The sequence below is a fragment of the Carcharhinus amblyrhynchos genome, unplaced genomic scaffold (assembly GCF_965287045.1).
Source record: "Carcharhinus amblyrhynchos unplaced genomic scaffold, sCarAmb.v2.hapA scaffold_51, whole genome shotgun sequence".
Taxonomy (NCBI): Eukaryota; Metazoa; Chordata; class Chondrichthyes; order Carcharhiniformes; family Carcharhinidae; genus Carcharhinus; species Carcharhinus amblyrhynchos.
This window is the reverse complement of record NW_027649792.1, coordinates 998,228-1,070,316: the sequence shown is the minus strand read 5'-3', so window position 1 is coordinate 1,070,316 and position 72,089 is coordinate 998,228. Positions and strand designations below refer to the sequence as shown.

At 45.8% G+C, this 72,089-nt stretch overlaps 1 protein-coding gene across 1 annotated transcript; it reads left to right on the top strand.

The window, feature by feature from the left end:
- The first annotated feature begins 36,293 nt into the window (after nt 1–36,293).
- Nucleotides 36,294–60,770, top strand: LOC145337502 (putative G-protein coupled receptor 139). Its single transcript, XM_080182291.1, has 3 exons — nt 36,294–36,453; nt 41,711–42,615; nt 60,708–60,770. Exons 1-3 carry the CDS (start codon nt 36,294–36,296, stop codon nt 60,768–60,770), a joined length of 1,128 nt encoding a protein of 375 aa, XP_080038417.1.
- Nucleotides 60,771–72,089: the final 11,319 nt, after the last annotated feature.

Below are 72,089 nucleotides of genomic sequence, written 5' to 3'. Positions count from 1 at the left end.
GATTGAGTATGATGGTAAGCATGTGGGTTAAGTGGAGGTCCATGAAAGATCGTCCATGATCTTATTGAATGTCAGAGCAGGTTTGAGGAGCCAGATGGCCTACTCCTGCTCCTAGTTCTTTGTTCTTATGTTCACATCAGAACTTGGGGACAATAGGCTGGAATGTTACAATGATGAATCAGAATCTTGGATTAATGGATTGGGATGTTACATTAATGGATCAGAATCAACAAACAATCAATTGGAATTATCCAACAATGGATCAGAATCTGGGCACGATGGATTGGAAAGTTCCAGCACAAATGCCAGGCAGTGACCATCATCAATATGAAACACGCGAACAACCACCCCTTGACATTCAATGGTGTTACCATCACTCAATCCACCACCGTCAATATTCTGGGAGTTTCCACTGAACATAAACTGAACTGGAATCATCCTATAAACACAATGGCTACAAGGGCAGAGTAGATGCTAGGAATACTTCGGCAAGTAGCTTTACTCCTGATTCCTCAAAACCTGTCCACCATTTACAATCACAAGTTGTGTGTGTGATAGAATACTCCATAACTTGCATGGATGGGTGCAGCTCAAGAACATAAGAACATAAGAAATAGGAGTAAGCCATCTAGCCCTTTGAGCCTGCCCCGCCATTCAATAAGATCATGGCAGATCTGAAGTCGATCAGTTCCACTTCCTTGCTTTCTCCCCATAACCCTTAAATCCCTTGCCTACCAAAAACCTGTCTATCCATGTCTGAAATATGTTTAGCGAGGTAGCCTCCACCACTTCAACAGGCAGAGAATTCCAGAGATTCACCACCCTTTCAGTGAAGAAGTTCCTCCTCAGCTCCATTCTAAACTGCGCCCGCGCCCCCAGCTTATCTTGAGGCTGTGCCGTCTAGTCCTGCTGTCCTTTCTGAGCGGGAAGAATTTCTCTACCTCTACCCTATCCATCCCCTTCATTATCTTATACATCTCTATAAGATCTCTCTTCATAGTCCAACCCCCTCATCTCCGGTATCAGCCTAGTGAACCTCCTCTGCACTCCTTCCAAGGCCAAAATATCCTTGCGCAAGTGCGGTGACCAAAACTGCCCACAGTACTCCAGCTGCGGCCTCACCAGTGCCCTGTACAGTTGCAGCAAGACCTCCCTGCTTTTATATTCAATCCCCCTCGCTATAAAGGCCAGCATCCCATTCGCCTTCTTGATCACCTGCTGCACCTGCAAACTGGGTTTTTGCGACTCTGCCCCTAAGAGGACCGATTTTTCCTCTAACCACCCTTTTGTTCCTAACATAGGAGTAAAATGCCTTTGGATTTTCCTTAATCCTGTCTGCCAAGACCATTTCATGCACCTTTTCACCCGTCTAACTCCCCGTTTGAGTTCCCTCCTACTCTGTCTGTATTCCTCCAATGCTCTCCCCGTTCCCAGTTGTTTGGACCTAACATACGCCTCTCTTTTCTCTTTTCTGCTACGCTTATCTGCTATGATAAACCTCTGATTAAACTAAGTCTGCAAACTGTGAGAGGAATAACCATCCACTTTTCTTCAGTTATTACTGCATTCGCTACAAGTGGGCAGCACTGTGGCACAGTGGTCGGCGCTGCTGCTTCACAGTGCCATAGGCCTGGGTTTGATTCTGGCCTTGGTTGCATGTCTGTGGAGTCTGCACATCCTCCTTATGTCTTCATGGGTTTCCTTTGGATGCTCCAGTTTCTTCCCACATTCCAAAGATGTGCAGGTTATGTGGATTAGCCATGCAAAATTGAACATAAGAACATAAGAAATAGGAGCAGGAGTAGGCCAACTAGCCCCTCGAGCCTGCCCCGCCATTCAATAAGATCATGGCTGATCTGTCGTGACTCAGTTCCACATTCCCGCCCTCTCCCCATAACCCTTAATCCCCTCTCTTATCAAAAACCCATCAACCCGCGTCTTAAAAATATTTAGCGAGGCAGCCTCCACCACTTCAACGGGCAGAGAATTCCAGAGATTCTCCACCCTTTGAGTGAAGAAGTTCCCCCTCAACTCCGTTCTAAACCGCCCCCCCTTTATCTTGAGGCTGTGCCCCCGAGTCCTGCTATCCTTTCTGAGCGGGAAGAGTCTCTCCACCTCTATCCTATCCATCCCATTCATCATCTTATACGTCTCAATGAGATCTCCCCTCATTCTTCTAAATTCTAACGAGTACAAGCCTAATTTATTCAGCCTCTCCTCATAGCTCAACCCCCTCAACTCCGGGATCAGCCTAGTAAACCTCCTCTGCACTCCCTCCAAGGCCATAATATCCTTGCGTAAGTACGGTGCCCAAAACAGCACAGAGTACTCCAGCTGCGGCCTCACCAATGCCCTATACAGCTGCAGCAAGACCTCCCTACTTTTTTATTCAATCCCCCTCGCGATGAAGGCCAGCATCCCATTCGCCTTGGGCCCTTAGTGTCCCAAGTTTTCCAATTTCCTGAGCAAACATGCACCTTTACCTTGCTGCTTCTTATTTTCGATGTTCCAATCTCTTCCCCCCTAACCGTGTACCACGATTCCCAATGTCTTGGAAGGTTTTTTTTCATTATTGCCAGGGTAATAAATCAAGGCTGACTCAGAACAAAAAGGCTTTATTGTCAATAAACAACTAACTACTAATCAAATGGTTAGACAGAGTAGCTCTGCAACTGTACGCTACTGAACTGTATACTACTGAACTGTACACTACTAAACTTACACTACTGTACGGTACACTACTCCTTCCTGGCTCCAACTGCCAATCCTCACCCGGCTTACCATATTTGCCCTCGCATTCGATTGGCTCGGCTTTCTACTTTGACACTCCATTGGGCCAGGCTTGACCACGTGGCCTCGAGAAGATGACCCTTAAATGGGCCACATTACCACTGTTGGCAAGTCACGCGCCACCCTGACTTGGAAATATATCGGCTGTTCCTTCTCTGTCACTGGTTCCAAATCCCAGGACTCCTTCCTTAACAGTGCTGTGGTTGCACTTACACTGAACAGCAGCGGTGGTTCAAAAGGGGAGCTCATCACTCTCTTCTTAAGGGCAGCTATGGATCCACAATAAATGCTGGGATGAGCCACCGATACCCACATCCCGTAAAATTATTGTTGAAAGAAGTGGGAAGATTAAAAGTTTATGGCCAGTGCCTCCACCAGTTCCTGTTCCCAATGAACCTCCACCATTATCCAGAGTGGGTACATGTTCCATTCCATTGTGATATGAAAGGTGTTGGTTTGAACGGGGTTAACTGATGCTGTTTGTTTAGTGACTGTAATTAATGTGAGCCTCTGTGGGTCTGTTCAGCGTCACTGGGGAGTTTTTCCTCTTTTATTAATAAGGGATTCCGTTCAATGTGCTGTCTCGTTGAGACAGTGAGAGCGACAACTCCGACACGAACAGAGATCGGCGGCTGTGGAGAGGCAGGCGGAGGGAGAGGAGAGATCAGAATCTGGGAGCAATGGATTGGGAAGCTCCAACAATGGATGAGAACCTGGGAAAAATAAACTGCAATGTTCCAATAATGGATCAGAATCTGAGAACAATAGACCGGGATGTTCCAATAATGTATCAGAATCTGGGAACAATAGACTGTAAAGTTCCAATAACGGATCAGAGTTTGGGAACAACAGATTGGAATGTTCCAACGCTGGACAGGAATTTTGCTGAGGGCCTGTTCCTTCTTTCTGAAGATTGGATTGTTTGGTCACCATTAACAGTTCGCATCCAATTTGTTCTCTGGGTAATTCAGGGGGTTTACTATCCAATCCTGGCTATTGTTGGTGTCCCTGGTAAGTCTCTGCGTCCACTTATTCTATTTGTCATCTATTACTCTCCTTCTTATTTCAGTTTTGGGAGCATGGAGTCCATTGACTTCAGTTTCACACTTAATCTCTGCTCCCTGTCTATTTAGTCCATTCCTGTGCCTGAGGCTGGTCCACACTGATTACAACTTCCACTGTTCTTGGTGCAGACTTGATTGGCTGACGAGCCTCTTTCTGCACTGTAGGGGTTCTGCATAGACAGTTCAACCCTGGGAAAACAATTCTAACAGTCAACCCTATCTATGCCTCTCATCAGTTGATAGACTTCTATCAGGCCTCCCCTCAGCCTCCACCACGCCAGAGAAATCAACCCTAGTTTGTCCAGCCGCTCCTTATAGCTCAGACCCTCTAATCCAGACAGCATCCTGGTAAACCTCTCCTGCACCTCTCGACAGCCCCCACATCCTTCCTGTAAAGTGGCGACCAGAATTGAAGGCTTTTCTTAACCAATCCGTCTCTAATGGTTCTCGACCCGTCTGATAGTGGAAATATTCTGGGTGTGTTTTTCCGGCTTACCCCAAGACTGGAAAATCCCAACTGAGATCAACGGACCTTTGCATGGTCTGTGTCCAGTCCACTTACGATTCCCGTGATGGACGGGACGGGAAAATCCACCCCCCCCCACCCCCATGTCACTATTTAATTTATTTAAACCCTTTAAAATGTCTGAGACCTATATCAAACCTCCTTTATATCCTTCTCTGCTCTATGGAGAACGATACCAGATTCTCTAGTCTAACCAGGTCACTGTATAATCTGTTCTCCTTGAACAATTGTAGGAAAACTCTTTTGTACCCTCCCAAAAGTCTCTCCATCCTTCTCAAAGTGTGCAGCTCAGTATCGGACACAGTATTCCATGTGGGATCAAAGTCGACTTTTACTGATGTTTACCACAACTTTCTTTTGAATAGATCGATTGCCGTCACGTATATTAGTATACGGTGAAAGGTATTGTTTCTTGCACCAGACAGACACAGCTTATCGTTCACGGATAAGTAAAGTGTGGAATGCAGAATCGAGAAGTGTCTGTACGGAGAGAAACGTGCTGACGTTTTGAGATCAGATGATCCTTTGTCAAAGCTGATTGGTTTCAGATTCCATCATCACAGTAATTTGCTTTTATAAAGGGAGTGCAGAATGTAGTGTTTGGACAAAGGTCAACTTAATACATGGTAGACTCTTGAGTCGATTGGTATGTGACCCCAGAATTTTGATTTTTTTTCCTGATGGAAAAAAAGTGCAAGAGTGTCTGTCCGGGGTGCATGAGGTCCTTGATTACGCTGGCTGCTTTTCTGAGGCAGCATGAAGTGTAGTAGAGTCAATAGACAGAAAGCTAGTTTGTGTGATGGACTCGGCTACATTCATCAATTTTGTGTTTACTTGCAATCTTGGATACACCAAGAGCCATGCCGAGCAGTGATACCATCAGAAAGGATGCTTTCTATGCTGCAAAAGTAGGTGAGAGTGGTACGTGCCCAATTTCATTAACTTCCTGAGAAAGCATGGAATTTTTGAGCTTTCTGAATGAGAGTGTAGGTGTGGAGGGACCAGGAAATGCTGTTGGTGATCTGGACACCTAGAAACTTGAAGATCTCTTGTACTGTGTATACACATTCCTATTACAAGCAGGGATTGGCCATTTAGCACCTTGTGCCTCTCTGCTATTGAAAAGATTCATGATTGATCTGATTGTAACGTCAACACCACATTTCTGCCAACCCCTGGGAATCTTTCAACCCCATCCTTCAAAATATTCAGAGACTCTGTTCCCACCATTTTGGAGGTGTAACCAAGCAAATAGATGAGGATACTGCAGTTGACATTGGATCTTTGCAACGCCTTTGACAAGATATCAACAGGTAGGTCATTGAATAAGGTTAAGCCTCATGGAATCAAGGGTGAGGTCGCCAGTTGGATGCAAAATAGTCTTGATGACAGAAAAGAGAGAGTGGTTGTATACAGTTCTATACAGTAAATGGCAGAACCCTTAAGAGTATTGATAGGCAAAGGGACTTGGATACACAGGTCACTGGAGGTGGAGAAGCTAGTCAAGAAGGCATTCGGCATGCTTGCCTTCATCAGCTGGGGCACTGAGTTTAAAAATTGGCAAGTCACGTTGCAGCTTTATCGAACCTCATTAAGGCCGCACTTGGAATATAGTGTTCAATGCTGGTCGCCACACTATCAGAAGGATGTGGCAGCTTTAGAGAGGGGACAGAAAAGATTTACGCGGATGCTGCCTGGTATTGAGGGCATCAGCTATGAGGAGAGGTTGGAGAAACTTGTTTGTTCTCACTGGAGCGATGGAAGTTGAGGGGTGACCTGATAAAAGTCTGCAAGATTGAGAGGCATGGACTGAATGGATGGTCAGAAGCCTTTGCCCAGGGTAGAAGAGTCAATTACTAGGGGGCACATGTTTAAGGTGCGAGGGGCAAGGTTTAAAGAAGATGTACAAGGCTGATTTTTTACACGGAAGGTGGTGGGTGCCTGTCACTCTCTGCTGGGAGAGGTCGTGGAAGCAGATACAATAGAGACTTTTAAGGGGCATCTTGGCAAGTACATGAATGGAATGGGAATAGAGGGATATGGTTCCTGGAAGGGTGGGGGTTTTAGTTAAGTCAGGTAGCATGGTCGGTGCAGGCTTGGAGGGCTGAAGGGCCTGCTCCTGTGCTATAATTTTCTTTGTTCTTTGTTGTAGAAGTGGCTTTTCAAACTGATGGCCTGTGACCAGCGATGTGCCTCAGGGATTAGCGCTGGGACCACTGTTACTTGTATGAATAATTTGGATGAGATTTTAAGAGGCATGGTTAGGAAGTTTGCAGATGAGATCAAGAATGGTGGCACAGTGCACGGTGAAGATGGTTACCTAGAATTGCAATGGGATCGTGATAAATTGGCCCAGGAGGCCAATGAACTGCAGATGGAGTTTAATTTGGATCAATGTAAGATGGAATCGGGACAGTTAATGGTCGGGCACTGGGGATGTTTATAGAACAACTAGATCTAGGTGTACAGTTCATAGCTTCTTGAAAGTGGAGTCATAGTTGGACAGAATGGTGAAGAAGATATTCGGCATGCTTGGTTTCTTTGGTCAGAACATTGAATACAGGAATTGGGACGTCTTGTTGAACTTGCACAAGATATCGGTAAGGCCAGACTTGGAATACTTTGTACAGTTCTGGTCACCATATTATAGAAAGAAGAAAAAACGTCCCTGTGATATCGGAGTTATACCTCGCCCCTCTCACTGTGAGCCTGTGACCCCCTCGTGACCATCACCTCCGACCTGGGAAAAAGCTTCCCACTGTTCACCCTATCTATACCCTTCATAATTTTGTACACCTCTATTAGGTCTCCCCTCATTCTGTGTCTTTCCAGGGAGAACAACCCCAGCCTACCCAGTCTCTCCTCATAGTTAAGACCCTCCATACCAGGCAACATCCTAGCAAACCTTCTCTGCACTGTCTCTAAAGCCTCCACGTCCTTCTGGTAGTGCGGTGACCAGGATTGGATGCAGTACTCCAAATGTGGCCTAACCAGCGTTCTATACAGCTGCAACATCAGACTCCAGCTTTTATACTCTACACCCCATCCTATAAAGGCAAGCATACCATATGCCTTCTTCACCACCTTCTCCTCCTGTGCTTCCACCTTCAGGTATTTGTGGGCTTGCACACCTAGGTCCCTCTGTGTTTCTATACTCAGAAAGGGTAGTATTAAATACAAGAGTGCATAAAGCATTTATTAGGAGTTATAAAAAGAGGCTGGATAGACTGGAGCTTTTTTCCCCTGGAGCATAGGAGGCTTATGGGTGATTTGACACAAGAGGACATCGAGTTAAGGTGAGGGGGAGAGATGCAAATGGGTCCAGAGAAGTAATTGTTTAATTCTGAGGGTGATGAGTGACTGAAACGAGCTGCCAGAGGCAGTAGTAGGGGTGGATACACTTTGTCTTTTGAAACACATTTAGACAGTTACATCGGTAAGATGGGTGTGGAGGGGACTGGGCCAAATGTGGGCATTTGGGGCTCTATGAAACCACCTTTTGAGGAAGAGAGCTCCAGAGAATCACCACCCTCCAATAGAAACAAATGTTCTCTTTATCTGTTTGTTTAATGTGTGACAACTTATTCTTAAACAGTGACCGCGGGTTCTTGATTCTCCCAGAAGAAGAAACATCCTCTCCTCGCCCACCCTGTCCATGTCCCTCAGGAAGTTCAATGTTTCAATCAGAACCCCATTTTCTTTCTTCTCAAAAGATTAACAGCAATAGAGTAGGAAATACCTCACATTACTCCCCTGCCTGTGATAAACCCATCATCTGTGCATTCTTCCTGTCACCCCAGTTTCCCTGATTCACCCGCTCTCCCTGTTCCATTTCGCCCACGCCTCTGATAGAGAACCCAATGAATTGGTGTGTTGACAATAATCTCTCCTTCAATGTCAGTGAAATGAAGGAGGTACTCACAGATTCAGCATGCATAGTGGAGGACATGTCCCTGTTTACAACAATCGGGATGAAGTGGGAATTGTTGAGGGCTTCAAGTTTCTTGGCGTGCAGATCGCCAACAATCTGTCCTGGTCCCTCTATGTATGGTAAGGTTTGTCTGTATAGTGTTCGAAGGGGAGATTGATCTCCTTATTTAGAACGAACACTCAACCTCTCAAGGAGAAGTACGCCTCTTCATAATCTGCTAAAAAGTGTATGGGAAGGGGGATTATTTGCACCTTAACAGCTTTTAGTGATCAAACCAAAATAACTATCTGAGGCTCTCTCTCTCAAAAAAGTAACTCTTTATTTAACTAACTAACAGTAAACAGGTTAACTGAACCATTAACAATCTATTTTTAACACTAAGGGCAGAAGAATCAAAACCATCTTTTACACAGCCAATTTTACAACTTTTAGCATGTTTACTATTTTAAATAATTTAACAAAAACTCGCTTCACAGCACTCCCACCTTAAGTAAAAAAAGAACCATCATCATGAAAAGATGTCTTCATTTCTTCCCCTCCTTTAAACTCACGGCAAAGCATTCACAATAACATTTTCATGACCCGCAACATGTAAAATCTATGAATTAAAAGCTTGTAGCATAAGGCACCATAAGGCTGGTATTTTTGTCCTTGAATTTTTAAAGAATTGTCAAAGGATTGGGATTGAACCTGGTGCATTGTTTGTAAGGTAAATAATAAATAGTTGTAAGTACATTACTAAAATCAATAATTCCTCTCCAATTGTGGAATATTTTGACTGCCGGTTGTCAGGATTTTTTTTGAAAATCAACTGATCGTCCATTCAATTTCACATTCATCCTCCTGCAACAACACAGCTCCAACACCTACACCACTGGAGGCAATGGCAACTTTAAAGGTTTGCAAAAAGTTCAGTGTGGCGAAAACAGATTCGGTGGTTAACACTGCTTTCAAATTTTCAACAGCCACCTCGCATGGCTCTGGCCAACACAATTTCATGTTCCTTTTTGACAAGTCCATCAACAGTGCCAAAAACCTGCTAAAGTTGGCATGATTTTTCTGTCGAATTCATTGAATCCCAAAAATGCCTTCTTCCACTTCTTTCTTCGATGATGGTCTTGGAAATTCCTTGATGGCCTTCACCTTCACATTTCTCAGTGTCATTCGCTCGTATCTGATGTTGTGCCTTGAAATTGTCACTTCTGCCTTCACAAAAGTCTGTTTTTGCTAAGTTTATGATCAACCTTGCCTTCCATAATCACTTATGATTATATTGATCTCATAGTGGTCTATAAAATAATGAGGGGCATAGACCAGCTAGATAGTCATTATATTTTCCCAAAGGCAGGGGAGTCAAAAACTAGAGGGCAAAGGTTTAAGGTGAGAGGGGAAAGATACAAAAGGGTCCAGAGGGGCATTTTTCACACAGAGGGAGGGAGGTGAGTTTTTGGAATAAGCTTTTTATTTTTAGTGTTAAGTCGCGAGTTTCGGCGGTTTTTTTTAAATTAGTTAGAAACCGGAAGTCATCACTAGGACGCTTACCGGTAGTTGTAGTTTTTTTTTTCGGGTTTAAAAACACCTACCTCCGTGTCTCGGCCTCATTGTTCCTGTGGAGCTGAGTCGAGAGGCAGCGATTTTTGGGCGTGCGAGGAGGCAAAAATAAGGTATATTTTTCTGTTTATTCCGTTTAACTTTTTATTTTTAGTGTTAAGTCGCGAGTTTCGGCGGTTTTTTTTTAAATTAGTTACAAACCGGAAGTCGTCACTAGGACGCTTACCAGTAGTTGTAGTTTTTTTTTTCGGGTTTAAAAACACCTACCTCCGTGTCTCGGCCTCATTGTTCCTGTGGAGCTGAGTCGAGAGGCAGCGATTTTTGGGCGTGCGAGGAGGCAAAAATAAGGTATATTTTTCTGTTTATTCCGTTTAACTTTTTATTTTTAGTGTTAAGTCGCGAGTTTCGGCGGTTTTTTTTTAAATTAGTTAGAAACCGGAAGTCGTCACTAGGACGCTTACCGGTAGTTGTAGTTTTTTTTTCTCGTGCCCCTAACACTATAAATTAGTGCAGAGAGGATAGGAGAGTTGGAGGTAAGGGTAGGGACTCTGGGCTGGTGTGTTGCCTACCAGGGGCTGGGGTCCAGGATGTTTCGGACAGAGTATTCAGGACTCTTAGGGGAGAGGGAGATCAACCCCAAGTTATAGTTCATGTGGGGACACATGACATAGGGAGATTAAGGGAAGGGGATATTAAGCAAAGATTTATGGAGTTGGGGTGGAAACTCAAGGCGAAGTCAGAAAGAGTAGTTATATCTGGACTCTTGCCTGTGCCACGGGATAGTTTAGAGAGGAATAGGGAGAGGGAAAGTTTGAACTCGTGGCTGAGGGGATGGTGCAGGAGGGAGGGGTTCAGGTACTTGAGCAATTGGGGCTCATTCTGGGGAAGGTGGGACCTCTATAAGAGGGATGGTCTACACCTGAACCAGAGGGGAATCAATATCCTGGGGGGTAAATTTGCAAAAGCGATGCAGGAAGGTTTAAACTGATTCGGAGGGGGGGAGGGATAGTGAGGAAAGGGGGTGAAAGTGAGGGGGGCATAGTTGGGGAATACAGGGCACGGCATAGTGGGGGTGGGGCGGAGCAGGGTTTGAAATGCGTGTACTTTAATGCGAGGAGTATTCGCAATAAAGTGGATGAACTTGCAGCGTGGATCAGTACCTGGGACTTTGATGTTGTGGCCATTTCTGAGACATGGATAGAGCAGGGTCAGGAATGGATGTTGCAGGTTCCGGGGTACAAATGCTTTAGTCGGAGTAGAGAAGAAGGTAGAAGGGGGGGTGGGGTAGCATTGCTAGTCAAGGACTGTATCACAGTGTCGGAGAGAAAGTTTGATGAGGACTTGTCAGTTGAGGTAGTATGGGCGGAGATTAGAAATAGGAGAGGAGAGGTCACCCTGTTGGGAGTCTTTTATAGACCTCCTAAAAGTTCTAGAGAGGTTGAGGAAAGGATTGCGGAGACAATCCTGGTTAGGAGTGAAAGTAATAGGGTAATTGTTATGGGGGACTTTAACTTTACGAATATTGATTGGAGTTGCTATAGTTCTAGCTCGCTAGAGGGGTCAGTGTTTGTACAAAGCGTGCAGGAAGGTTTTTTGTCTCAGTATGTAGACAGGCCAACTAGAGGTGAGGCTATATTGGATTTGGTGCTGGGAAATGAGCCAGACCAGGTGCTAGACTTGGAAGTTGGTGTGCATTTTGGTGATAGTGACCACAATTCGGTTACGTTCACCTTAGTGATGGGAAGAGATAGGCATGAACCTCGGGTCAGCAATTTTAGCTGGGGTAAGGGCGATTATGAGGCTATCAGGAGTGAATTAGGACGCATGGATTGGATTAGGGGATTACAGGGACTGGGAAAGTCTGAAATGTGGAGTTTTTTCAAGGAGCAGCTACTGCGAGTCCTTGATAGGTATGTCCCTGTCAGGCATGGTGGATTTGGTAGATCTAGGGAACCGTGGTGCACTAAAAGAGTTGAGTCAATGGTTAAAAAGAAAAAGGAGGCTTATGTTCGGATGAGATTGGAGGGCTCAGATAGTGCACTAGAAAGCTTTAGATTGGCTAGGAGGGAGTTGAAGAGTGAGTTGAGAAGGGCTAAAAGAGGACATGAGAAGACTTTGGCTGATAGGATTAAGGAGAATCCTAAGGCGTTCTATAAGTATGTCAAGAACAGAAGGTTGGTCAGGGCAAGATTAGGGCCAGTTACAGACAGCAGGGGGATGTTGTGTGTGGAACCGGAGGAGATTGGAGAAGTATTGAACCAATATTTCTCTTCGGTGTTCACGCAGGGGGACATGAATATAGCTGAGGAGGACATTGGGTTGCAGGGGTGTAAAATAGACAGTATTACGGTTGATAAAGAGGATGTGCTGGAAATTCTTGAGGGGCTGAAAATAGATAAGTCCCCTGGTCCGGATGGGATCTACCCTAGGATTCTCTGGGAGGCTAGAGAGGTGATTGCAGAGCCTCTGGCTCAGATCTTCAGGTCGTCATTGGTCTCTGGTGTAGTCCCGGAGGATTGGAGGATAGCGAATGTTGTCCCATTGTTTAAGAAGGGGAACAGAGACTTTGCCGGGAATTATAGACCGGTGAGTCTTACTTCTGTTGTGGGCAAGGTTTTAGAAAAAATTATTAGGGATAGGATTTATAGTTATTTGGAGTGTAATGAATTGATTAGAAATAGTCAGCATGGTTTTGTAGCAGGTAGGTCGTGCCTTACTAACCTTATTGAGTTTTTTGAGAAGGTGACCAAAGAGGTGGATAGGGGTAAGGCAGTTGACGTGGTATACATGGATTTTAGTAAGGCGTTCGATAAGGTTCACCATGGTAGGCTTCTGCAGAAAATGCAGATGTATGGGATTGTGGGTAATCTAGGAAGTTGGATCAGGAATTGGCTATCAGATAGGAGACAGAGGGTGGTGGTGGATGGTAAATATTCATCATGGAGTGCAGTTACGAGTGGAGTGCCTCAGGGATCTGTTTTGGGGCCACTGTTGTTTGTAATTTTTATTAATGATCTGGATGAGGGTATAGTTGGGTGGATTAGTAAATTTGCTGATGACACCAAAGTTGGAGGTGTGGTAGATTGTGAGGAAGGGTGTCATAGTCTGCAGGGAGACTTAGATAGGTTGCAGAGCTGGGCCGAGAGGTGGCGGATGGAATTTAATGCGGAGAAGTGTGAGGTAATTCACTTTGGTAGGAGCAACAGATGTGTCGAGTATAGGGCTAACGGGAGGACTTTGAATAGTGTGGATGAACAGAGGGATCTAGGTGTGTGTGTACATAGATCCCTGAAAGTTGGGAATCAAGTAGATAAGGTTGTCAAGAAGGCGTACGGTGTCTTGGCGTTTATTGGTAGGGGGATTGAATTTAGGAGTCGCAGTGTAATGTTGCAACTGTACACTACTCTAGTGCGGCCGCACTTGGAGTACTGTGTGCAGTTCTGGTCCCCGCATTACAAGAAGGATGTGGAGGCGTTGGAGAGGGTGCAGAGGAGGTTTACTAGGATGTTGCCTGGTATGGTGGGGAGGTCCTATGAGGAGAGACTGAGGGATTTAGGGTTGTTTTCGTTGGAAAGAAGGCGGCTAAGAGGGGATCTTATTGAAACATATAAGATGATTAGAGGTTTAGATAGGGTGGATAGTGATAGCCTTTTTCCTCGGATGGAGAAAGCTAGCACGAGGGGGCATGGCTTTAAATTAAGGGGGGGTAGCTACAGGACGGATGTCAGGGGTAGGTTCTTTACCCAGCGGGTGGTGAGGGATTGGAATGCCCTGCCTGCTGCAGTTGTAAATGCGTCTAGTTTGGGGGCGTTTAAGAGATCTCTGGATAGGTTTATGGACGAAAAGGGATTGGTATAGGCTAGTGGGTCATTGTTTTTGTAACTGGTCGGCGCAACATCGTGGGCCGAAGGGCCTGTTCTGCGCTGTAATGTTCTATGTTCTATGTTCTATGTTCTAGAAGTCGCAGTAGAAGTGGGTACAATTTTGTCTTTTAAAAAGAGTTGAGAGTTTATATGGGTAAGGTGGGGTATGTGTCAAACGTGGGCAATTAGGACTAACCTAGTGGTAAAAACAAAGGGCGACATGAACAACTTAAGCCGAAGGGCCTGTTTCCATGCTGTAAACCTCGATGACTCTATGACCCAACTGTACTTGACTCTTTCTCTGATTCACCTCAGATCTTGGCTATTTCCATTACAATTTCAGCTTTCCTTTTATCCCTCGTGATACCCAATTTTATCTTGTTTGCCAATTCTACAAGTGTCACATTTTTCAGTCTTTCTAAACTTTGTTGGCAAATTTGGGAAGCATTTTTGATCCCCAAAGCCTCTTTAGTAATGATAAAAGCCGCTTCTCTTTTGATTAAACCAGCTTGTTGTCCTTAACGGATCTTCCATTTCTCACTTAAAGTTTATTCAAAGATCTAGGACTCTGCAAATTCCTGGCCTGAGCCCCCAGGTCTGTTACAAATGGAAGGTTGATCTCCTCTCTGAGAGCTAACACTCAAAGAGAAGTCTCTCACTTAATAATCTGTTAAGAAGTGACTGGGAAGGGGCACTATCTGCACTTCAACAGCTATTGTTGGTTAAATCAAAATAACTACCTGAGACTCTCCAAAAAAACAAGTAACTCGTTATAGAACATAGAACATTACAGCGCAGAACAGGCCCTTCGGCCCACAATGTTGCGCCGACCAGCTTTTAAAAAAAAACAACACTAACCCACTAATCTAAACCAATCCCATTTCGTCCATAAACCTATCCACAGATCTCTTAAACGCCCCCAAACTAGGCGCATTTACAACTGCAGCTGGCAGGGCATTCCAGTCCCTCACCACCCTCTGGGTAAAGAACCTACCCCTGACATCAGTCCTATAACTACCCCCCCTTAATTTAAAGTCGTGCCCCCTCGTGCTAGCTTTCTCCATCCTAGGAAAAAGGCAATCACTATCTACCCTGTCTAAACCTCTAATCATCTTATATGTTTCAATAAGGTCCCCTCTTAGCTGCCTTCTTTCCAGCAAAAACAACCCCAAATCTCTCAGTCTCTCCTCATAGGACCTCCCCTCCATACCAGGCAACATCCTGGTAAACCTCCTCTGCACCCTCTCCAAAGCCTCTACATCCTTCCTGTAATGTGGGGACCAGAACTGCACACAATACTCCAAGTGCGGCCGCACCAGAGTTGTGTACAGTTGCATCATGACGCTGCGACTCCTAAATTCAATCCCCCTACCAATAAACGCCAAGACACCGTATGCCTTCTTAACAACTTTATCTACTTGATTCCCAACTTTCAGGGATCTATGTACACATACGCCTAGATCCCTCTGCTCCTCCACACTATTCAAAGTCCTCCCGTTAGCCCTATACTCAACACATCTGTTACTCCTACTGAAATGAATTACCTCACACTTCTCCACATTAAACTCCATCCGCCACCTCGCGGCCCAGCTCTGCAACCTATCTAAGTCACCCTGCAAACTATGACACCCTTCCTCACAATCTACCACACCTCCGACTTTGGTGTCATCAGCAAACTTACCAATCCACCCAACTATACCCTCATCCAGATCATTAATAAAAATTACAAACAGCAGGGGCCCCAAAACAGATCCCTGAGGCACACCACTCGTAACCGAACTCCATGACGAATATTTACCATCAACCACCACCCTCTGTCTCCTATCTGCTAGCCAATTCCTGATCCAATTACCTAGATCACCCCCAATCCCATACATCTGCATTTTCTGCAGAAGCCTTCCATGGTGAACCTTATCAAACGCCTTACTAAAATCCATATACACCATATATTTATTTAACTAACAGTAAACAGGTTAACTAAACCATAAACAAGCTGAATGAAATGCTATTCTAATGGAAACCTGTTCAGATAATTACAATTACAACTTAATAACAAAATAATAGAATTTTTAGTCACACTCAAAATGCAATCAGGTCATGTCCTCAGTGGTCTGCTTTCTTCTTTATCATTTGCCTTCCTTGCTTCTGTTGGTACCTTTATGGTTGAGATGAGGTTTTCTTTTAAGACATAAATGTACTTTTACACTGACAGAGAGAGTTGCACTCTGTGCGTCTCCCTCTCTTGCTGAGATCTGTGGCAGTCGTTGACAGGCAGTCTCTGCAGCTGGGAGTTGGATTTATACCACAAATGACATCCCAAAACCCGCCACAGTAGAGTTGGTTTACAGGTTATCAAAGTACCAAATTTAAATCCTATAGGCTGCTCCTATTCAAATCCTATTTTAAATTAATTGGTTAAAATTCAATAACATGTTATGATCCAAAGCTTAAAGGCTGTTACCAAAGCAGCCCTGTTGTTTTTGTCTCTGAAACGTTCTTTCACTTTGGGGCTCTTTGTGTACACATGCATCTCTTTGTGAACTCTAAGTGTGAAAAAAACATCTTTTAAATAGACAACTTCACAACTCTTAACATTTTTACAATTGCTTTACAATTCTCCAAACACTAACTTCACAACAATAGCATACATGAAACAATACGTTTCATTATCTACTAATACATGTTACAATAATAAATCAAATCATAGACTCCAATTTCTCCTTACTCCTCAACCCAGCTTTTGTGGTCCATTTTTTTCATTTATTGAACTGCATTACATCCCTTCCCAGCTGGCATTTCAGTTTCATTGATTCTTGGTATATTCGCATGGTGCAGTTACATTTTGGAAAATATCAGTAAAACTAAATTCAAACTAACAATGTGTTCCCCAGCTTGATATATAAATTGATTGTTTATTACCCTTCCTGACAGTCAATGTAATCACAATTGTGACCCTGAAGAGCAGAAACTGTGGTCTGTCCAAGTGTGTCACCCATTACCTGGCGGCCATGTCGGTGGGGGATCTACTGGTCATTATCTTTGACCTGATCTTGAGACAACTTCCAATTGTTTATCGAGATCAGTTTGAATTCCTGTGGGCCATCCCCATTTGTAACATCCACGCCGTCCTGCTTTACGCAGCCACTGACTGTTCTGTCTGGTTCACCGTCACTTTCACCTTTGATCGATTTGTGGCCATTTGCTGCCCCAAGCTGAAAATTAAATATTGCACTGAGAAAACGGCAGCTGTGGCTTTGGGAACAGTGACAGTGCTGAGCTGTTTAAAGAACGTTTTCTGGTATTTTATGCTAAATGGTCGGTATTGGCTGTGGAATGATCCCTGGTTTTGTGATGCCGCTCTGGAAGTCCAGTTGTCTTCGGTTTGGATAACCATTGAGTTCCTCCACCAAGTGCTAACACCTTGTGTCCCATTTGTTCTGATCCTGCTGCTCAATGCTGTCACGGTCAGACAGATTTTAGTGAGCAGCAGAGCCCGCAGGAGACTCCGTGCTCACAGCAGTGGGGAGAGTTCCAATGACCCAGAGATGGAGAGTCGAAGGAAATCGATCATTTTACTATTTGTTATCACCACCAATTTCATCCTGTTATGGTCACTGTCAATGTTTTATTCTATATGGAGCAGGATGTATGGTTTAGGTTATGACTCCATATGGTTAGATCGTTTTGTTCTAGAATTGGGCTTCATGATGCAGCTCCTGAGCTGCTGCACAAATACTGCAATTTATGCTGTGACACAAACTCAGTTCAGAAAGCAACTGCAGGATGTCTTGAAGTCTCTCTTGATTCCAATTTTTCCTTTCATTAACCCAAGGGGAGAGCTGAAACACTAAGAGTTTCAGAATGCCCCCTTTTTCATGCTTCAGACAGCAGATGGAGAATGAGCTGACGTATTTATTTTAGACCTTTACATCTGATGTTTTGATCACCTGTAGTTTTAGATATTTATGCTAGTTATTTAATTAATAAAACTGAACGGAATCACCAAGAGTTTCTGCAATTACAAGAATGACACCAATTGGGAAATGTGTCCCCATGACAAAACGGGGGGGGGGGGGTGCCATGGTGGCACAGTGGTTCGCCCTGTTGTCTCGCAGTGCCATGAACCCACGTTCAGTTCCTGACTCAGGTCAATGTCTGTACGGAGTCTGCACATTCTCCCCATGTCTGCATAGATTTCCTACAGCTGCTCCTGTTTCCTCCCACTGTCCAAAATCTTTGCTAGTTACATGGATTAGGTGTTATATTCTACCTTAACAGACACCAGAGTGTGGCAACAACAGTATTTGTACACTAGCTTCATTGCAGTGTTAATGTAAGCCTACTTGTGATACTGATAAATGAACATTAATCCTTCCACTGGCTAGACCATCTTCCCTCATTCTTCCTAGACACTGAAAGGGCAGACATTCTGTCCCCCAACAATACTAACCTTCCACTGTTAGGGCCATCCTTCACGTCATGCCACATGCTCACCCTGATCTGACAGAAATCTGACTGCGATATACAGAGGTCAAATGGTGCGGCTATCAGTAAGAAGCTGAGGTCACCTCTGGGGACCCAGGTTCGAATCCCAGCGTAGCAGATGTGGAATTTGAATCAATTTATATAATCCTGGAATTAAGATTCTACTGATGACCATTATCAGTTGTCGGGGAGACACATGGTTCACTATTATCCCTCTTGGGAATGACCTTTGCTGTTCTTACCTGGTCAGGCTAAAGTGTAACTCCAGAGTCACAGCAATGTGGTTGACTCTTCAGTGCCTTCTGAAATGATGTATTAACAAGCCACTCAATTCATAGACAACTCGGGATTGGGACTAAATGCTGGTCCAGCCAGCGATGCCCATGCCTCGCGAATGGATACAAAAAATACAGAGAGCAAGTAATGTCACAGAGATGGCCAGGGGATTGGAGTAAGAAGTCTCAGAACACCAGGTTAAAGTCTAACAGGTTTATTTGGTGGCAAAAGCCATTAGCTTTCGGAGTGATGCTTCTTCACCAGGTAAGTGGGAGTTCTGTTCACTAACTGGACGTATAAAGACAGCAGAGCATTGGAGACAGAGATTTTTTACCAACTCAGCATGGGTAGGGTTGAAATGGAAATGAACTGAAATCCTGAGAGAGGAAAGAGAGAGGGGAAGAGAGAGATTGGAGAGAGATTAGGTGTGAGTGTGTGTGTGAGAAAGAGAGAGACAAGGAGAGGGGTAGAAAGAGAGAGAAATAAATGGGGAATGAAACTGAGAGAGAGAGAAATAAAACAGATAGGCTGAGAATCAGGGAGACAGTGAGAGAAAAGGGCGGTGGTGGTGGATGGAGAGGGAAAGAGAATGCGGTGGGGGGTGGGGGGAGGGACAAAAACCAAAGAGACAGCGAGAAAGAATGAGATGCAGAGCTGTTGAGATGTGAGATTGAGGACACTGGGAAGAAATTAAAGGGGCAGAGATAGAGTGAGGTAGAGAGGGAAAATGAGAGAGAGCGAGAGCAAAATACAGACGTAGAGGCTGAGGTTTAGACAAAGAAATAGATAGTGATAGAATGGGAGAGAGAGGTGAAGTAACATGAAAAGTAAAGTTTATTTATTAGTCACAAGTAAGGCTGACATTAACAGTGCAATGAAGTTACTTTGAAATTCCCCTAGTCACCACAGCCCATTTCCTGTTTGAGGCCAATACGTCTAATGAACACATCTTTCAGGGAGATGCAGACAAAGAGATACAGAGCCAGAGAGAGAGGGACAGAGACATCAAGATACATAGCAAATGACACAGCCAGAGAACCATTAACAAAGGGACTCAGAGAGAGTGACAGACACAGCGAGAGTGACAGAGATCAAAATAGACAGAGGAAGAGACAGGACGAAGGAGGATATTGACACAAGTATATACAGAGAGGGAAAGAGAAGGAAACAAATCAACATGGTCTGACGTTAGTCTACCTTTAAGATTTGTTTTAAATCATGTTCTCGACAGTTATAAGCAGACCTTTAGAGATTTTTGTTTTTTTCTCAGTGTTGCTGGGCCATCTGCTCAATGTCCATTTATTACCACTTCAATGGCTTAAATGAGGATTTGTTTATTTTTACTGTGGGATCTTTTATGTCCTTGCATTGTGAGAGGGCAGTTCGATTGACAAAATAAAATCAGGTGGTTCCTCCCAGGAAATATGTAAGGATTCATTTCAATATTAGTTCCGAAGCAGGTGGATATAAACCTGGAAAGCAGAGTTCCTCTCTTTCTATCTCTCTCCCATGTTTCTGGAAATTCCGCTGTTAGATATAAGTAATGTGCCTGACCCCTCCTGAGAAGAAAATCTGTAGCTCATTGTTCATTTGACTAGAGTCTCCGCAGTTGCAAAACTCTTCCGACTCCGAGTTTGTCTGTGTGTGCCGCAAGAGAACTGCAACAATAAAGCAAAGGTCTAAATCCCAATATCATGTGGGCATTATTTTTTTGCTGTGCTAAACCTGTGTTTTTTTTCCAGGATTTGTTTCATTGGAATGTTGTTTGGATGTTAAAGTTCATGCAATATCATGTTTAATTTTTGTTTGTAACTGGTAAAATGTATTGCTAATTTTCTTTCTATACGTAAATTCAATAAACTGTATATCAAATAAACTTTGATGAGAGCTCATTCGTAGATTAATTGGATGATAGTTGAAGTGAAGCATCTCATGTTTACCAAAGCAAAACATAGCATCCAGGCAGACTTCATGAAACACTTTGGAGCTTTCGACCTGAATTATAAAAATGAAAACATGACAGAGGCATAATCAATAGCAGACAGATACACAGTATGACACAGAGACAGAGATCAACTGAGACAGAGAGCCAAGAGAGACAGGGAAAGTGAGGGAGGAGAGATGTCAAAAGAGGGGTCAGAGAGAGAGAAGACAGGAAGAGGAGACAGAGAGAGAGAGAGAGGGGAGACAGACAGACAGAGAGGACAGAGAGAGAGGAGAGAGAGAGAGAGGAGATAGAGAGAGTGGGGGGAGGGGGAGACAGAGAGAGAGAAGACAGAGAGAGGAGACAGAGAGAGAGAGAGAGAGAAAGGAGACAGAGACAGAGGAGACAGAGACAGAGGAGATAGAGAGAGGAGAGAGAGAGAGAGGAGACAGACAGAGAGAGAGGACAGAGAGAGTGGAGACAGAGAGAGAGAGGAGACAGAGAGAGTGGGAACAGAGAGAGATAGAGAGAGGGCAGAGACAAAGGAGACAGAGAGACAAGATGGTGTGAGGGGGGTGGGGGAACAGAGAAAAAGGAGAAACAGGGGAGACAAAGAGAGAGGAGACAGAGAGAGAGAAAGACCAAAATCAAAGCCAAAGTAACAGGGCCTGAGAAAGAGAGAGAGAGAGACAGAGGGTAGAACAAAGTGATTGAGAAAGAGAAAGAAAGAGCGCAAAAGAAAATGAGAGAGGATGTGGTGAGAATGTCACACCTAATGACAGTGACGGAGAAAGACAGAGAGAGAGGACAGAGAGTGAGACAGTGTGTGAAAGAGAGAGAGAGAGAGGGTGAGAGAGGCATATAGACAGAGAGATAGAGACGTACAGTGGCAAAAAGAGAGAGGGAGAGAGTGACAGAGATTGAGACAGAAAGAGATAAATATGGAGCGAGTGATGATCTTTGCGCCTGTTTGCAGAGGTCATTGCGGCTCACTCTAGAGGCCGAGGATAAGGATGTGGGTCCTTGGGCAGTGCCAGACTGGCAGTGCCACCTTGGCACCTGGGCAATGCTGACTGGGGGGGGACGAGGCTAAAAGGGGTCGGGCAAGAGGGGGAGGTGCTAATGACGGTTGGGACTAATGGGAGTTGGGCTAATGCTGGGGAGGGGTTAATGTAGGCGAGCAATTCATTGGCAGAGGTGGTCCACTTCTACTCTTCAGCAATCGTGGTGGGGAGTGGGGTGGGGGGGGGGGGTGGGGTAGAGAGAGAGGGCCCGCTGCCACTCTGCAGTGATGGTGGGGGGGCGGGGGAGGGGGGAGGGCTCACTGCCATTCTGCAATGAACGGTGGAGGGAGGAAGGGAGGGTAGTCTAATGCCACTCTGCAGTGATCGTGAGGGAGCGGGGAAGGAGAGAGGGCCCACTGCCACTCTGCAGTGATGGGGGGGGGGGTAGAGAGGGAGGAGGGGTAGAGGGAGAGGGGTTTGCTGCCACTCTGCAGCGATCACTGGGGGGATAGAAGGAGGGGAGTCTGCTGCCACTCTGCAGTAATCGGTGGGGGGAGAGCAGCGGGGCCATGATCGTTGGGATCGGTCCGGACAGCAAGGGTTGTTGAGGGGGGGGCTATATTTCGGGCCATGGACCCCCCACAATTGCAGGGGTGGGGGCAGGGGGCAGGTAGCTGCTTCAGGCAGCCTGCAGTTAGCCGGGGCCTGAGATCTCTCCCTTTTCTGTCAGTCCCCCCCCCACCGCACCCCTCCCCCCACCCACCCCCACCCCAACCCTGGCTACTGCCAATGCGCATGTGCAGCTTCAGGGGCCTTGCACATGCACACTGCCTCCCTCTGCAGGCTGTCAGGGATGCTACGCCCCATCCACTGGCTTCTGCAACAGACTTGCTCAGAATTTTTCAGGTAGTGTTGGGGAGGCGGAGGGGGAGGGGGGGAGCGGGGTGCGGGTTTGTGCTGAAAACATTCCCAATAGAAGGATCCGAAACTCTCCCACTTTCAAGTCTGCCCAGCACACTTCAAAAACAAATGGCAAAATCGCCCCCCTGAGAATCGTTCTCGACTGGGGTTCATGAACAAAAAGGCATCAATCTTTCAACTGTTGACGATCAAAGGGAGTTGGCTTTCAGTCCTCCAAGCATGAAAGGAGGATGACATTTCCAGTTTGATATGGAGCTTTGGTGAAATAAATGGTGGTAGGTCGAGGGAACCGTGGTGCACAAAGGCTGTGTTGAGCCTAGTCAGGAGGAAAGGGAAGGTGTATAAGAGGTTATGGGAATTAGGAGAGGTTAAAGATCTTGAGGAGTATAAGGATTGTAGGAAGGAACTTAAAAGGGAAATTAGGAGAGCCAGGAGTGGTCATGAGAAGACCTTGGCGGGTAAGATTAAGGAGAATCCCAAGACCTTCTATAAATATGTGAAAGGTAAAAGGATAAGAAGAGAAGGGATAGGACCTATAAAAGGTGAAGGGGGGAAAGGTTTGTGTGGAACCAGAAGAAATGGCAGAGGTGCTTAACGAGCACTTCGCCTCAGTATTCACAGTGGAAGCTGATCTGGGAGATTTTGTTATGGATTTGCAGCAGATGGAAAAGATTGAGTATGTGAATATTAAGGAGGAGGATGTGTTGGAACTTTTGAATTCTATCAAGGTAGGTAAGTCGCCTGGACCAGATGGGATGTACCCCAGGATACTGTGGGAGGCGAGGGAAGAGATTGCAGAGCCCCTGGCGATGATCTTTGCGTCGTCAATGGAGACGGGAGAGGTTCCGGAGGATTGGAGGATTGCGGATGTAGTTCCTATTTTCAAGAAAGGGAACAGAGATAGCCCGGGAAATTACCGACCGGTGAGTCTGACCTCAGTAGTTGGTAAGCTGATGGAGAGGCTTCTGAGGGACAAGATTTACGAACATTTGGAGAGGTTTGACATGATCAGGAATAGTCAGCATGGATTTGTCAAGGGCAGGTCGTGCCTTACGAGCCTAGTTGAGTTCTTCGATAATGTGACTGAACACATTGACGAAGGAAGTGCCGTGGACGTAGTGTACATGGACTTCGGCAAGGCGTTTGATAAGGTCCCCCATGCAAGACTTCTTGAGAAGGTGAGAGGCCATGGGATCCAAGGGCCTTTGGCCTTGTGGATCCAGAATTGGCTTGCCTGCAGAAGGCAGAGAGTGGTTGTGGATGGGGCTTTTTCTGAATGGAGGTCAGTCACCAGCGGAGTGCCTCAAGGATCTGTTCTGGGACCCTTGTTGTTTGTCATTTTCATAAATGACCTGGATGAGGAAGTGGAGGGATGGGTAAGTAAGTTCGCTGATGACACTAAGGTCGGTGGTGTTGTGGATGGTCTGGAAGGATGGCAAAAGTTGCAACAGGACATAGATAGGATGCAGGACTGGGTGGAGAAGTGGCAGATGGACTTCAACGCGGATAAATGTGTAGTCGTCCATTTTGGCAGAACCAACGGGATGAACGAGTACACTATCAAGGGCAGAAGTCTGAGTAGCGTTGAAGAGCAGAAGGATCTAGGGGTCCGGGTCCACAGGACTCTTAAATCGGCCTCGCAGGTGGAGGAGGTGGTCAGGAAGGCGTATGGTGTACTGGCCTTCATTAATCGAGGGATTGAGTTTAGGAGTCGGGAGGTAATGCTGCAACTTTATAAGACCCTTGTCAGGCTTCATTTAGAGTATTGTGCGCAGTTCTGGTCGCCTCACTATAGGAAAGATGTAGAAGCTATTGAGAGGATACAGAGGAGATTTACAAGGATGTTGCCTGGACTGGGAGGCATGCCTTATGAAGTTAGGTTGAGGGAGCTGGGACTCTTTTCCCTGGAGAGACGAAGGTTGAGAGGCAACCTGATAGAAGTTTACAAAATGTTGAGAGGAATAGATAGGGTGGACTCTCAGAGGCTATTTCCCCGGGTTGAAATGGTCGCTACGAGAGGACACAGATTTAAGGTGCAAGGAGGGGAGTTCAGAAGTGATGTTAGGGGTAAGTTTTTCACTCAGAGGGTGGTGAGTGAATGGAATCGGCTGCCGTCAGTGGTGGCGGAGGCGAACTCGCTGGGGTCTTTTAAAAGACTTCTGGATGAGTATATGGGGTTTAATGAGATTGAGGGTTATAGATAGGTCTGTAGGTTGGTAGGTGTTGATGTGATCGGCGCAACTCGTGGGCCGAAGGGCCTGTTTGTGCTGTAGTGTTCTATGTTCTATGTTCTATGTTCTATACCTGGAATACCATGTCCAGTCTTCATGCCTTTGGAAATATGTCCTTTGTTGGTGGTACGCGGTGAAAGATTGTGAAATTGGCTGCACTGAAGTGAATCTTCTCCCTTGATCAGAGGCTGAATAAATTGGGCCTCAGCTGCTCTGGAATTAAATAGTGACAAGGACGATGCCATTGACATATGTAGGCTTCTAAATGGATTCGACCTGGTTTGAATTATTGTTGTCACGTGTATTGGGATACAATGAAAAGCACTGTTGCTTGCGTTCTATACAGGCAGAGCATGCTGTTCATAGAGTAGATAGCGGAGAAAGAAAGGAAAGGGTGCAGAATATACTGCTACAGTCACAGCTCGGGTGTAGAGAAAGATCAGCTTAATATAGAATCTGTACAGCACAGAAGGAGGCCATTCGGCCCAACAAACCTGCACCACAGTTCTAACAGGCCCTATCCCCACAACCCCATGTACTTACTCTGCTAATCCCCTGACCCAAAGGAACAATGTAGCACGGGCAACCCACCTAAACTGCACATCAGTGGACAGTAAGGGGCATTTTAGAGTGACCAATCAACCTAACCTACATATCTTTGGACGCTAAGGGGCAATTTAGCATGGCCAATCCACCTAACCTGCACATCTTTGGACACTAAGGGGCAATTTAGCATGGCCAATCCACCTAACCTGTACATCTTTGGGTACTAAGGGGCAATTTAGCTTGGCCAATCCACCTAACCTGCTCATCTTTGGACACTAAGGGGCAATTTAGCATGGCCAATCCACCTAACCTGCACATCTTTGAACACTAAGGGGTAATTTAGCATGGTCAATCCACCTAACCTGCACATCTTTGAACACTAAGGGGTAATTTAGCATGGCCAATCCACCTAACCTGCACATCTTTGGACACTAAGGGGCAATTTAGCATGGCCAATCCACCTAACCTGCACATCTTTGAACACTAAGGGGTAATTTAGCATGGTCAATCCACCTAACCTGCACATCTTTGAACACTAAGGGGCAATTTAGCATGGCCAATCCACCTAACCTGCACATCTTTGGACACTAAGGGGCAATTTAGCATGGCCAATCCACCTAACCTGCACATCTTTGGAGTGTGAGAGGAAACCAGATCACCCAGCGGAAACCCATGCAGTCACGGAGAGAACATACAAACTCCACACAGACTCCAAAGCCGGAATTAAATCCGCATCCCTGGCACAATGAGATCAGCGGTGCTAATAAAAATAGCACTTGCCCATCGCCTCCCTCTGACATAGGTTGTTCGTTGGATAAAAAGGAAGCCTCTTCATGTGAAAGGTGCAATCACAAATTAACATGCAGTGTCAGAGTACGGCCTCACGGAGCTTCCCCTTCGAGACAAATGGAGACATTGCACATTCCAGCAAAATGAAAATACAAGCTCTGGATTAATTTGGTTGTTTCAGTGACTGTAACTAATATAAAACAGATCAAGACATTTAATTGTCTCTGTGGAGGGATGAAACACCATATAAATATATCGAGCATACAATGCAGTGTGGAACGTCTTATAAACATGCATGTAACACCAAGGGGGCTTGCGTTTGCCCTTTATTATCCCATCCTTGCTGCTGTCAGCATTCCAGGTAGTAGACTTCAGTTCATCACTGGCGATGGGTCTCTTTGTTTAGCCTCACAACTTGGCTGATAGCATTGCTGACTTTTAACTGTTTAACATTTGCCTCTTAGCACAACTTTGATTTGATTTGATTTCTTATTGTCACATTTATTGGGGTATGGTGAAAAGTATTGTTTCTTGCACACTATACAGACAAAGCATATCATTCATAGAGTACATAGGAGAGATGGATTTGATTTGATTTATTATTGTCACATGTATTAGTGTGCATGAAAAGTATTGTTTATTGCACACTATACAGACATAGAGTACATAGGGAAGAAGGATTTGATTTAATTTGATTTATTACTGTCACATGTATTGGAAGACAGTGAAAAATACTTTTCTTGCATGATACACAAAGCATACCATTCATAGAGTCCATACAGGAGAAGGATTTGATTTGATTTGATTTATGATTGTCACATGTATTGGGATCGTGAAAAGTATTGTTTCTTGCGCACTATACAGACAGACCATAACATTCATAGAGTACATAGGAGAGAAGGATTTGATTTGATTTATGATTGTCACATGTATTGGGATCGTGAAAAGTATTGTTTCTTGCACGCTATGCAGACCATTCATAGAATACATGTGGACACAGAATATAGTGTTACAGTCATAGCTAGGCTGTGGAGAAAAATCAACTTAATGTATGATAAGTCCAATCAAAATCTGACAGCAGCAGGGAAGAAACTGTTCTTGAGTCGGTTGGCACGTGACCCCAGAATTTTGCATCATTTTTCTGATGGAAGAAGGTGGAAGAGAGAATGTATGGGGTGCGTGGGGTGCTTAATTATGCTGGCTGTATTCCCCGAGGCAGCGGGAAGTGCAGACGGAGTCAATGAATGGGAGGCTGGTTTGAATGACCCGAGCAGTTGTAGTTTCCTGCAGTCTTGGACAGAGGAGGAGCCATACCAAGCAGTGGTACTAACCAGAAGGAATACTTTCTATGGTCTGTAAACATTGGTGAGACTCTTGGTGGATATGCCGAATTTCCTTAGCTTCGTCAGAAATCAGAGGCATTGGTGGGCTTTCTTAACTACATTGTTGGCTTAGAGGGCCTAGCACAGGCTGTTAGTGATCTGAACACCTCGAAGCTTGAAGCTCTCAGCTATTCCCACTTCACCCCCTTTGATGTAGATAGAAAAGCAGAAATGTGATAAATACCATATCCTACTGATTCCACGGCATCATTGCAGAATGTTGTCATCTTGATATTTGTAGATGCCTTTTTAAACCCGTGCATTTTTCCTACTAGACCCCCAATACTAAGGGGCAATCTAGCATGGTCAATCCACCTAACCTGCACTTCTTTGGACACAAAGGGAGAAGTTAGCATTGTCAATGCACCTAACCTGCACATCTTTGGATCCTAAAGGACAATTTCGCATGGCCAATCCATCTAACCTCCACACATTTGGACACTAAGGTTAATTCAGCATTGCCAATTGAGATAACCTACACATCTTTGGAATGTGGGAGGGAACTGGAGCACCCGGAGAAAACCCATACCTTGGCAGGATTCAAAGACAGGTCCCAGAAAATTAGTTTTGTTTACGGGTTAATTGTATAACAATAATACAACAAGGCCATTGCCTTCCCCTATTTTCATTAAGATGTTCATTTAATAGTCACCAGGTTTGTATTATTTATAAAAATGTTTCATTGTATTACTAACACGGTTCCCTTCAGTATCCCTTCGGTATGATATAACGTCACAGCATTTAACTAATCAATAAAAAATCGCTCAAAAATATCCCACATCGAATGTAATGGCTGTCTTGATTAAAGGGGCAATATTGGGCATTAACATGTTTGCAAGTTGATATACAATTGCCAAAATAGAATATTTATTATTATTAATATCACTCAAACTAGCCTCCCATTCATTGACTCCGTCTGCACTTCCCGCTGCCTCGGGGAATACAGCCAGCATAATTAAGCACCCCACGCACCCCACGCACCCCATACATTCTCTCTTCCACCTTCTTCCATCAGGAAAATGATGCAAAATTCTGGGGTCACGTGCCAACCGACTCAAGAACAGTTTCTTCCCTGCTGCTGTCAGATTTTGATTGGACTTATCATACATTAAGTTGATTTTTCTCCACAGCCTAGCTATGACTGTAACACTATATTCTGTGTTATTTTTAATATTGCAACTGTATTTCCCCAAAATACTCTCAATCTCGATCTCTAACCCTGACTACAGCCTGACCTTGTTCCCCCACATGTTTGGAATGTGGGAGGAAACTGGAGCACACAGAGGGAACACACACAGACACGGGGAGAATGCACAGCGAATGAACCTGAGTCCCGAGCCTTGTGAGGTAGCAGTGCTAACCACTCTGCTATCATACTGCCTCACTCAATGAGGAGTACAGATTAGAGATAAAATAATCCCAGGTTTCTGCCAGCCATAGAGATGAGGAATAATAGCCAGCACCAGAGTGGAATCTTCAACAATGATAACTTACCCTGACAGGGGAGTGATGGATTTCTGCAGTTGCAGCATTCCACCGAACGCAACCAGTCAAGAAGTCGAGGTCAGGAGGACATTGAAGAGACAACTACAGTTAGAATAGCTGAGAATTACCACGGTCCCTCCGTCAACATGCACAGTGGAAACTCAACGAACAATATTTGTATGTTTACCCTGATCCTCATTTCGAACCTTTCATGAAAATCCTGTGGAGGTGGGGGTGGGGCAGGGGCGGGGAGGGGGGGGGGATGCGGGGGCGGTAGGTAAGCTGAATAGCTGAGGTTTTTTTCCTCCAGGGTAGGGGGAGTCCAAAACTAGAGGGCGCAGGTTTAAAGTTGGGGGGGCGGTGAGGTGCAGGGAACCAAAGGATAATTTTTTTCACACACAGGGTGTTGGGCGTATGGAATGTGCTGCCTGTGGCGGTGGTAGAGGCAGATACAATTTCAACATTTAAAAGACATTTGGACAGGGGCATGGATGGGAGAGGTTTCTAGGGATATGGGCCAAATGCAGGTGAATGGGACTAGTTCAGTTTAGGAAACGTAGTCAGTACGGGTGAGTTGGCTGGTCAGCCTGTTCCTGCTCTGTCAATCTCTCCGACTCTATATTTTGTTTTGTGATTGTACATTTGGTCAGTCCTATTTGAAACAATGAAACGGTGTTCAAAATACAAAGTTTGATGTCAGATCCAAGTCTGTAAATTCCATAATGAAAGATTTTATTGTGAGTTGGGGCAATAATACTTTTTTTTAATTCATTTGTGGGACATGGGCGTTGCTGGCTGGCCAGCATTTACTGCCCATCGCTAGTTGCCCTTGAACTGAATGTCTCGCTCAGAGGGCAGTTGAGAGTCAACCACGTTGCTGTGCCTCTGGAATCACACATAGGCCAGGCTGGGTAAGGAGGCAGATTCCTTTCCCTAAAGAGCAAGGAGTATGTAGATAATCCAACTAAGGAATGGGCCATACTGGACCTGGTATTGGGGAATGAGCCCAGCCAGGTGGTCAATGTTTCAGTAGGGGAGCAGTTCGGGAACAGTGACCACAATTCAGAAAGCTTTAAGGTACTGATGGATAAAGATAAGTGTAGTCCTCAAGTTAAGGTGCTAAATTGAGGGAAGGCTAATTACGACAATATTAGGCAGGAACTGAAGAATGTAGATTGGGGGCAGATGTTTGAGGGCAAATCAACAACTGGCACGTGGGAGGCTTTCAAGTGTAAGTTGATGGGGATTCAGAGCCTACACATTCCTGTTAGGGTGAAGGATAAGTGTGGCAAGTTTTGGGATCCATGGGTAATGGCTGATATTGTGAGCCTAGTCAAAGAGAAAAAGGAAATGTTTTTCAAAGCTAGGAGGGTGGGAACATACGAAGCAAGTGTGGCACTGTGAGGCAGCAGTGCTAAACACTGTGCTGCCGGTGCCAATTGTTTGAAGGAAGACAGTGGATTATGAAGCACTCACTCTTTGACAACATGATTACAGCAGGCTTGGAGGGCCTGTTCCTGCTGTTCTTTGATCGTGGGAAGTGTCTACTTAAACTGGCAAACCCACCCATCCTTTCAATACAGATTTCTGCTGCAGGAAACAACTTTGTGTGATGGCAAAATCCGTCTACAGAACTGCCGCATCAATTCTCAAATAAGGACATCAGAATAAATACCAGCGGTTTGTGGTGGGGGAGGGGTGAGGGTGGGGGTGGGGAGAGGGAGGGCACATTGCTCAGCAGCAACTCAACCTGGAGGGGAGGGGAGGTGATTAAAAAGGAGTTGAAAGGCGGTGGTGGATGGAGGGGAAGGTGGGGGGTGGAGGGGGGGGTGTTGGGGGTGTTGGGGGGTGGGAGTGGGCAATGGGGGACACCCCCACATAAGGTCCAGAGACTACAATCCTAACTTGATTTAGAGCATTAGCTCTGCCCCGATGATATGTGAGGCAGCACAGCGCTTCGCTCCTCTGCCTCAGGGATCCGGGTTCCAGTGACTGTTTGTGTGGAGTTTGTATGTTCTCCCTACCCATTCCCATGTCCGTGGGGGCTTCCTCCGGGTGCTCCGGTTTCCTCCCATAAGAACATAAGAAATAGGAGCAGGAGTAGGCCATCTAGCCCTTCGAGCCTGTCCCGCCATTCAATAAGATCATGGCTGATCTGAAGTGGGTCAGTTCCACTTTCCCGCTTTCTCCCCATAACCCTTAATTCCCCTGTCTATCAGAAACCTATCTACCCGTGACTTAAATATATTTAGCGAGGTAGCCTCCACAACTTCAGCAGGCAGAGAATTCCAGAGATTCACCACCGTTTGAGTGAAGAAATTCCGCCTCAACTCTGATCTAAACTGCCCCCCACTTATCTTGAGGCTGTGCCCTCTAGTCCTGCTGTCCTTTCTAAGCAGGAAGAATCTCTCTACCTCTACCCTATCCACCCCCTTCATTATCTTATACGTCTCTATAAGATCCCCCCTCATCCTTCTGAACTCCAACGAGTACAGACACAGTCTATTTAGTCTCTCTTCATTGGCCAACCCCCTCATCTTCGGTATCAGCCTAGTAAACCTCCTCTGCACTTCCTCCAAGGCCAAAATATCCTTCCGCAAGTGCGGCATACAGAACGGCACACAGTACTCCAGCTGCGGCCTCACCAGTGCCCCGTACAGTTGCAGCAAGACCTCCCTGCTTTTATATTCTATCCCCCTCGCTATAAAGGCCAACATCCCATTCGCCTTCTTGACCACCTGCTGCACCTGCAAACTGGGTTTTTGCGACTCATGCACAAGGACCCCCAGATCCCTCTGCACCATAGCATGCTGCAGCTTTTCACCTTTTAAATAATAATCCCTCCGACTATTATTCCTGCCAAAGTGGATAACCTCACACTTGCTAACATTGTACTCCATCTGCCAGGTCCTCGCCCACTCGCTCAGCCTATCCAGATCCCTCTGCAGACTTTCCACACCCTCCCCGCAATTTGCTTCTCCACTCATCTTCGTGTCATCAGCAAATTTTGTTACCCTACACTCAGCTCCCTCCTCCAGGTTGTCTATATAAATGGTAAATAGCTGAGGCCCCAGCACTGATCCCTGCGGCACTCCACTAGTCACCAGCTGCCAACCAGAATAGCACCCATTGATACTAATTCTCTGCTTCCTATTAGACAGCCAATCCTCTATCCATGCTAACACCTTACCCCCAACTCCATGCACCCTAACCTTCTGTAGCAACCTTTTGTGAGGCACCTTATCAAACACCTTTTGGAAATTTAAAAACACCACATCCACCAGTTCCCCTCTGTCTACTGCAGTAGTCACATCCTCATAGAAATCCAATAAATTCATCAAACACGACTTCCCCTTAACAAATCTGTGCTGCGTCTGCTTGATCAAACCATTCTTTTCTAGGCGCCTCGCTATTTCTTCTTTGATGACGGAATCTCGCATTTGTCCAACTACAGACAATAAACTAACCGGCCTATAATTCCCTGCCTTTTGTCTGCTATCTTTTTTAAACAGCGGCGTAACATTAGCCGTTTTCCAATAGTCAGGCACTTACCCGGAGTCCAGCGAATTTTGATAAATAATTACTAAGGCATCCACTATCACCTCTGCCATTTCTTTCAGAACCCTGGGATGCATTCCATCTGGTCCTGGGGACTTGTCCACCTTCAGTCCCATTAGTCTATCTAGCCCTACCTCTCTAGTGATAGTAATCGCATTTAGGCCCTCACCTCCTACCATCCTTCTATCTTTAATATCTGGCAAACTATTCGTGTCCTCCTCCATGAAGACTGAGGCAAAAAACTTATTCAAACCTCCGCCGTTTCCTCATCGCCCACCGCTAAATCCCGCCTCTCATCCTCCAAGGGTCCAAGATTCACTCTAGCCAGCCTCTTCTTCTTCACATATTTGTAAAAACTTTTACTGTCCTTTTTTATATTTAGTGCTAGTTTAGCTTCATACTCTACCTTTCCTTTCTTTATCACCTTCTTAGTCATTCTTTGTTGATTTTTAAATCTTTCCTAATCTTCCAATCACCCACTATTTTTAGCCACTCAGGACACATCAGCTTTTAATTTAATACTCTTCTTTATTTCCTTCGATAACCACAGCTGGTTATCCCTTCTCCTACAGTCCTTCTTTACCATCGGAATATATTTCTGCTGAGTACAGAAAAAGATCTCCTTAAAAATCCTTCACTGTTCCTCAGCCGTCCTACGAACCAGTCTGTGCCCCCAATCTACATTCGCCAATTCCACTCTCATCCTATTGTACTCCCTTCTGTTCAAACAGAGGACACAGGTTCGGGACCCTACTTTCTCATGCTCCATCTGCATCAGAAATTCAACTATACAATGATCACTCGTCCCAAGAGAATCCCTCACAACAAGATCCCTAATTCTACCAGCCTCGTTACACAGTAACAGATCTAAGATAGCTCGCTCCCTCGTAGTTTCCATCACACACTGTTCAAGGGAACTATCCCGGCAGCATTCCAAGAACTCTTCCTCAAGCCCACCGCGCCCGACTTGGGTCAACCAATCAATATGCAGATTGAAATCCCCCATAATTATCGTCGCTCCATTTCTGCACGCATCAATTATTTGCTTGTTAATAGCCCACCCCACCTCAAAGGTTTTATTTGGGGGCCTATAGACCACACCCACCAGCGTCTTCCTCCCCTTACTGTTCCTCATCTCCACCCACAACGATTCCATGTTTTGCTCTTTGGAGCCTATATCTTCCCTTACTATCGCCCTGATATTATCCTTAATCAGCAGAGCTACCCCACCCCCTTTTTCCTCCCGTCTACCCTTCCTAAACACCTGATACCCCTGGATATTCAGCTCCCAGTCCCTGTCACCCTGCAACCATGTTTCTGTAATGGCCACCAGATCATATCCATTTGTGCTGATCTGCACCACCAGCTCATTCACTTTGTTCCGAATGCTTCGTGCATTCAGGTAAAGTGTCTTTATACCAGCCTTTATCTGAACCTTATTTGTAGAAATGTGACTAACCTCTCTCATGCCCCCTACTGCTTTTATTAGTGGAACATCCTCAACATTTACCTGCACACGTACCCTCTCCTTTACTTTAGATTTTGTAATTTCCATCCCCCTGCCCCCACTCCCCCCAGTTAGATTAAAGCCCTATCTACAGTCCTAGTTATACGATTTGCCAGGATTCTGGTCCCAGCACGTTTCAGACTAAGACCATCCCATCTGAACAGGACCCACCTGCCCCAATACTGGTGCCAATGCCCCATAAATTCAAACCCATTCCTCCCACACCAATCCCTGAGCCACCCATTCATCTCGTTAATCCTATTTACCCTATGCCCATCTGCATGTGGTTCAGGGAGTAATTCAGAGATAACCACCTTGTTGGTTCTGCTTTTTAATTTGATTCCCAGCTTTGCATACTCCCTCTGCAGATCCTTAGTTCCCAATTTTCCTATGTCGTTGGTACCCACATGTACCACAACGACTGGATTCTCACCCTCCCACTCCAAGCTCCTCTGCAGCCCAGATGATACATCCTGGACCCGAGCACCATGCAGACAGCATACCCTTCTGTATTCTTTATCATTGTGACAAAGGGCAGTGTCTTTCCCCCTAACTACACTATCCCCAATTACCACTACATTCCTCTTTACTTCTTCCTCTTTGTCCTGTTTCTGCACCACTGTACCATGGGCAGTTTGCTCGTCATCCTTACAGCCCTCATTCTTGTCCACACTGGGAGCAAGAACCTCAAACCTGTTGTGCAGATTGAGAGGTCGAGGCCTTTGGGTCCCCCCTCCTTTCTCCCCACTCCCCCCTCCTTCCTCTCACCCTTCCTCCCCTCAGCAGCACCCTATTGTTCCTGACCCTCAGAGTTAGCCAGTCTAGGGGGTGTGAGTCACTCTTGTACCCCATTATCCAGTTTACACTCCCTCTCTCTGATGAGCCTCAGTATCTGAAGCTCAGAGTTCAGCTCGTCTACTTTGAGCTGGAGCACTTCGAGAAACCATCACTTACCGTAGACACCGTCACTGGGAAAGACCTTGGGGTCCACCAGTTCCCACATCATACAGAAACAGCACATCACATGTCTCTCCATCACAGTCTCCTCGTGATTTCTAAACACAGTTAAGAATTTAAACGTACCTTGCCCTTTTCTCCCAAGTCCTGTGATCCAAAGGGATTGGTTTAGGTTAGAGGGTCATTGTTTTTTAAGTGGTCGGCGCAACATCGTGGGCCGAAGGGCCTGTTCTGCGCTGTAATGTTCTATGTTCGATGTTCTAAAGCCCTTACAGCTCACTCTGCTGCCCGCTCCCGATGCTGCCCGCTGTCTACAGTAATCCTCCTTTTATACTTCACGCGGTAAAAAAAATCCCTTCCCACAAAGCCCCGCGGCCCACTTCCTGTCTAACTTTTAAAGCAGAATTACAGTTAAAAAGCCCGCGAAAGTCTTTACAAAGGTAATCGCTTATCTTTACCCTGTGCAACCATCACTCTGCTCGCTCCAACGAATGAGTGGACTGTTGTTGTTTCCTCTGAGGTTGTGCCCTCGGGCCTGAGTCTCTCCTACTATTGGAAACATCTTCCCCACATCCACTCTATCCAGGCCTTTCGTTATTCTGTAAGTTTCATTGATATCCCCCTCCTCATCCTTTCAAACTCCATCGAGTACAGACCCAAAGTCCTCAGACACTCCTCGTGCGTCAAGTCTTTTATTCACCAGACCATTCTTGTGAACCTCCTCTGGACCCTCTCCAAGGCCAGCACATCCTTCCTTAGATATGGGGCCGAAAAGGACCAAGAAAGAAAATTACAGCATCGGAACAGGCCCTTCGGCCCTCCAACCTTGCACCTACCGTGCTACCTGACTTAACTAAACCACCCCCCACCCCCCGAACCAAAAGTGCTGACAATATTCGGAATGTGGTCTGAACAAAGATTTACAAAACCTCAGCAGTACACCCCTGCTGTTGTATTCTATCTCTCTCGAAATGAAGCCGAGCAGAGGGACTCTGTTATATCGAATGAATATTGAAAGAGTTATGGTTTGACCCTTCATTGTTTCCAAATTTCCCTGACCGTCAACACCCCATCTAGGCTGTAAATATTCTGCTTTGGGTATAAAAAGTGTTGGATTGAACGGGGTGAAGTGAAGCTGTTTGTTTAGTGACTGTAATTGATGTGAGTCTCCATGGATCCGATTAGTCTGCCTGGACGATTTCCCTCTTCTATTAATAAGGGATTCTGTTCAATGTGTTGTCTCATTGAGACAGCGGGAGCGACAACTCCAAACTAACAGAGATCAGCAGCTGTGGAGAGAGAGGGAGGGAGAGGAGAGATCAGAATCTGGGAGCAGTGGATTGGAATCTCCCAGCGATGCATCTGAATCTGGGAACAATCAATTGGAATGTTACAACAATGGATCAGAATCTGGGAACAATCAATTGGAATGTTACAAAAATGGATCAGAATCTGGGAACAATCAATTGGAATGTTACAACAATAGATCAGAATCTGGGAACAATGGATTTTGATGTTCCAACCAAGGACAAGAGTTTATCATACTGGATTTCTTGGTTTACTGAAGATGGCTCATGGATAACATTATTTGGTCGGATTCGATATCTACTGCACGTGATTCAATGCTTTTACTATCCCCTCCTGGCTATTGTTGGTGTTCCGGGTAAGTCCCTGGCTGGAATTTTACCGGCCTGACCGCCAAGGATTCGGAGCATGCGAGGGGCGGAGCATGGGAGGGTCTGTTAAACACGGGAGGGATTTTCCAGCTTCGGGGAGAGTGAGGCTGTAAAGTCCCCTCCCCTGTGTCCAGTTTCTCTTGCTAGAAAGGCTGTTTAACTGTGTTGATTTCCCTGTCATTTACTGTACTCGGTTTGCTGCTCTTGTTTCTGTTGAATCTCTGTGTCCAGTTATTATTTCTTTCAGCCACTGACAATTGTCTCAGGGCCCATGGGCTGGGATGTCTTCTGTGTGCTGGGACTTTTCATAGATATGTGACATCAAACACTATTCCTTCATGAGTAAAAGATTGAGACAGAATCCATTCTACCCTCGACATATAACATATAGCAGTTCACTGCTTATCACCCACCCAGTCAGCAGGCTGCAGAATCCATTTTTATTGTTTACAGCAAGATCTCACTTGTGTATCTGAATTGTGTATTTGCAACCACATAGGTTTGGTACATGGTTGGGAACACAGCTGCAAGTCATAGAAATCATAGAAACCCTACAGTACACAAAGAAGCCATTCAGCCCATCAAGTCTGCACCGACCACAATCCCACTCAGGCCCTACCCCCTTATCCCTCCATATTTTACCCACTAATCCTCTAACCTATGGTTCTACGGTCAATTTAGCATGGCCAATCAACCTAACCCGCAGTCCTTTGGACTGTGGGAGGAAACTGGAGCACCCGGAGGAAACCCACACAGACACTAGGAGAATGTGCAAACTCCACACAGGCAGTGACCCGAGCCGGGAATCGATCCCAGGACCCTGGAGCTATGAAGCAGCAATGCAAACCACTGTGCTACCGTGCCCCCCCACCCCCGGCAATCTGTCTGTCTAAATGAAGATTTTTATGGGGATAGGGCTGGGTGGGATTGTGGTCGGTGCCTGTGAAAGTTCTGCTCATACCTCACGCTTTCACGCCTAGACCACCAATGTACAATACAAACAGTAAGGGACCCAGCATTGATCCATGTGTAATTCCACTGGACACAGGCTTGCAGTCACAAAAGCAACATTCAACCACCGCCCTCTGCCTCCTGCCACTCAGCCGATTTTGAATGTAATTTACCAAATTGCCCTCGATCCATTCGGCTATTACTTTCCTGTTCAGTCTCCCATGCGGGAATTCTTCCCTGAAGCCCATTTAGACTACATCGACTGCACTTCCCTCATCTACTTATGCAGTCACCTCCTAAATATATTCAAGCAAATTGCAGACATGATCTCTACTTGACAAAGCCATGCTGACTATTATTCATCAACCCTTACCTCTCAAAGTGGAGATTAATCCTGTCCCTCAGATTGATTTCCAATCATCATGATTTCCAATCATGGACATAGTGATGATGCCGTGTTGGGCGTGATCTTGGATGTCTCCAGGACACCTTGTAGGATGGCAGTAGAGCACAATGTTTAGCACAGCTGTCTCACAGCATCAGGGATCCCGGGATTCCATCATCACCAGGGATGATTTTTTGTTTACTTTGAAACCAGCTTCATTCTCACACATTGCCTGTTGGGATTTCTCCTGTTACAAGAACGTATCGTGTTTCTCTGGAAAGCATTCACTTTGAGCTGGTCCAGTTTCTCGCAGCTCCCCAGAGTCACATTGACCCTTGTAAATTTATCTCGATCACAGCAATCCTGTGCACATCATCAATCTGCGTAAGTTCATTGGTAAGGCCAGGGCACATCGTGCTGATGTTCCAGCTTGAGATGTGAAAGACTGATTTGGTTGGGTTTGATTTGAATTGATTTGTCTTATTGTTGTCACATATATTAGTATACGGTGAAAAGGATTGTTTGTTGAGTGTTCTACAGACAAAGGATAGAGAATAAGAGATTGCAGAATGTAATGCAGTTATAGCTAGGGTGGAGGAAAAGATCAACTTAATGCCATATAGGTCCATTCAAACGCCTGCTGGCAGCAAGAAGAAGCTGTTGTTGAGTCATCGGCATGGTGGCAACATGGTTAGCACTCCTGTTTCATGTCTCCAAGGACATGAGTTCAATTCCTAGCTTGGATCAACGCCTGTGTGGAATTTGCACATTCTCTGTGTGAATTTCCTCCGGATGCTCCGATTCCCACCCATAGTCCAACATTTCGTTGATTGGCCATGCTAAATTAACAGTTCGTGTCCCGTGATACGCATGTTAGGGGGATTAGAAGGGTACACATGTGGGACTTTGGGGATAGGGCCTGGCTAGGATTATCAATGGATCAATGGCCCCCTTCTGCACTGTAGTTTTTCTATGAGTTGGTTGGCATGCTTTTTTTTATCTCTAATGGAACTAGTGGGATGAGTATATATCCATGGTGCATTATTCCCTAACTATGCTGGCTGTTTTTGCGAGGCAGCGAGAAGCTTAGACAGATTTGATGAGTTGGAGATTGATTTGAGTGATGGACTGGTCCGCATTCACCAAGTTTGAAGTTTGTTGCGGTCTGGGACAGAGCATGAGCCACACCAAGCTACAATATTATCTATGATGCATCTGTAAAAGTGGGTGAGAGTCGTAGCTGACCTGCCAAATGTCCTTAGTCCGCTGAGAAGATAGAAGCATTCGTGGGCTTTCTTAACTGTAGTGTCATCATGGAAGGACACAAAAAGTTACTGGTGATCTGAGCCCTAAAACCTGAAGATCTAGACCGTTTCAGCTTCAACCCATTGATGTAGATAGGGGCATGTACTCCATGATACCTCCTGAAGTCGATTTGCTTTGTTGACACTGAGGTAAAGATTATTGTGGTCACAACAATTCACCAGATTCTCCAACTCTTCCCTGTTCTCAGTCTCATCATTGTTTGGGATCTGACCCACTATGTTGGGGTCATCAGAAAACTTGTAAATTGAGTCATCGGCATATAAGGAATACAGTAAGGGGCTGAGGACACAGTCTTGCCGGGCACCGCTGTTGAGGATGATTGTGGAAGAGGTGTTGTTGCCTCTCCTTATTTATTGCTGTTTGTGAGTTAGAAGTTCAGGATCCAACTGCAGAGGCAGAAGCCAAGTCCCAGGCCACAGATTTGGACATGAGTTTAGTAGGAATAATGGTATTGAACGTTGAGCTGTAGTCGATAAACATGAGTCTGTGTTACAGGGTTGACTGTTGGGCCAGGGAGATAGAACATAGAACATAGAACATTACAGCGCAGAACAGGCCCTTCGGCCCACGATGTTGCGCCGACCAGTTACAAAAACAATGACCCACTAGCCTATACCAATCCCTTTTCGTCCATAAACCTATCCAGAGATCTCTTAAACGCCCCCAAACTAGACGCATTTACAACTGCAGCAGGCAGGGCATTCCAATCCTTCACCACCCGCTGGGTAAAGAACCTACCCCTGACATCCGTCCTGTAGCTACCCCCCCTTAATTTAAAGCCATGCCCCCTCGTGCTAGCTTTCTCCATCCGAGGAAAAAGGCCATCACTATCCACCCTATCTAAACCTCTAATCATCTTATATGTTTCAATAAGATCCCCTCTTAGCCGCCTTCTTTCCAACGAAAACAACCCTAAATCCCTCAGTCTCTCCTCATAGGACCTCCCCACCATACCAGGCACCATCCTAGTAAACCTCCTCTGCACCCTCTCCAACGCCTCCACATCCTTCTTGTAATGCGGGGACCAGAACTGCACACAGTACTCCAAGTGCGGCCGCACTAGAGTAGTGTACAGTTGCAACATTACACTGCGACTCCTAAATTCAATCCCCCTACCAATAAACGCCAAGACACCGTACGCCTTCTTAACAACCTTATCTACTTGATTCCCAACTTTCAGGGATCTATGTACACACACACCTAGATCCCTCTGTTCATCCACACTATTCAAAGTCCTCCCGTTAGCCCTATACTCGACACATCTGTTGCTCCTACCAAAGTGAATCACCTCACACTTCTCCGTGTGTGGACATGTTGAACTTAGAACATAGAACAATACAGCGCAGAACAGACCCTTCGGCCCACGATGTTGCGCCGACCAGTTAAAAAACAATGACCCCCTAACCTAAACCAATCCCTTTTCATCCATAAACCTATCCACGGATCTCTTAAATGCCCCCAAACTAGGCGCATTTACAACTGCAGCAGGCAGGGCATTCCAATCCCTCACCACCCTCTGGGTAAAGAACCTACCCCTGACTTGAGGACGTAGGTGAACTGTAGTGGATCAAGGCAATCTGGGAGGCTGGAATTGATTCGTGCCATGACAAACCTTTTGATGTCTTTCATATTATTGGATGTCATTCTCACTGGATCATTATCATTATGACAGGCTGCTTGGTTTTTCTTTGGTAACGGCCTTTGTTGAGTTTTTCCTACCAGGTGCACAGATTGTCAACCTTCCTGCCAAGAGAGGACTTACTGACCTTCACTGGTCCAGTAGACCACAGTGGGGCAGCAGCAAACCCACTGGGAATTATGGACGGTCACTATTCACTGAACACTGAAGTTTTCTCAAACACTTGAAAGCAAACCCTGGCAGTTGTGTCCTGTGCCAACCGGGTGTGAAATTACCATTTCTTCCTGTGTTGTACTAATTTGGCAACAATGCTGTGGTCTCCTCTCCAGGGTACAGCCCAGGGTAAATATAATAGAGATTCTGTGCTGTCAAGGCATCGGGATCTCCCCCTGTCAACTGTTAGTATGAGCCAGAGGCAAGGGTGAACCAGCACTGTTTGGTACCAGTTCTGCTGCAGGGGTTGTCAGTAAGCTGTCTGACTGATTATCATCTACAGGGATTTCTGTCAGGGTTTACTCCCTCAGCCTTCTTACCCTCCAAATTCCCCCACAAGGTAGAAGGGCTATTTACGTGTTGCTGAGTGAGGATCAGTGTTGTGAACTCCTCTGAAAACTCTCTCCCAAATGTATACCATTGCGTTGTCGCCATGGTGCAGCATGGTGACACTGTGGTTAGCACTGCTGACTCACAGTGTCCGGGACTTGGGTTCAATTCCTGGTTTGGGTCATTTATTGTGTGGAGTTTGGAGATTCTCCCTGTGTCTGTATGGGTTTCTTCTGGATGCTCCTCTTTCCCCTTACACTCCAAAAGACGAGCTGGATTTTTAAAAAAAGTTATTTTGTATGTGTGGACATTGTTTTTATTTTCACCTATCCTCAGTCTAAATGGTCACATCTTCCTCTGAATGATGTCTAATTTTAATCTTAATCTTCCTTCCTAACAGTGAACATAATCACAATTGTGACACTGACAAACAGAAACTGTGGTCTGTCCAAATGTGTTACTAGTTACCTGGTGGCCATGTCGGTGGGGGATCTACTGGTCGTTATCCTTGACCTTACATTGAGACACATTCCCATTGTTTATTGGGAACAGTTTTATTTCCTGGTGTTGGTTCCTGTGTGTAACATCCACGCCGTCCTGCTTTACGCAGCCACTGACTGTTCTGTCTGGTTCACCGTCACTTTCACCTTTGATCGATTTGTGGCCATTTGCTGCCCCAAGCTGAAAAGTAAATATTGCACTGAGAAATCAGCGTCTGTGGTTCTGGGAACAGTGACGGTGCTGAGCTGTTTAAAGAACATTTTCTGGTATTTTATGTTTTTAAATGGATATCGGCTGGTGAACAATCCCTGGTTTTGTGATGTCTCATGGGATGTTGTGAAATCTCTGGTCTGGGGAATAATTGAGTTCCTCCACTTCATTTTAACACCGTGTGTCCCATTCGTCCTGATTCTGCTGCTGAATGCTTTCACTGTCAGACACATTTTAGTGAGCAGCAGAGCCCGCAGGAGACTCCGGTGTCACAACAGTGGTGAGAATTCCAGAGACCCAGAGATGGAGAGTCGAAGGAAATCCATCATTTTACTGTTTGTTATCTCAGCCAATTTCATGCTGTTATGGTCAATGTTAATGGTTTATTCAATATGGAGTCGGATGGAGTATTTGGGCTATAAGTCGGTATGGTTAGAAAGTTTTGTTCTGGAATTGGGTTTCATGCTGCAACTCTTGAGTTGTTGTACAAACACTGCCATTTACGCTGTGACACAGACTCTCTTCAGACAGCAGCTAATAATTCTGCTCAAATATCCCTTTACTGCAATTATTCATCTCATTACAGCCTCAGAAGTAAATGCAACTACAAGATCCCTGACTCTTCCTATTGGACATTCAAACTCTAAACAACAAACAGCCTCACAAAGACAGAAAGGGTAACAGATAGAGAGAGAGAGGGGTGGCAGTGAAAGCAAAAATGAGAGTGATAGAGAGACAAAGATAGATAGAGGGAGGAAAGGGCACAAAGCCATGAAGAGAGACAGCATTTGAAATAGTTTTGAACAGATAGAGGGAAAGAAACAGACAGACAGAGAGAGACAAACAGAGATAAAGGACAGAGAGAGAGAGATTCTCTCAGAGTGAAAGAAATAGGGAGAGAGGGGGAAATGGCAAGGCTGATGGACAGGGAATGAGAAAAGGGGACAGGACATACATGGGAAGATGTAATATGGAAGGAAAATTGTTCTCTGGAGCAGTGTGCTGGTGGCTGGGGAGTGTAAACTGTGAGTGTTCTGTGTTTATTTTTAAATTACATTGCTGGGTTGTGGGTTTTTTCCCTTTGTGCTTTCCATAGAGGGTCTGAGGCGCAAGGGCTGTTGGGAAGGGAGTGAGGGAGTATAAAAACAAGGCCACAGTAGATAGCGGGCAGCGTTGGGAGTGGGCATCAGAGTGAGGTGGGTGCTGAGTGAGTACTGCAAGGGCTTTGGCTCACAGGGCTTAGGCGAGACAGGGTTAGGCAAGGTGAGTTACTGGTCAAGTTTTTCAAAGTGTGTCCACAGGTCTGAGGGTAGTCAAATAAATGGCAGGGACCATGGGGAGACGTGTCAGCTGTGTAAGGTGCAAGATGTGGGAGTTCCTGGAGACGCAGCATCTCCGGAGAGTCCACATCTGCACCAAATGTCTGGAGTTGCAGCGTTTGAGGGCCCGGGTTAGGCAACTGGAGCTGAGGCTGGAGGATTTATTTTTAGTGAGGGAGAATGAGGCATGAATGAATAGGAACCAGATTCAAGAGGGGATCTCAGAGTCAAGGAGGGGGGATGGGTGGGTTACAGTTAGGAAGGGGAAAAAGAAGAGGAGTAATGTTCCAAAGGCTACGCCAGGGGTAGTCTCTCAAGGTAGCAGGGGTAAGGCACCAACTGAGGTGGAAAGGGCACGAGGGGAAGGGGAAAATGCCTCAGAGGGAAGGAAGGGGGCTGGATGTGAGATAGTGGTGGGGGACAGGAGGGTTAGAGGAATTGATAGGCGGTTCTGTGGGCAAAAGCGAGACTCCAGGATGGCGGTCTGCCTCCCTGGAGCTGGGGTACAGGATGTGTCAGAGAGGGTAGAGGAAGTCTTGAAGGGCAAAGGGACCAAGGCGGATGTAATTATACATGTAGGAGAGAGGGACATAGGAAGGAAGAGTAGGGGGTAAATACGTAGGCAGTTCAGGGAGTTGGGGGCCAAGCTGAAGTGTAGGGCCTCCAGGGTGGCGATCTCTGGGCTCCTGCCAGTGCCCAGCAATAGCAGGGATAAGAATAATGAGATCCTGCAGCTGAATGTGTGGCTGAGGGATTGGTGCAGGACAGAGGGTTTTAGTTTTATTGACCATTGGGAAGTCTTTGCAAAGGAAGGGCACTTGTATAAGAGGGATAGGGGACACTTAAATGGGAAGGGGACGCATATTTTAGCTGGGAGGTTGGCTGGAGTGTTTAGGCAGGGTTTAAACTAGTATGGAGGAGGGGGTGGGGAGGAGGGAGACAGCTCAGGCTCTGGGAGTGAGTTGGATGTCAGGGTAAGTCTAGTTGATAGGGAAATCCCCCAGGAGAAGGAGGATCCGAGAGGGACTGAGGGTCTTTGGTGCACCTGTTTTAATGAGAGGAGTGTAACGGGAAAGTCGGATGAACTTAGGTCCTTGATGTTCGCGAGGAATTTAGATGTGGTGGCAGTGACAGAGACGTGGTTAAAGGAGGGGCATGACTGGCAGATAAATATTGCAGGGTATAAGTGTTTTAGGCGTGATAGGGGAGGGTTGAAAAGAGGAGGGGGAGTGGCACTCTTAGGGAATGGATCACAGCGGTGCAGAGGGAGGATAACATGGAGGGGTTGGAAATTGAGTCTTTGTGGGTGGAGTTGAGGAACAGGAAGGGGGCCATTACTATGCTAGGAGTGTACTATAGGCTGCCCGATAGCCCGCGGGCAGTGGAAGAGGGCATATGTAGGGACATTTTGGATAAGTGTAGGAAGAATAGGGTTGTTGTAGTGGGAGATTTTAATCTCCCTGGGGTGGATTGGAAGGTGCCGAGAGCTGGGGGGGTCTGATGGGGAGGAATTTGTAAGATGTGTATTGGAAAGATCCTTGCAACAGTATGTAGATAGCCCGACTAGAGAGGGGGCGATACTGGATTTAGTTCTGGGAAATGAGCCGGGTCAGGTGGTTGAGGTTGCGGTAGGTGAACATGTGGCTAAAAGTGGCCACAACTCCATCTACTTTAGGATACGAATGGAAAAAGATGAGAGCTGTCCTAAGGGGAGGGTGCTAAATTGGGGGAAGGCTAGATACAGCCGGATTAGACAGGAGCTTAGGGATACAGACTGGGATAGGCTGTTGGAAGGCAAGACCACGTTAGGCATGTGAGAGTCTTTCAAGGGAAAACTGCAAAAGGTGCAGGAGAGACATGTGCCGGTTAGGAGAAAGGATGGGAAAGGTAGGATTAGGGAACCGTGGATTAATAGAGATATAGAAGACTTGGTTAGGAAGGAACGAGAGGCGTATGTCAGGTCTAAGCAGCTGGGAACGGAGGGAGTGTTGGAGGAATACAGAGAGAGTAGGAGGGATCTCAAACGGGGAGTTAGGAGAGCAAAAAGGGGGCATGAGATGCCTTTGGCAGGTAGGGTTAAGGAGAATCCAAAGGCGTTTTACTGTTATCTTAAGAACAAAAGGGTGGTTAGGGGGGTAAAATCGGTCCTCTCAGGGACAAACGTGGGGAATTGTGCTGAGAGGCAGAGGGAATAGGGGAGATCCTGAATGAATACTTTGCGTCGGTATTCACGAAGGAGAGGGGCTTGATGTCTAGTACGGTCATTGAGGGAGCGGTAGACCAATTGAAAGATCTATTGATTAAGAGCGAAGAAGTGTTGGGGCTTTTAGAGGGCATTAAAACTGATAAATCTCTGGGGCCTAATTGCATTTATCCTAGGCTGCTTAGAGAGGCGAGGGATGAGATTGCTGGGCCTCTGACGCAAATCTTTGTCTCTTCTATGGACACAGGTGAGGTCCCAGAGGACTGGAGGATAGCAAACGTGGTACCGTTGTTTAAAAAGGGTAGGAGGGATACCCGGGTAACTATAGACCGGTGAGCTTAACGCCAGTGGTAGGTAAGTTGGTGGAGAGGATTCTTAGGGATAGGATGTATGCGCACCTGGAGCGTTGCGATCTGATTAAGGATACACAGCATGGCTTTGTCAAGGGGAAGTCTTGCCTTACGAATCTGGTAGAATTCTTTGAGGAGGTGACAAAAACGGTTGACAAAGGACGAGCCATTGATGTTGCCTATATGGATTTCAGTAAGGCATTTGACAAAGTCCCTCATGGTAGGTTGATACAGAAGATTAAAGCTCATGGGATATGTGGTCAGGTATCTAGATGGGTAGAGAACTGGCTTGCAAAGAGGAGTCAGAGAGTAATTGTGGAGGGGTCTTTTTCTTGCTGGAGGTCTGTCACTAGTGGTGTGCCGCAGGGCTCGGTACTGGGACCTCTTCTCTTTGTAGTGTATATAAATGATTTGGAAGAGGGAGTAGGTGGTGTGATCAGCAAATTTGCTGATGACACCAAGATGGCTGGATTGGCTGGCAGTGAGGAGCAGTGTCTGGCAATACAGCGGGATATTGATAGGCTGGTTGATTGGGCAGATACATGGCAAATGGAGTTTAATCCGGATAAATGTGAGGTGATGTATTTTGGCCGCAATAATGTAGGGGGGCATTATATGATAAAGGGTAAGCCCGTAAGGAGCATAGAGTCACAGCGAGACCTGGGGGTGCAAGTGCACAAGTCTTTGAAGGTGGCAGTGCAAGTGGAGAGTGTGGTGAAGAAAGCCTAAGGTATGTTAGCCTTCATAGGAAGGGTTATAGAATATAAGAGCTGGAGTCTAATGTTGCAGTTGTACAGAACATTGGTTCAGCCACATTTGGAGTACTGCGTACAGTTCTGGTGCCTTACTACCGAAAGGACGTGGAGATTCTGGAGAGAGTGCAGAGGAGGATTACCAGGATGTTGCCTGGTATGGAAGGACTGCGGTATGAGGAAAGATTGAAGAAATTGGGGCTCTTTTCCCTTGAAACACGCTGACTGAGGGGGGATGTAATAGAGGTATATAAGATTATGAAGGGTATAGATAGAGTAAACAGAGGTAAGCTATTTCCTATAATAGAGACACGTAGGACAAAGGGCCATGGACTTAAGGTGAGGGGGGAGCGGTACAACACAGATATTAGAGGGAGGTTATTCACACAGAGGGTAGTGGGGGTATGGAATGCTCTGCCAAGTAAGGTGGTGGAGACAAACATGCTAGAGTCCACTAAGAGTAACTTAGACAGGCACATGACTGAGTTGGAGATGGGTGGATATAGGAGAACTTTTTAAATAAGGGTCATTAGCATTGGGGCGTCCCTGGCAATGTAAATGGGTATATTATGATAATAATGTTTTTTTTCTCTTTCATTCACAGATTTTAAGTTGGTCCACCTCGTGTCCATAGAGGGGCATACAGGCGATGGGTCGTACTGGGGCTGCTCTTGGTTGTTCAAGATTGGCCTAGTGCTTCATGTCGTTAGTGTGTGCCTAAACTGGACAAGATACTGGGCAAGACGACAGCTCAGTGACTATCGCTGATTGCTGTGCAGACACATGGATTTGGGCCGGTGTTTGTGGGAGTTTGCGCATTCTCCCCGTGCTTGCGTGGGTTTGCTCGGGGTGCTCTGGTTTCCTCCCACACCCCATAGATGTGCTGTTAGGCTGATTGGCAGGAATAAATTGTCCCTAAATCAGTTTCCCTCAATCTGGATGGACATAAAACATTAGATAGGGGTCGTGGGTAGAGAGGGGGACTGGTGGTGTTGAGATGGCGGTGCGGGCTTGTTGGGCCGAAGGGCCTGTTTCCCGGGCTGATTTTGTTCTTTGTTCTTTCTTTAAAAGGGCAACTAAGAGGGAACGGGAGACAGAAAGGAGGGCAGAGATAAATAGTCAGAGGAAGAGAGAAACAGACAGAGAGAGAGCACGGGAACAAATGGAAAAGAATGAGACTGAACACATACAATGGACACAACAAGAGCAAAAGGCAGAGCAAGGCATAGAGAGGGAGAGATAAGAGAAGTGGGACAGAGACAGAGAGGGAGAGGGACATGGAGACAGAGCGGGACAAGGAGAGTGAGATTAAAAGGGATCAAGAGAGACAGAAGAAGAGGGTATAGAGGGAGAGAAAGAGGGAGAAGCAGAGAGACAATAAGAGACACAGAACAACATATAGAGAGAGACAGAGAGACACAGAGAGATGCACAGGAAGACAGAAAGCGACAGAGATTTACTTAATGACTTTTATGATAACCATCAGTTGGACCTATTGGAATATGAATTCCCTGATTGAGCCAGTTAATGCTATCCAATCAGGGTGGGTGTATCTAGGTTACTGGAAATCAGGTCTGTATACTCAGGATGTGGGTATGATGGACTGATGGTTTTATCACTCGACTATTAATACAGAAACTCAGCTGATGTTTTGGGCACACGGGTTCCAATCTCATCACAGCTAATGGTGGGATTAAAATAATTATATCTGGAGTTCAGAATCTGCTGGTGACCAGAAAATCATTTTCGATTTTTGGGAAAAAAAACACCTGGTTCACCAATGTCCCAGGGAAGGAAATCTGTCGCCCTTACATGATCAGAACGCTTAATTGCCCTCTCAGCAAGGGCAACTGGGGATGGGCAATAAATGCTGGCTGGCCAGAACACCCAAGTCTCAAGAATGAATAAACAATACTTTGACTGGGAAATTTTAAATAAGCTGTAAACTGTTTCTCACAAGCTGGATAAATACCCAATCCCAAAGGTTGAGGATGACAATTCAAAGCTGGCAGTAGGATTCTTGCTTGCAATTGTGAACTTATTGACCTGCACTTAAATTAACAGCTAGCTGAGGATTTCCAGCTATAATCAACAGCTCACACTCAGAAGAAGTTGAACGTTTATAAAGTGTCAAATTTAGGTTTACACTAACACTGCAATTAAATTACTGTAAACATTGTCTAGTCATCACACTCTGATGCTTTTTTGGGTACTCTGAGGGAGAACTGAGCATGGGCAATGCACCTAAACAAGCAAGTCTCCCAGACTGTGGGAGGAAACTGCAGCAACCAGAGGAAACCCATGCTGATACAGCGAGAATGTGCAGACTCCGCAAAGACAATGACCCAAGCCACGAATTGAACCCAGGTCTCTGGCGTTGTGAGGCAGCCGTGCTAACCACTGTGACGCCTTATCTACGGTGATAGTTTGGACAAGGAAATTCCAGAAGTACCTGCGTGATGGTGCAGCCCATAACATTGGCCCAAATCCAGCTGTGGGTTTTATGAGTGTCTGCCAACTAGTATCAGTTGGAACACCCTCCAGGAGGCCGAAACATTCAGGCAGATGCCTTGAGTTGACTACGATTAACAGACAGTTGTACCCCCGATGGAAGAGATGGTAACCATGACCCTTTTTGTGAAATTCTCTGAATGGCTGCCAATTATATTTGGCTGTGGATGCAAAATTACCCAGTCCTCAATAATTGGAAGCAGCGAGTGCTGATGCGGGTGTCCAAACGGCCGTTCCAGACTGAATTGTACACATATTGTAGTGGCAGAGAGCAGCTAACTGCGGAAGGTGGCACACTGCCATGGATTTCAAGAGTGTCGTCCTGAGCCAGGTTCACTATCCCATCCTGGCTGAAACTTACCACGGCCACCCAGGAGTGACAAACTTAAAATCCTCTCAGTTGCCATGTCTGGTGGCCAGGTATGGATACAGATATTTGCAGAGGTGGGTCAGTATTGGTGATATCAACAAGGGGAACTATAACCAGTCACTACTCTTTGCACTTGCAAATAGCCAGGACGGCCACAGATGCAGCTGTACGTGGAAAGTGCCAGTCCGTTCATAGAGTCAACGTTCCTGCTAATGGGAGGTGCAGATTCAGAATGGGTCCCGTAACTGGATGAGTTAATCAAAGAAGAAATAAGTCTCACAACGCCAGCTTAAAGTCCAACAAGTTTATTCGCAGCAAACGCCACAAGCTTTTGGAACAGGCTGTCCATTCGTCAAGTGAGTGGGAGTTCTGAGCAGGAGGAACCGAATGGAGAATTGAAACTTCAGAAACGGTTTCCAAGATAGTCAGCCCTCGGCGGTTACTCAGACCGAGATGGGAAGGGGTTCAATGGCTTCAAACAGGTTCATGCAGGAATATAAACTTCCAAACTGGGCCTGTTAAATCTGCCCACAGAGTGCAAGCTACAAAGAGTGAAACTCTGAGAGTTGGGGTAAGTGTGGGAGTTTAGGGAAGTGGCTGGCGATGTATTGCTCTGTCTTGTGTCGCTTACTGCCTTCCCATCAGGTCCAGTGTGAGCAGGTGTCGGCCAGACATTAAATGTTCAGAAAATGTTGTGGGACCAATGGAAGCAGCTGATTGGTGAGTCAGTCCTCGGAAGGAACACTGAGGGAATTTTCTGAGCAGCTCCTTGCTGATGTCATAACACCAGGAAAGATCCCAATATTTTTAATGCTCTGGGAACCTGGGCTCGAATCCCAACATGGCAGCTGGTGGAATTCGAACTCAATAAAAAGTATCTGGAATGAAAAATCTGCTGATGACCATAAAATTATTGCTGATTGTTGAGAAAACTCACCTGGTTCACTCATATCATTTAGGGAAGGAAATCTGCCGTCCTTGCCTGGTCTGGCCTACATGTGGCTCCACAGTCACAGCAATGTGTTTAACTCCCAACCGCTCTCCAACATCAACTCGGGATGGGCAATAAATGCTGGCTATCCTGAGAACTCTGTTTCCCAAAAATGAATGAAAGAAATCCCCTTTTCCCATCCTTACAGATTCAAGCAGATTTAGATTTTTGCTGCTGGGATACTTTCTGTGACGTTTATTGAGAACATAGCTTAAAGTAGAAAATTACAACAAGATTAAAAACATATAAAAAGTAGATAAAATACAGAGGCAGGTCCAGGTAATGTGCTGTACTTGCATGATGTGGGAGCTCGCGGTCCCATTTGTGTTTGCTTGTGTACACATCTGTAGGAAATGTTGGTTGCTCGAGGAAGACCAATTCAGATTTGATGAGGTGGAGTCTGAGCTTTGAACGCTGTGGCACACTAGGGAGTGGAGAGTTAGCGAGACACTGTGTTTCAGGCGGTGCTCACATCCCAAAGAATAACTACATCACATTTGGTGAGTGATCAGGGACAGAGAGTGTGACTCCAAGCAAGTCTTGGTGACGAACCCAGGACGTTGTGTTGAAGGACCCTTGGGCTTGTCTCAGTGTAGATGATGAACGAATGGTATTGTCACTCGACTATTAATCCAGAAAACTGTTTGGATCACTAATGTCCTTTTAAGGAATGAGACCTGCCGACCTTATCTGGTCTGGCCTACATGTGACACCAGAGCCACATCAATGGTGTTGACTCTCAATGCCCTCAAAGGGCAACTAGGGACATGCAATAAATGCTGGCCAGCCAGGGACACCAATGTCCTTCAAATGATGAAAGAAATGGATGTGTGACCTTTGCGGACGTGGATGAGGGCTGCAAGGAGGATGAGCAACTTAACCATAGCACTGTGGTTCAGGGAGCCATTCAAGAGGGAGGAGGAAAGGGAAATGTTGTTGTAAATGGGGATAGTTTGACAGGAGGAATAGACACTTTCCCCTGTGGCCAGCATGGAGAGTCCCCAAGGCTGTGTTGCCTGACTGGTGCCCCGGTTCAGGACATCTTCTCTGGGTTGCTGGGAAAAATGGAGCTGGAGGGGATAGATTCAGTTGTTGTGGTGCACGTTTCTGAATCCTTAACAGATTAAATCTGAAATTGGAGTCACAATTATCGGACTTGGATGGATTCTGTGGATTTCCAGAGTTAAGGATGGTAACTACATCCCGGGATAGAGTGGAACAGCCCGGAGAGACCCTCTAACATTTGGAATTGGATGATTGGAAGGTCACAGACAGGTGAAACTCAACACTGAGCCGTGGGATTTTGAGAATTGTGTTTTAGATGTCAGTAACTTTGGTGTGTAACACAGCCTCTAATATTACAAATTAATAAATGTAATCAGCATTATCCATTCTTTGAAAGACAGCAACTCAATCTCAGTAATAAATATGTTCCACAACCTCAATCAAAGTTGCCACGAGTTTGCTGATTTGAAGAAACTCAAAGATGAGCGATTTTGCAAAGTCAGTACCCCAGAGGGGATTCCACAGGGTAGATGTGAAAGTCTTTGGGAATGTATCACCATGCAGATAAAACAGAGAGTACCTGCAGAGTGAAGGAGCACATTACTTCACGCTGAAAATGTATCTGGAATTTCAAATGGTGAAGAAAATATACCACCTGGAGTTATTGGGATTCATGGGAAGTGTAGTTGTCAAAATCTATGTGTCAGCTGCTCTATGCTGTTACTCAGTGACTGATCTACATGTCACGATTTTGCAGAGATACGTTCAGTAATATGATATACTGTTCCCTGTGAACATAACATCAGTATTGGTGAAGTTGCTAGAGCCTGTTTTCAAGGATATCATAACTCAGCACTTGGTAGGCAGCGGTAAAGTCAGACAAAGTCAGCATGGATATACAGAGGTGAAATCTTGTTTGAAGAATCTATTGGAATTCTTGGAGGATGTGACTAGTAGAGTTCAGTGAGGAGAACCAGTGCTTTATTTAGACATTCAGGAGTCTTTCAGTAAGGTCTGATGTAACAGACTGCGATGTTGAGTATGCGTTGCAGACAATGCCTTGATTTGGATAGAGAGCTGGCTAACAGAGAGGAAACAACGTGTTGGTAGAAATGAGTCTTTGTCTGACTGGTAGACAGTGTGGTACTGCAGGGATCTGTGCTAGAACCCAAACTGTTCACATTATATATGAATGTTTTGGCATAGGGAATTAAATGTATTGTGTCCAAATTCACAGATGATGCAAAGTCAGGTGGGAGGGTAAGCTGTGAGAACCATGCAGGCATGTTTCAATATAACAGGCTGTGTGTGTGGGCATATGCATGGCAGTTGCCGTTTAATGTGGATAAATGTGAGGTTTTCCACTTTGTTAGCAATAATAAGAAGACATAAATGTAGCTGTGGAGAACACTGGGTTACAGGGTTGTAAACGGGATAGTATTGCAGTTGATAAGGAGGATGTGCTAGATATTCTTGAGGGCTTGAAAATAGATAAGTCCCCTGGGCCGGACGGGATTTACCCTAGAATTCTCTGGGAGGCAAGAGAGGCGATTGCAGAGCCTCTGGCTCTGATCTTCAGGTGGCCATTGGTCACATGTGTCCCCCTCTCACACTCTCCCCAAGGTGCTGCCTCTCTGTCCCGGTGTCCCAGTGTCCCCCTCTCACACTCTCCCCAGGGTGCTGCTTCTCTATCCCACTGTCCCCCTCTCACGTCTCCTCAAGGTGCTGCCTTCTCTGTCCCGGTGTCTCAATGCCCCCCTTTCACACTCTCCTCAAGGGGCTGACTGCCAGTCCCAGTTTCCCAGTGGCCCAGTGCCCCCATCTCACACTCTCCTAAGGTGCTGCTGACTCTGTTTAGGTGTCCCAGTGACTTTCTCCCACTGTCTCCCCAACTCACTCTTGCCTCCCAACAACCTCTCAGTCAAAAATGCTGAGAAAGCTGGATGTGAAGCCTCTTGATAAAATTGTTCTGCGCATAACACTGAAAGGATGATTTGTGTAAAGCCTCATGCTCAGATTGTTCTAAAAATAACACTGAGAGATAGATCTATCTGAAGCCTCAGATTGTACTGTACATAACACTAAGAGTTAGTTCTATCTGAAGCCTCTTGTTCAGACTGTGCAGTACATAACACTGAGAGATGGATCTATCTGAATTCTCTTGCTCGGATTGATCTGCACTGAGAGATTGATTTATGTGATTTTGATTTACAAATGTTATTTCATACATAAGCTGTACACAAGATCGACAACAGCCTGGGTTTAGCAGTCTATATCAGACCTGAGTAATGTTAACCTCATCCAGAACTAACAACCATGATGACAATAAGCTACAGGAGCAGAATGATGCTGTTTGGCCCATTGAGTTCCTCATCACAGTTTTGAAATAGGAAGTCTCACGCCACCAGGTTAAGGTCCAAGACGTTCATTTGGAATCTCGTGCTTTTAGAACACTGCTTCTTCATCAGGGCAATTGGTGTTGTGAGGCGTCCTACCATGTCCACCACAGTCCAATGCTGGCATCTCCACATCACAGTTCTAAAGGGCTGTCAATTTCCTTTGAGGGTGTTCCCTCGGCCCTCATCTCTCGTGGTAATGGAAACATCTTTCCCATGTCCACTCTATTCAGGCCTTTAATTATTTTGCCTGTTTCAATGAGCTCCCCCTCCTCGCCCTTCTAATCTCCATTGAGTACAGACCCAGAGCCCTCAGACGCTCCTCATGCGTTAAGTCTTTCATTCCCCAGATCATTCTCGAGAACCTCCTCTGGATCAGCCGAAGGCCAGCACATCCTTCCTTAGATGTGAAGTCCAAAATGACTCATAATAACCTAAATGTGGTCTGACCAGTGTCGTATAAAACCTTAGAAGTACACCCCTGCTTTTCTATTCTAGTCCTCTGGAAATGAATGCCAGCAGAGGGACCCCTGTTATATCGAATGAATATTGGAAGATTTACAGTCTGACCCTCCATTATTTCCAACTTTCCATTCCTCACTGACCCTCAACACCCCACCTAGGCTGCAAAGTTTCTACTTTGGGTGTTAAAAACTGTTGGTTTGAAAGGGGTTAAGTGAAGCTGTTTGTTTAGTGACTGTAATTAAAGTGAGTCTCCCTGGATTGGATTAGTGTGCCTGGCGGTTTTCCCTCCCCTATTAATAAGGGATTCCGTTCAATGCGTTGTCCCACTGAGCCAGCAGGGAGCGGCAACTCCGACACAAACAGAGATCAGGGCTGTAGAGAAACAGAAGGAGGGCGAGGAGATCAGAATCTGGGAGGAATGGATTGGAACCTTCCAATAATGGAAGAGAATATGGGAACAATGGATTGGAATCTTCCAACAATGGATCAGAATGTGGAAACACTCGACTGGAATGTTACAACAATGGATCAGAATGTGAGGACAATGGATTGGAATGTTCCAACCAAGGACAGGAGTTTATTCACTTGGATTTCTCTGTTGACTGCAGATGATTGGAAGTTAAGTTTGGCTATTTGGATTCAGTATCTACTGTACGCAATTCAATGCATTTACTATCCCCTTCTGGCGATTGTTGGTGTTCCGGGTAAGTCCTTGGCTTGAATTGTATCGACCCGGTCACCACGGGAATCGGAGCAGGCGAGGGGCGGAACATGGGGTGTTCTGTTGACGTCGGTTGGGATTTTGCAGCTTCGGGAAGAGTGAGGCTGTAAAGTCCCGCTCTCTATGTCCAGTTCCTAATTCCAGAAAGGCTGTTTTGATATTCTCGTCATTTACTGTACTCGGTTTGCTGCTCTTGCTGTTTTTGTTGAATCTCTGTATCCAGTTATCATTTCTTTCAGCCACTGACAATTGTCTCAGGACCCATGGGCTGGGATGTCTTCTGTGTGCTGCGACTTTCCACAGACATGTGACATACAACATGATTCCATTGTGAACAAAAGGTTGAGACAGAATCTGTTTTAGCCTCTATATGTAACAGCAGTTCACTGCTAATCATCCACCCAGTTACAATGTTGTAGACTCCATTTTAATGATGATATGTGCAAAGCATGAACTCACAGAGAAACCACATGGTTTGTAAAGTTTAATGTTTATTCAGCAGTGACACGAGCAGGTTTACATTAACCTTGTAGTGAAGTTATTGTGAAATTCCCCCAGTCCCCACACTCCAGCATCTGTACCGGTGCACTGAAGGGAAAATTAGCATGGCCAATGCACATCTCCAGAACAGTTTTCAGAGTTTGGGAGGAAACTGAAGATCCCAGAGGAAACCAATGCAGACGCAGGGAGCATATGCTTTATCCGCACAGATAGTGGCCAAGCTGGCAACCAAATCCGAGTCTCATGGCACTGTGAGGCAGCAGTGCTAACCACTGTGCCACCACAAACTCTCTTACAGTCAGAGGAACACAAACACACAGACACACCCAAGAGCAGATATATAAATACACACACGTGCTGATGGAAGCAATCAGATTTAAGCACTTACTCCCACTCACACACAAATTCAAGAATAACCAAAATTGCTGTAACATCCAGAGCAACGGGCACTAAGGAACATTCATACAATACTCTCTTGCTCACACATACACACACACACACACACACACATACACATGCACATTGGTACAGACAATATAGACACACACACACACACACACACACACAGGATTGGGGAGGAGGGGTGGTTTCCAACTACTCCCTGCCCATTAATGATGGAGTGAGCAAGTAAAACTTTGCAGCAGCCTAGAACTCAGGTCCACGCCGAATTTCTAGCTTCTTGCGACCTCACCGGCAATGGATCTGCGGCGGATTCCGTCTCCCACCCATTTCTGGCAAGAGGCTGAATAAATTATAGAATTTTTTTTTGAAACAAACTTGAATAAAATTAGCGAGCCCGGGATGCAAGTGTGCGGCACACTTGCCTTTGCAGCCTCACCAGGAGAGGGTGCGTCTGGTGAGGAAAACAGCTGGCCCACATGTAAAAGCACAAGTGGTGATGATCTCGTTGGTAGAACCAAACGCCATTCAGGACAGCGTCGAGGGCAAAGGTAGGTGCCCCTTGCACAGTGCCCATCTGGCACTACCCACCAAGAGGGCGGGGCCTAAGATGGTGAGGTCTACAAGGACGGGACCTAGAGATAGTGGGGCCATGGCCGGCAGGGGTGGAACCAGAGGGAGGGGCGGGGCGTGAAGGTGGTTGGACCTTGGGGGGCGGGGGGGGCGATCCAGTAGGGAGGGTGGCCCAATCCCACTGTGCATGCGATTGGTCATGTAGGGACCGTAGCCCTTTTGCCACTGAGCACGTGATTCTTGGGGTGTAGCAGGTCCTGCTGACACACTGCACGCGGTTGGTGAGGTAGGTCAGTCTTTGTGGCCACTCGGCACAGAGCTTTTGGGGGTAGGATGTCCACTCTGCATGTGATCTTTGGCTGAGGGGGGATGGGGGGGAGGGAGCTGCTGCCTCTTTGCATGCAATTGGTGTGGGGGCAGAGGGATGATTGGTCCGAGTGGTGGTGGCAGGATGGGTGTTAGATTTGTTCGGGGGCTGCTCACGTAGAGCTATGGGCCTCGGATTATCTGGGGGTAGCTACTGTGTTGAAATTGGCTGCAGCAGCAGAGGGCTGACAGATGTCTCTCTCAGACCAGGCAGCTCACTGCTGGCTGCAATTGTGCATTTGCAACCACGTAGGTTTGGTGTGTGTTCGGTATCCCAGCCAGCACTGTGAGAGCTCCAACTGATGGGGCCACTGCTTAGCGGGTGGTCTAACAGTCACCGAGTTTTAACAGTGTGAAATGAGGACCTTCGGCCCATTATTTCTGCACTGGTCATCAAACGCCTATCCAACCGATCCCCATTTTCCAGCACTCGATCCACACCCTTGTGTGCTCTGGTGTTTGAATTGTTGGTCTAAATGCCTCTTGTGGTTGTTCCCGCTTCTACCACCCTTTCAGTCCGTGAGCTGCAGATACCAGCACCCTGTGGATGGAAACATTTTTCCTCCAATCCACACAGAAATCTGCCCTTTAACTTGAATCCACACTCCTCTGGTTAGTGACACCTCGAGGAAAGTGAATAAGTTTCTTCCTATTTCTGTCCACCTGATTTTGTACATATCACTCAAGCACTCCCACGATCAGGCACTACACCCCCACTGGGAAGCAGTCCCACAGTCAGGCCGCTCCCCCTCCAGCCTTCTTTGCTCTGAGATATAAAAGAACCCAGACTCACCAGCCTCTCTGCATAGCTGAAACTCTCCAGCCCAGACAGCATCCTGGTGAATGTCCTCTCCACTGTCTCCAGTGCAATTACATCCTTCCTGTAGTGTGATGACCAGAGCAGCAGTCAATGCTCTTGCTCTGGTCTAACCAGCATTTTATACACTTTCATCATAACCTCCCAGCTCTTATATTCCATACTGTGGCTGCTGAAGACAAGTATGCTACATGTCATCTTAACTAGCTCACCTATCTATCAGGGATTCACGTATGTGCACCCCACATTCATTCTGGTTCTCCGCACTTCCTCACACTCTACCGTTCATTGTCCAATTCCTTGCCCTGTTAATCCTCCCAAAAACATCATCTCACATTTTTCAGGTTTAAATTCCATTTGCCCACCAGACCAGCCTGTCCTTTTCCTTGGCACAGTGGTCGGCGCTGCTTCTCGACAGTGCCAGGGCTTCGTGTTCGATTCCTGGCTTGTGTCACTGTCTGTGTGGAGTTTGCACATTCCTCCCCCCCAGTGTCTGTGTGGGTTTCCTCCAAGTCTCCAGTTTCCTCCCACATTCAAAGGATGTGTGGGTTAAGTGGATTGGCCAGGATAAATAGCCCTTAGTATCAGGGAGACTCGCTAGTTTAAATGCATGGGGGTTTGTGAATAGGGCCTCGGTGGGATTGTGGTTGGTGTTGACTTGATGGGCCAAATGGCCTCCTTCTGCACTGTAGGATTCTATGATTCCTGCAATCTGAGGCTTTCCTCCTTAATATTTACCACACCACCAATTTTTGTACCATCTGTGAAATTACTGATCACACTTCACACATTCATGTCTAGATCATCAATATGCACTACAAACAGCAAAGGACCCAGCATCGATCCCTATGGAACCCCACTGGACTCTGACTTGCAGTCACAAAAGCAACCTTCGACCATCACCCTCAGCCAATTTTGAATGTAATTTACCAAATTGCCCTGGATTCCATTGGCTATCACTTTCTTGCCCATTCCCCCATGCGGAATTTTTCAAAAGCTTTTCTGAAGTCCATGTCCATCGATCACACTTCTCTCATCTACTCATTCAGTCATCTCCTCAATACATTCAAGCAAATTGTTAGACATGATCTCCCCCTGACAAAGCCATGCTGACTATTGTTCGTCAATCCTTATATCTTGAAGTGGAGATTAATTCTGTCCCTCAGCTTTTTTTCCAATCATTTCCCAACCACGGATATGGTGATGCCGGTGTCCTGGGCTTGATCCTGGATATCTTCAGGGCACCTTGTATGAATGGTAGCATGGCACAATGGTTAGCACTGCTGCCTCACAGCATCAGGGAGCCAGTTCAATATCTGGGATTCCACCATCACTAGTGAATTCTTTTTAACATTGAAACCCAGTCCATTCTCACATATGGAGTTCAAAAACAGCGAGGTTATGTTGCAGCTGTATAAGGTGCTGGTGGGGTCACGCCTGGAATATTGTATACAGTTTTGATCTCCTTTCTTGAGAAAGGATATGCTGGCACTGAAGGAGGAGGTTCACTAGGTTGATTCCGAAGTTCAGGGGGTTGGCATATGGGGAGAATCTGAGTCGACTGGAGAAATATTATTGGAATTCAGAAGAAAGAGGAGAGATTATAGAAACATGTAAGATTATGAAGGGAATAGATAAGATAGAAGCAGGGAAGTTGTTTCCACTGACAGGTGAAACCAGAACTCAGGAGAATGGCCTCAAAGTAAAGGGAGCAGATTTAGGATTGAGTTGAGGCGGAACTTCTTCACACAAAGAATCTGTGGAACTGACTGCCCAGTGAAGCAGTTGAGGCTACCTCATTGAATGTTGTAAAGACAAGGATAAATACATTTTTGAACAGTAAGGGGATTAAGGTTATGGTGAGCGGAGTCCACAAAGAGATCAGCCATGATCTTATTGAACGGTGGAGCAGGCTTGAGGAGTCAATGGCCTACTCCTGCTCTTAGTTCTCGTGTTCTTATGTTGCCCGTTGAGATTTCTCCTATTACAAGGACATATTGTGTTTCTCTGGAGAGGATCCACATTGAGCGAGTCCAGTTTCTCACGGCTCCCCAAAATCCACATTAAGCGTGTAAATTCATTCTCGATCACAGCAGTCCTGTGCATATCGCCAACCTGCATAAATTAATTGGTAAAGCCAGGGCACATTGTGCTGATGTTCCAGCTTGAGATGTGGAAGACTGACTTGATTTGATTTGATTTATTGCTTTCACATACACCCCCACATCCCCACACATTTTACCCGCTAATCCCTCTAACCTAAGCATCCCAGGACACTAAGGGACAATTTTAGCACGGCCAGTCAACCTAACCCGCACATGTTTGGACTGTGGGAGGAAACCGGAGCACCCGGAGGAAACCCATGCTGACGTGAGGAGAATGTGCAAAATCCACACAGACAGCATACAGTGAAAAGTATTACATGAGTGCCACAAAAAAAAGAATATTGTACATAGAGAAGGAGAGAGTGCAAAATACCATGTTGCAGTCATAGCTCGTGTATAGAAATAGATGATCTTAATGCGATGTAAGTCCATTCAAATATCTGATGGCAACAGAGAAGAAGCTGTTCTTGAGTCGGCAGCATAATGACACAATGGTGAGCATTGTTGTCTCATAGGGACCTGAGTTTAATTCCCAGCTTGGATCACTGCCTGTATGGAATTTGCACATTTTCTGTGTCTGCGTGGGATGCTCCGGTTTCCACGCGCAGTCCAGCAATGTGCAGGTTCGGTTGATTGGCCGTGTTAAATTGCCCAATAGGGTCCCAGGGTATGTATGTTAGAGGTATTAGCAGGGTACATGTGTGGGACTTCGGGGATAGGAACTGGCTTGGATTGTTGTCAGTGCAGACTCGATGGGCTGAATGGCCTCCTTCTGCACTGTAGCATTTCTATGATTCGATGAGTCCGTTGTTTTATGTTTTTTTTATCTTTTTTTCTGCTAGAGCAATGTGGAAGAGTTTATGTCCTTAATTAAGCTGGCTGCTCTCCCGAGCTGTAATCCATAACATGAGTCTGTGTTCTAGGGTTGACTGCAGGGCCAGGGAGATGGTGACTGTGGACCTGTTGTGGAGGTGGACGAACTGGAGCAGTTCCAGGCAATCCGGGAGGCCAGAATTGATTCAAGGCATAACTATCCTATTGATGCATTTCATAGTATTGGATATCAGTGTCACCAGACGATAGTCATTAGGACAGGTCACTTGACTTTTCTTTGGTACCGGCCTTTATCACAGAATCATAGAATCCTACAGTGCAGAAAGAGGCCCTTCGGCCCGAGTCTGCACCGACCACAATCCCACCCAGACCCCAACCGCACATCCCCACACATTTTACCCGCTAATCCCTCTAACCTAAGCATCCCAGGACACGAAGGGACAATTTAGCACGGCCAATCAACCTAACCCACACATCTTTGGACTGTGGGAGGAAACTGGAGCACCCGGAGGAAATCCATGCTGATATGAGGAGAATGTGCAACAGTGACCCAAGCCGGGAATCGAACCCAGGACCCTGGAGCTGTGAAGCAGCAGTGCTAACCCACTGTGCTACCATGTCTGCCCTTTATTTGAGTATTTTCTTACCTGGTACATAGATTAGAAACTTTCCTGCCGAGAGAGCACTCACTGAGCTTCACTGTTCCAGTAGACCAAGGTGGGACAGCAGCAAATGCACTGGGTACTGTTCACTGAACCCTGGAGGTTTGAAAGCAATCCCTTGTAGTTGTGTTATGTGCCATTCTAGTGTGAGATTAAAGTTTCTCCCAGTGTTAGGCGAATGGTGGCCACAATGCTGTAGTCTCCTCTTCTGGGTACAGCTCTGTGTATCAATGAGATTCTGACCTGTTGAGGTATCCGGATCTCTCTCTGTCAATTATTAGTATTGCCCAGAGGAAAGGGTGAAACCAGCATTGTTTGGTACCAGCTCTGCTGCAGGGGTTAAGCTGTCTGAGAGATGACAGATTGCAATCTATCGGACTCCACTCCAGATTTTCTGTCATGTTAACCTCCTCATTCTCCTTATCTCCAAATCCCCCATATGACATGATAGGGTGGATTCTCGGAGGCTATTTCCCAGGGCTGAAATGGTCGCTACAAGAGGACACAGATTTAAGGTGCAGGGAAGCAAGTACAGAGGAGATGTTAGGGGTAAGTTTTTCACTCAGAGGGTGGTGAGTGAGTGGAATCGGCTGCCGTCGGTGGTGGTGGAGGTGAACTCACTGGGGCCTTTTAAAAGACTTCTGGATGAGGATATGGGATCTAATGGGATTGGGGGTTATAGATAGGTCTATGGCTTAGTAGGTATACAAGTGATTGGCACAACTAGTGGGCTGAAGGGCCTGTTTGTGCTGTAGTGTTCTATGTTCTATATCTATTTACCTGCAGCTGAGGGAGCGTCAATGTTGAGGACTCCCCGGAAAGTTCTCCCAAATGTATACCATTGTGTGACCACCATGGTGGGACAGTGGTTAAGCACTGCTGACTCACAGTGTCAGGAACCTGGGTTCAGTTCCAGATTGGGCCACTATCTGTGCAGAGTTTGGACCTTCTCCCCATGTCTGTGTGGGTTTCTGCCGGATTCTCCTTTTTCCCTCTCACATTCCAAAAGATGCACTGGATTAAAAAAAAGATTTAAATGATTCTGTGCATGTTTACATTTTTTTTTATTTTAACCCAACCTCAGTCTAAATGGTAACTTCTTCCCCTGAATCATGTCTAATTTTATTCTTTATTTCCCTTCCTGACAGTGAACATAATCACAATTGTGACCCTGACGAGCAGAAACTGTGGTCTGTCCAAATGTGTCACTCATTACCTGGTGGCCATGTCAGTGGGGGATCTGCTGGTCGTTATCCTCGACCTGATATTGAGACACATTCCCATTGTTTATCCGGAACAGTTTGATTTCCTGCTGTCACTCCCCGTGTATAACATCCACGCTGTCCTGCTTTACGCAGCCACTGATTGTTCTGTCTGGTTCACCGTCACTTTCACCTTTGATCGATTTGTGGCCATTTGCTGCCCCAAGCTGAAAAGTAAATATTGTAGTGAGAAAACGGCAGCTGTAGTTCTGGGAACGGTGACAGTGCTGAGCTGTTTAAAGAACGTTTTCTGGTATTTTATGTTATTAAATAGATATCGGTGGGTGAACGACCCTTGGTTTTGTGAATCCTCATGGAGTGTCGTGAAATCTCTAATCTGGGTGGCAATCGAGTTCCTCCACCATGTCCTAAACCCGGGTGTCCCATTTGTCGCGATCCTGCTGCTTAATGTTCTTACAATTAGACATATTTTGGTGAGCAGCAGAGCCCGCAGGAGACTCTGGGCTCACAACAATGGGGAAAAGGCCAGAGACCCAGAGATGGAGAGTCGAAGGAAATCCATCATTTTATTGTTTGTTATCTCAGCCAATTTCATCCTCTTGTGGTCAATAGTAATGCTTTACTCAATATGGATTCGGATGTATTATATGGGCTTTGTATTGGTATGGTTAGATTATAATGTTATGGAAATGGGCTTCATGCTGCAGCTCCTGAGTTGCTGTACAAACACTGTCATCTATGCCATTACACAGACTCACTTCAGACAGCAGCTGAAAAATGTGCTGAAATCTCCCCTTACTAGAATTCTTCAGTTCATTGCACCCTGATGAAAGAACACCTACGACAATCGCCAAGTAAGGGTGTTCCCTTCTTGTCGGGGAACTCTTTTGGCAGTCAAGGTCATCAGCCTCCGATCTTTGGATAAGCATTTTCCAAGGTGAACTTCAAGACATGCGACAATGCAGAATTTCCGAGCAGAAACTGATAGCAAAATTCCACGAGCATGAGTACAGCCTCAACCAGTGTCTTAAGTTCATGTCACACTGCATGTAACTCCCACAATTGGGCCTGGGCTTGCAAAATCCTTACTGTCCTGGTTTGTGACAATTGACACCTCTTTATCCTGTGGCTATCCCTCTCTTCACTCGCATTGTCGATACTGTATATGCTTGATGAGCTAAAAAGTGATGCATTCCAACCATTATCTTGTTTTTGGGTCTTTGGCTATCAAGGGCACATTGGTGAAACCGACCCATCCACTCACCTGATGAAGGGGAAGTGCTCAGAAAACTTGTGATTCCAAATGGATCTGTTGTATTTGAACCTGGTTTTGGGAGACTTCTTATTGTGCCGACCCCGGTCCAACACCGGCATCTCAACATCTTTGAGGCTTATATCATGGAGACAGGCTCTTTGGCCCAACATGTCCCTGTCACCCTTTTTTTGTTGAAGGAAAGGCAGAGGAAGAATACAATGGAAAAGGAGACAGAGAGATAGAGTCAGAAGCAGACAGAAGCAGAGATACAGAGCGGGTGTGAATGGCAGAAATTGAGATAGAACGAGCACAGTGGTCACAGCAAGAGCAAAAGATAGAATGGGGCAGAGAAAGGGATAGAGGCATTCAGATAAAGAAATAAAGTGTGACAGAGAGAGGGAGAGGGAAATGGAGACAGAGTGGGAGAAGGAGCTTGAGACTGAGCGGGGGTAGGAGAGAGAGAGAGGGGGCAAAAGGGGAGATCAAGGGAGTCCGAGTAAAAGGCAGAAAGACAGAAAGAGACTGAGATAGACATAGAGTGGGAGACAGAGAGAAATGCATAGAAAGACAGAGAAAGAAAGAAAATGATTTAATGAATTTAACAAGGTCCATGTGATGGACCTATTAAAATGAGCTTGTTGATTGGGGCAGTTAACTCTGTCAAATCCAGGAGCCCTACAGATGTGAAGAATGTGGAATGTCTGGGTTACTGGGACTCAGAATGTGTAGACTCAGGGTGTAGATGCGATTGACTGGTGGATTTATCACCAGACTATTAATCCAGAAACTCAGAGATTTATAAATAAATGAATTAATGATATTAATATTATTTATTAGTAAATGAACTTTGGAGACCCGGGTTCAAATGTTGTCATGGCAGATGATGGTACTTGAGTAAAGAAAATCTGGAATCCAGAATCCGCTGTTGACAATGAAACCATTGTCAATTTTCAGAGAAACCCATCCGGTTCACTCATGTCCCAGGGAAGGGAATCAGTCATCCTGATATCGTCTGGCTGAAATATGACTCCAGGGCCAAGGAAATGTGGTTGACTCTTAACCACCGCATGGCCCCTGTCCCCCAAGCCACTTTGTTCAAGGGCAACTAATGATGGGCAATGAATGCTGGCCAGCCAGTGATACCCATGTCCCAAGTATGAATAAAAAATAATTTGTACTGGGAAATTTTAATACTACAAATGGTAATCTATTTCTCACAGTTGGATAATTACCCAATCCCTTGGATCGAGGATTTACACACAACATTGTCAGGAAATTCTTGTTTCCAATTAGGGAATGGTTCATGTGTACTTACACTTACAGCTGGGTGAGGATTCCCAGAGATATTCAACATGTCATATCAAGGATGACCTTCACCGATGCACTAAATAGCAACTTGGGGAAACGTCAGCCTGCTCAAACTTCTAACGAATGATGGAGAACTATGAGGTCCACCTCAGGTTGCTATTTATCTGGATGGCATGCTCGTAACAGAAAAATGAAAGAAACACCGGAAAAACATTGCACAAGTTCTAAGCCAATTTTCCAAGCTAGAAGGAACCCAAAGAAGTCAAACGTGAATATTGCAGACCACAAAGTGACTTGTCTCTTCAGACTGCGGGCGAAGTTGGAAATGATCCATGTCCATCCAAATGCTAAGATCATTTCAGGGGTTGGTAGGCCACCATGGGAAGTTTATACCCAACCTCGCCTCCAACCTGGCTCCATTACACCAGCTACTAAAAAAAAGGATCAGCCTTAGGGGAGGGCATCCAGTCAATTCTTGGCTTTCGATGGAATGAAACAACAGCTTTACTCATCAAAAGCTGTAGGCTGTTATGATCCCAGGAAAGAACTACTGAGATGCATCGGTGTATGGAATTGGGTGTTATTGACCTCATGGTGGCTGGAAATGTATGGCCAATTCCAAATGTTTTCATGATCTTGGCTATCATGGAACACAAATACAAACATTGGGAAAAAATAATGTTGAAGTTAATTTATTAGTGGCACATTTGGCTAACATTAACACTGCAATGAAGTTAGTATGAAAATCCGCCGCGCCTGTTTGGGTACACTGAGAGAGAATTTAGCATGGACAATGCACCTAACCCAGCATGCCTGTGGGAGGAAACTGGAGCACCCGGAGGAAATCTATGCAGACGCGAGGAGAATTTGCAGACTCCACGCAGACAGTGACCCAAGATGGGAATCGAACCTGGGTCACAGGCGCTGGGGCAGATAAATGCCACAGCAATGAGGTTGACTCTCAACTGGCGAATAGGGATGGAGGTAAGTGCTGGTCAGCAGTGAGGCCCAATTCCCACAAATTCATGAAAAATCCTTTCCCATCATGACACATTCAAAACTGATTGAGATTTTTCACAGTGGAATATTATCTGTGAGGTTTCAAGAGAAATTTTCTTGAAGACGAAAATCAGCAAATGAAAAAAATTACATAATATCGACTCCACAGTCAGGTGTCAGAGAACACAACACTTTATTCCAACTGTTCACACAACACTCCAAATATTGGCCATTCTGGGAGGATCCCAACAGCTCAGCACACACTTGAGCTCACGTGGTCCATTCCCTTAAAGGAATGTCCGAACATATATAATACTCTCCCAGTAAATAACAGCAACTCCCACCCCCAACCACCATACAGTAACAGCATTTGAAACCATTTATGAACACTTTTACATGTTTCTCCATTTACTTCATACAGATGGGGCAGAATCCACAGCATATTTACAATATAATACAGCTCATAGTTCACTCCTCATGCTTACGTCCACCTTACCAGGGCTTAGGGGGGATGACAATCCCTTGGGGGTTGATACCTGGGGACTGCCATTCATCAGCACACTGGCCCAATAGACCAATATCCCATTTCAATCCCAGATAGCCTCTTTCACTATCCATATACAACCAATTTTGGTGTCATCCCCAAACTTCCTAATCATACCTCCGAACTTCCCATCCTAATCATTCGTATCAATAAGAAATTGTCAACATTGTTCCTTGAGGCACACCATTCGTTACAGGCCAACAGATTGGAAAACAATCCACTGCAACCACCCGCTGTCATCTGTCATCAAGCCAAATTGGTATCCCATTAGCTAGCTCACCCTGGATCCCGTGAAATTTAACCTTATGCAACAACTTGCCACATGGTTCCTTTTCAAAGGCCTTGCTAAAGTCCAACGTCAGCTGCACTGCCCTCATCTACTTGGTGTCCAGATCACCAACAACCTGTCCTGAACTCTCCACACTGACACTGTTTTTAAGAAATTCACCAATGCCTCGACTTCCTCAGGAGATTAAGGAAATCTATCATGATCGCTATGACTCTCGCCAACTTTTACAGATTCAAAATAAAAAGCATCCTTTCTGGTTGTATCACAACTTGGTATGGCTCCTGTGCTGTCCAAGACTGCAAGTGACTGCAAAAGGTGGTGAATGCATCCCAGTCCATCGCACAATCCAACCTCCCATCCGTTGATTCTGTGTATAGTTCCTGCTGCTTTGGAAAAACAGTCAGCATAATCAAGGACCGCAACTACATTGGACATTCTCTCTTCCAACTGCTTCCATCGGAAAAAAGATACAAAAGTCTGGGGCTATGTACCAACCGACTCAAGAACATCATCCAAAGATGTGCGGGTTAGGTTGATAGGCCATGCTAAGAAATGGTCCCTTAGTGTCCTGGGATGCGTAGGTTAGAGGGATGAGTGTGTATAATATGTAGGGATATGAGGGTAGGGACTGGGTGGAATTGTGTTCGGCTCGATGGGCCGAAGAGCCTCTTTCTGCACTGTAGTGTTCTATGATTCTATGATTCTATGATTCTATGATCGTGGATCCATGATGTTCTTGGGTTGGTTGGTACATGGCCCTACCATATATTATATTGATCTTTCTCTCCATCGTAGCTATGACTGGAACACTACATTCTGCACTTCCCAACCCTCATATAAAAACAAATTACTATGGATTCTGGAATCTGAAATCAATCGGCTTTGACAAAGGATCATCTGGACTTGAAATGTCAGCTCTTTTCTCTCTGCACAGATACTTTTGAATTCTGCACCCTGTCCTTTCCTTCTCTCTGAATGGCATGCCTAGGTGGGATTGTGTTCGGTGCAGACTCGATGGGCTGAAGGGCCTCTTTCTGCACTGCAGGGGTCTATGATCTATGAAAATGCCTAATCACAGAATCCTAACGGTGCATAAAGAACTAGTGACAGTGGAAATGTTCAAAGGCGACTTGAGATGTAAGATCTTTATGATGTGGAGATGCTGGCGTTGGACTGAGTAATCACAATAAGAAGTCTCTCAACACCACGTTAAAGTCCAACAGGTTTATTTGGTAGCACAAGCCACAAGCATTTGTAGCATTGCCCCTTCATCAGGTGAGTGGGAGTTCTGTTCAAAAACAGGGCACACATAGACACAAACTCAATTTACAAGGTAATAGTTGGAATGCGAGTCTTTACAGGTAACCAAGTCTTAAATGTACAGACAATGTGAGTGGAAAGGGAGCTAAGCACAGGTTAAAGAGTTGTACATTGCCTCCAGCCAGGACAGTTCATGAGATTTTACAAGACAAGGCAAGATAATGTGAAATGAACCTAAGGTCCCGATTGAGGTTGTCCTCGTGTGCGGAACTTGGCTATCAGTTTCTGCTCAGTGACTGCGTTGTCATGTGTTGTGAAGGCTGCCTTGGAGAATGTTTACCCAAGATCAGAGGCGGAATGCCCATGACTGCTGAAGTGTTTCCGAACAGGAAGAGAACATTCCTGCCTGGTGATTGTCGAGCGGTGTTCACTCATTCGTTGTCGTAGCTTGTGCATGGTCTCTCTAATGTACCATGCCTCAGGACATCCTTTCCTGCAGCGTATCAGGTAGACAACATTGGCCGAGTTGCAAAAGTATGTACTGTGTATCTGATGGATGGTGTTCTCACGTGAGATGATCCGGCACGTCTTGTAAAGGTTGATGTGGCAGGGTTGTGTTGTGTCATGGTCACTGTTCTACTGAAGGCTGGGTAGTTTGCTGTGGGCAATGGTCTGTTTGAAGTTGTGCTATTGTTTGAAGGCAAGAAGTAGGGGTGTGGGGACGGCCTTGGTGAGATGTTCATTGATAACATGTTGAAGGCTCTGGAGCAGATGTTGTATCTTCTCCACTCCGGGGAAGTAATGGATGAAGAAGAGTACCCTGTCTGCCGTGTCCCATGTTTGTCTTCTGAGGAGGTCGGAGGTCAACTCAACAGACTGATCAAGACCTTTGATCCGGACCTTTAAAGCATCCTCCTCGCTCTCGTCCCACGTACTCCCCGTGTTGGATATCTCTACTGCCTACTGAAGATACACAAGGCCAACACACCCGGCCTTCTCATCATATCGGGTAATGGGACCCTGTGTAAGAACCTCTCTGGCTACATTGCGGGCATCCTGAAACCCATTGTGCAAAGAACCCCCAGCTTTTGTCATGACACTACAAACTTCCAACAGAAACCTAGCATACATGGAGCAGTTGAACAAGGAGCAGTCCTCGTCACAATGGGTGTCTCGGTCCTGTAGACCAGCATCCCCCACAATGATGGCATTGCTGCAACTGCCTCAAAACTCGAACACAGAAAACTACCAATCTCCAGATCCAATTTTACAACTCAGCCGCTTCATCCTGGACCGCAACATCTTCATCTCCAACAACCAGTTCTTCATCCAAACATACAGAACAACCATGGGGACCAAATTCACACCTCAATATGCCAACATCTTAATGCACAGGTTCGAACAAAACCTCTTCACTGCACAGGAACTTCAATCGATGCTATACACTAGATACGTCGATGACATTTTCTTTCTTTGGGCTCATGGCGAACAATCACTGAAACAACTATATGACGACATCAACAAGTCCCATCCCACCATGGACGACTCTCTGGAATCGGTTGCATCCTTGGACACCCGCATCTCCATCAATGATGGTCACCTCAGCACTTCACTGTACCACAAGCCCACAGATACTGTCACAATGCTCCACTTCTCCAGCTTCCACACTAAGCATGATGAAGAAGACATCCCCTACAGACAAGCCCCCCGAATACACTGGATCTGCTCAGATGAGGGGGATTGCAAGAGACTCCTCCAGATGTTGAAAGAAGCCCTCAGAAGAACAGGATATGGTGCTCGACTCATCGATCGACAGTTCTGACTCGTCACGGCGAGAAACCACACCGACCTCCTCAGAAGGCAAACATGGGACACAGTGGACAGAGTTCCCTTCGTCGTCCAGTACTTCCCCAGAGGGGAGAGGCTACAACATCTTCTCCGGAGCTTCAACATGTCATTCTTGAAGACGAGCATCTTGCCAAGGCCATCCCCACATCCCCATTTCTTGCCTTCAAACAACCGCACAATCTCAAACAGACAACTGTCTGTAACAAACTACCCAGCCTTCAGGAGAACTGTGACCACAACACCACACAACCCTGCCACAGCAACCTCTGCAAGACATGCCAGATCATTGACACGGATGCCATCATCGCATGTGAGAACACCATCCATCAGGTACACGGTACATAGTCTTGCGACTTGGCCAATGTTGCCTACCTGATACGCTGCAGATGCGGTGAATGAATGAGCAGCGCACGACGATCACCAGGCAGAAGTGTCCTTTTCCTGTTGCGGAACACTTCAGCAGTCATGGGCATTCGGCCTCTGACCTTCGGGTAAGCGTTCTCCAAGGCAGCCTTCATAACACATGACAATGCAGAACCGCTGAAAACAAACTGATAGTTCTGCACACATGAGGACAGCCTCAACCAGGATCGTGTGATCGTGTCACAGTATCTGTAACCCCCACAACTTGTCCGGGCTTGAAAAAATCTCAGTAACTGTCCTGGCTGGAGACAATACACATCTCTTTATCTGTGCTTAACCCTCTCTCCACTCACATTGTCTGTACCTTTAAGACTTGATTACCTGTAAAGACTCGCCTTCCAAACTTTATTTTGTAAATTGAGTTTGTGAACAGGACTCCCACTCACCTGATGAAGGGGCAGTGCTCCGAAAGCTTAGGGCTTGTGCTACCAAATAAACTTGTTGGACTTTAACCTGGTGTTGTGAGACTTCTTACGAAGATCTTTTACACAGAGAGTGGTAGGGGTCTGGAACGTCCTGCCAGGGGTGGTTGTGGAGGCTGAAAAGATAGGGGCGTTTAAGGGGTTTTGACATAAGCACATGAATATTCAAGGATCAAAGGGATATGAGACCAGGAGAGGCAGAAGGGGTTTGTTTAATTTGGCATCACATTCGACCCAACATCGCTGATGAAAGGACCTGTTCCTATGCTGTACTGTTCTATGTTCTGTGTCAGCAGAGATTCCATCAAGAAACTCAGTGGTCCTCAGTGAGTGGTTTGGATTTGGGATGTACCTCCAATTGTATGGAGGATAGAAATTCTGTAATATCCTTTGAGAGGGTACAATGTTTTACCCTTGGGCTCAATGCTTCACATGGAATGTATATTGTAAAATCAAGAATATTCCAATTGCAATGAGGGAACTCAAAGTGGGACATACAGTTTGGGAAGAGTGAATTTTACCCTAATCGTTGTATCCAATGTGAATGGTGAAGACAGTGAAGAATGCAGTATTTTCCCAATTTTACCATGTTCTGCATGCTATGTTCTAGTAGGAATATGTGCTACTTCAATGGCTAAGGATTTCCCTGACGTAGAACGAGTCACTGGGCATGGTTTACAACAGGTGGTTGAAGCAAAACTATTGGAATTGGCAAAAACACTGCAGCTGAGGTAACCTGAAGGGGTGAAGAGTGTGGAGATAATTACAGTGATGCATCAGCATTTAAATTGGCCGGAAACACATTCGCGATCATTTTAAATGCCTGGAATTCAATTACAAATGAAAAGACTTGAATTGCAAGGAGAAAAGACAGGGAATGAACAAACAGCAAGAGAAAGGGAAAGAAGAGAGAGTATTTAAACTTTGGAAACTGGAACTGAAAAGTGAGTGTCTGCTATAGTGGTGGAGGTCAAGGTAAAAGTTGGGATCAGCGATGAGAACAGTGAGGAAGGGCAAACCCATCATATATATAATCCTTGTGGGGATCTGATCAAATCTGATCAAGCATTGTCAAGATCTGATGAGAAGGATGCAGAAGCCTTTTTCCATTTCGTTTGAGAAAGTAGCTAAACAAATAAACTGGCCACATTCTGTGT

Coding starts and splice junctions, on each gene's coding strand:
- LOC145337502 (XM_080182291.1), top strand. CDS start 36,294: ATGGATTTTGATGTTCCAACCAAGGACAAGAGTTTATCATACTGGATT. Junction 36,454..41,710: donor GGCTATTGTTGGTGTTCCGG/GTAAGTCCCTGG, acceptor CCTTCCTAACAG/TGAACATAATCACAATTGTG. Junction 42,616..60,707: donor ATCTCATTACAGCCTCAGAA/GTAAATGCAACT, acceptor TTTTTCTGCTAG/AGCAATGTGGAAGAGTTTAT.